At 34.6% G+C, this 64366-nt stretch overlaps 3 protein-coding genes and 1 non-coding gene across 4 annotated transcripts; 3 read left to right on the forward strand and 1 right to left on the reverse strand.

The window, feature by feature from the left end:
• Positions 1 to 21198: 21198 nt before the first annotated feature.
• LOC116142134 lies at positions 21199 to 21305 on the reverse strand. Its single transcript, XR_004129960.1, has one exon. It is a non-coding gene; the product is annotated as a small nucleolar RNA R71 (small nucleolar RNA).
• A 7831-nt stretch (positions 21306 to 29136) lies between these two features.
• Positions 29137 to 30773, forward strand: LOC116142112 (probable galacturonosyltransferase 10). The gene is given in 2 exon segments (XM_031427561.1): positions 29137 to 30112; positions 30114 to 30773. Coding segments are annotated over 2 exon segments (1530 nt in total). The 5' UTR covers positions 29137 to 29242.
• Positions 30774 to 41913: 11140 nt separating this feature from the next.
• Positions 41914 to 46059, forward strand: LOC116142047 (QWRF motif-containing protein 3-like). Its single transcript, XM_031427506.1, has 7 exons — positions 41914 to 42084; positions 42540 to 42662; positions 42779 to 42892; positions 43671 to 43730; positions 45318 to 45377; positions 45833 to 45955; positions 46048 to 46059. Exons 1-7 carry the CDS (start codon positions 41914 to 41916, stop codon positions 46057 to 46059), a joined length of 663 nt encoding a protein of 220 aa, XP_031283366.1.
• A 963-nt stretch (positions 46060 to 47022) lies between these two features.
• Positions 47023 to 48808, forward strand: LOC116142029 (CBL-interacting serine/threonine-protein kinase 5-like). Its single transcript, XM_031427492.1, has one exon. The coding sequence runs from the start codon at positions 47417 to 47419 to the stop codon at positions 48773 to 48775; it is 1359 nt and encodes a 452-aa protein (XP_031283352.1). The 5' UTR covers positions 47023 to 47416; the 3' UTR covers positions 48776 to 48808.
• Positions 48809 to 64366: the final 15558 nt, after the last annotated feature.

Below are 64366 nucleotides of genomic sequence, written 5' to 3' on the forward strand. Positions count from 1 at the left end.
TGATGCAATGCATGACATCATCATATAATTAATTACATAAAAGGACACGTAATTTTCAAATTTCATGATTTCATATTCATTCTCATGTGCTTGCTTTATCTACTAATTTTGTCAACTTCCTTTTTTAGAACCTTCCATTGTTTTTTTTTTTTTTTTATTTTTATTTGTTTATGGGGATTTTTATAATTTTATAAGACTACTATTATTGACTCGATTTAGATATTTATTGTTGATTAAAAATTGGATTAGTGTCTTAATCAACTCAATTTCCTAATTGCTTACCATCATTGCTATGGTTTCCATTTATCTCATTTATCTACACTATTATTAGTATGAACAATTTTAAAGATATAATATAAAACTCAAAAAAAAAAAAAAAAAAACCTTCATTTAGTTATTTTGCTTATAGATTTTAAATAAGTTATTTTACGACTTATGGATAAGTTCTTTTTTTTTTTAAATTTATTAAGGTTTTCCAATAAGTTTTTTTTTTTTTTACTTAATTAAAGTTGTTAAAATTTCAAAATATTTTATATTCTATTTTATAAATTTGATTTGATCTATTATGATATGTTAAAGCTCTTTTTGGTTTACTAACACTAAAAAATCTCTTTCACATTTTCCTAACCAAATAATTATAATTTTTTTTTCTTTTATAAAAGCTAATTCATAAACTCTACTCTAATAACTCTTTTTTTTTTATAAACTTTATTTGAATAAACAGTACCAAACTAGTGTAAATCTTTTTTCTCAAATGAAAAATTAAAGAAATTAATATAAGAGTTATAGATATTCTTGTGAAAAACAATTGCTTCATTATTTGTGTTATTATTCGAAATAAAATGAAAAAAAGTAGAGTAGAAGAGGGAGTGGGGTCAAAAGTTTTTCAAAGAAATTGAAAATAAAGAAGCGGGTAGCGTTTGAAATGTGTCTAATCCGTGTAGAGTAAGTAGACTGTAGAAGTGAAGCAGAAGTGAAGTGTTTGAAAAATATGTTAAAAATAATTTGTAGCCGAAATTTGAACAGTGAACACAACACTGCTCGTGTCCCGCCTCAGAAACACAACATAAAATTATATTGAACTCGTGTTTCATATGTTAAATTTTGTTTTTAATATCATCTACATCATCAAAATTCTACACGCAACACACGCAGGAGTTGTTGTAATATATATAAACATTTGAATTTGATGCCTAAAGGACCACCGCTTTTGCCTTTATTTAGTTATTTATTTGTTTGATAGTGATTTCTAGATCAATTTATACACATTTTAATTAATCTTTTAGAATCCTAAAATTATTGATTGAGTAAGAGTTTTAGTAATTACTTCTATAAAATAATTAAAGAAGGATTCAAATTTAAAATTTCTTAAATAATACATCCAAAATCTCTATCGAACCACTTAAAGAGAGTTTTGTTTTTTCTTTTATGTTTAGGATTGTTCACGGTATAAAGATTAATTGAATCTTCACCAACTAATGTTTCCACGTTTCAAAAAAGAGATCATGCATCAAGCTAATGAAATTGCTTACGTTAGAAATATTAAACATAAGAAAAAACGTCATTCATGTTTCTTTCTATTTTTTTTTAGATTAAAAAAACTATTTAAACATTTCTTAAAAATATTCACAATAATTGTCTGGATCCGACGTAGGTTAAAAAGAATTGACTCTTGGAATTAGTGAGTTCAACGTTGCCTTATTTGTTAGTTTCTTTGGGTAGTTGAACAAATATCGGATTTGTATTATAAGAGTTCAAATTTACCAAAATATGGAAGACCCGAATTTGATTTTAAACAATTTACTAGAATTATTCATTGTATGTTCATCTATAATGAAATCAAAGCTGAAGAAAGTTGAGTAAATTTTTTTGAAAAATCAAAGACATGCTTTGAAACTTTGAAAAATTTAAAGAGAACATGTGTTACATAGTTTATATGGGGGTTCTGGTTTATTTTCCAAATTAATGAAACTGAAACGTACCTCAAGGAAAGATTAATCAAACTTTTCTTTTTTCTTTTTTAATTTTTTTGTGATTAGAATGAAACACCAATTTCACAACAAAACAAAACTTACATATAAGATAACAACATATGTACGAAAGTCATAAACTAAAAATCAAACAACCTAATTCAAATAGATATTAACATGGTTTATCTTGAAGACAAATTCTCAAAATACTGTTTGGGCAATATGATAGCCAACTTAGACGTAGAGAATCCGATGCATATTAGTTTTCCTTTTGGTCCACTGAACCCAACTGAGGAAAAACTATGGGCAAGGTTGTGAATATCTCTCACAATTCCACCGATCTCCCAAAATACATTTTCCTTCCTGCAGACTTTAACAAGATCTAATATAGTTTTGGCTTCCAATCTGCGGTCGAGTAAGGTCATACTGTAAAATTACCTAAAAAAATCAAACAACTTTTCTGGGAACTCTTATTTATTGGCCTGGGCTATGAAGAAGAAATATATGCTAATGGATGGGGCTCCGATCCAAACGAAAATTTTGGGCATTGGGTTGCAGGTGATTGCTTCATCTATTTATTGGACCCATGTTACAGAGGCCCAAAAACAAGGCGGTAAAAAAAAAAAATAAAAAAAAAAAATAAAAAATAAAAAGTATGGAAGGAGTTTTAAAAGAACAATCACCTAAATAAACCTGATTAACAGTAAGATTTTTGTTTTTATTTTTTGTTTTATGGTATTTTACATAATAAGAAAGATCATGAATAGTTGGATCACTTGGGTTCATCTGTAGAGTTATAAAACAGGCATTAAAGGTGTTAAAAAAAAAAAAAAAAAAAAAATCTAAAATGAGAAAGTGGTTGCCAATTACTGATAATTTTTTTTTTCTTTTTTATGCAATAATTGAAAAGTGTAAATGACTTTTACCCATCCAAGGTTTGCCTTATTAACACTTTCCCACTCAAAAAGTTCCAAATATCACTTTCCCACCCAAAGTTTATATTCCATTAATACCCAAAATATACTTCACTTTCTTAGCTGGTGTTCGGCGGGTTACCAGGAGCCCAGATGAGAGGGATTTTATAAAGTGGAGGCCGGTGGATTGAATGGTAATGACTGATTGAATATTCACCACTTGAATTAGCCAAAAATCAAGGAAACTCTAGCTTTGTGATGGTGAATGGTCGGTAATTAACGAGAAATCAAGTGTTAGAGTGAGATAAGTTTTGTAAAGAGGAGATCAGCGGTTCAAATGGTGGTGACATAGAGAATTTTTTCTACCAAAATCAATTAGAATCGACTTTGGATAGTAACGAAATATAAACTTTGGGTTGGAAAGTGGTATTTTAAAACTTTTTGGGTAGAAAAGTGTCATTAACGCAAACCTTGGGTGGAAAAAGTCGTTTACTCTAATTGAAAACAAATTGGGTGATGAAAGGACTCAAGGTGATATTTTGAATTGGCCGAAATTGCTGAATTTCTTAATGAATGTATAAATGGCAATCAATGCTTCAATTAATACTTAAGAAAAAAGATTATCGTCTATGAAGTAGTTGGAATTCCTTTCCTACCTATGTTGGCTTAAAACATCATGAAAGAGAAAAATAATTACTTCTATTTTCTTAGTTTCAAGTTTTGTCTGGTTAATTCTAAAGTTAGAATAATGTTATATATACAATCTATTAATATGATATATTATTAAGTTATATTCACAATATATTCATCTTGATTTATTGGTTGATTTTTTTAATTGCATTAGTCCATTCATGATATACGACATTAGTGCTCAAAACCAAACCCATTTACTAATTACATCAAACAAATAACAACTCTTCCCTCAAATATTCTAGATGGGCATATAAGATTTGATTTTGGTTGGTCTACATGTTTTAAAGTGTGGACGTTTGCACTTGAGAATTACTAAGGTTTTATGATCGATGATGGATGCCAAACTGATGCACTGGCCTACAGGATGAATAGTATTGACAGTTTTAGAATGCTATGAAATTTGGCAGGATAATCCGAAATGGCCAACAAGTTAGGCTCATTGCAAAGAACAAGTTTTGTCATTTTTAACCTTCGGAGTCTTTTAAATGGGTTTTTGGATGATTTTATTATTTTTAGGGGTCTTTTTGAAAGTTTATGAAAGTTTCAGGACTTTTTAGAGTTTTTGATAATTGTTTAGTTTTCCTTTTTCCTTTTATTTTCCAGATTAGTTTTTTTTTTTTTTCTCTTTTTTTGTAAGGAGAACTATGTCAAGGTTGGTTCCGTAACAGAGGTAGTTTTGATTATTATTATTGAATGATTTTTATTCAATTCAATATCCAAATCTTGATACAATTTTGTGGTAGCTTATCGTATCACTTATTGATTTTTGGGTTTCAATCATCTTTGTTGTTGTTTTGGCATCACAAACTCTTTGATATTTCATTTCACTTTATTTATCTTTGGCTAAAATCCTTATAGTATCGAGCACTTTTAAAAGAAATAATTAAATATGGATAATAGACATGTTTTTTCTCGTTTCCTTAATTTCAAGTTTTGTTTCATAAATTCCAATGTTAAATATAGCATTATACATGCAAACTGTTAATGTGATATATTATTCTGTTATTTTCACAATATATTCATCATCATTTATTGGATGATATTTTTAATTCCAACCCATGCACGATATATGATATTAATTATCGCTTATGTTAGTTACCGTCTATGAGGTGATGCTACTTATATACACTTAAAACCAATTCCATTTACTATCCAATGTAGAATCATAATATATTTCTCCACCCAATCATGCGATGCCCTCATTATGTTTGACGTTATCTCTAGTTAGTCTGACTCACCCCTTAGCCAATTTAAGGAGCTAGCATAGCTGTTCCAACTCACCCCTTGATTACTATTTCTAACTAGCTTAACTCACCCCTAATTGGTTAGGAAGCCATAATAACGGGTCCAACTCACCTCTTGATTACTATCTCAGGCCGGTTTGACTCACCCCTTGGTTGGTTTAGACCCTTGGTTGGTTTAGAAGGCTTACACAAAACCACTCAACTCACCCCTTAGTGAGTTTATGGTGCCCAGACCAACTACATATCTTTGGTAAAATCATGTTAATTACCTAAATCCTAGCAAAAACAAGCATAATTTTGTTGAGGTTATGGTTTGGGTATATCACTATTATCATGAGTGAAAAACAAGTTAGTCTTTTAAGGTTTTAGATTTTGTGAAATTGGTTGGTGTTGTGCCTAATTCCTGGCCGTCAGATTTGTGCCATGCGTCCGTAAGGTATATCAAAGCCTGGCGGCTAGGATCGTCCCACGTGTTGTCCCATCAGCGCTTATCTTTTCTTACAAGGTGATTATTGTCATAAGCATGGGTTAGGCTACCATTAGCATGGTCCGGTCTGTCACAAGCATGGAGATTACTGATTCAGATTCTAATCAAGGGGATTATGCGTGCAAACAATCCCGTAGTGCCCATTCTCAACCTCTATCAGACGAACCAAATATAAAAGGAGCTCATGACTTCCGTTTCAAAGGACGATTCCAGTTTTAGCAAAATTCAAAAGGAAAACACACCCATCCATGTAAGAGAGCATTTAAAGAGAGAAGGTCGTGAGAGCTAAATGTCTTCCATTTAGCTCGCGTGCATCTCCCTTGTAATTTCTCTTGGCCTTGTAACACCTTTAAGCAATAACATAACAGTCTATGTAGGCTTGGTCTTTGTACCACCGAACCACTATAAAAATCTCTTTTGTTCTTTACTTGTTTATGTTGTTTTATCGACCTTACTAGTTACCAATAACCATACAAACATCTTACCTGGCCCCTTCTAAGTTATTTTTAGTTGATATGAATTTTCGCATCAATATTTTGGTGCTAGAAGGAGGGCCTCCCTCTTGAACATTCCATGCAAAGGAAACACCTATTCACGAACACTGGCTACAAGCTCTGTATGGAAGCAATGGTCCTTAACAAAACTTCCAGAAGCCAAGCCGCTGGCCTGTAACAACTGCTGTAAACTAGTACAATGCATGCATAATAATAATAGAAAATGGGCCCAAAGCTTTCTTTTTATTATATGTACTAAGTTTTTTTATACACAAATAGCATTATTTACAAAATGCCATTTAAAAGAGACAAAAACAGGGGAAACAGTGTAGCTATTGCTCCTCGCTTGCCGACACCCTTCCGACTGCATTATCACCTAGATCCTGCATCCATAAAGGAAAATGATGGGGTGAGCACAAAATAATGCTCAGTAAGTAAACCCTCCATCTATCTATCCCCGTAAGTATTTCTCTTAATTCTTTCCTCACACTTTCTTTCTATTGTTTTCTACTAAACGTCATGGCCTCATCTTACCGGAGGTACGCTGGATGGCATTCACACAGCGCCATCACACTCTTCATGACTGTCAGGTGGAGTTCACATAGCACCAACCGCTCTTAATGACTACCGAGTGGGGATCACAAAGCACCTATCCGGTTTCCATAACTATCGGGTGGAGATCACAAAGCACCTGCCNATGATTTATGTACCAACTTAGTGTAATCTTAAAAGCACTTACTCTTTAAGTTTTCTTAATGTCTAAATACAGTTGAAATTTTTTTTTTCTTGGTCCTTATATGCAACCAGACTGAATTTAGTAACCCATTATTTTCTTTGAGTATAAACTCAAACTTTCTGCAGAAAGAGTTTTTCAAATAGAAATTTTTAAGTTTTTAGTGAACTTTTGCGTAGAACTTAAGTTTAGATTAAAACATATGCGGATGTTTGACAAATTCATGGACATTCGTATTCATATTTGGCTAATTTGACTAACCTCTTGACTTGAGGACGAACTAAGCTCCAGCATCAAGCTCTTTGGAGAATCAATAATGCCTGTTTCATTATCAGTTTTTGATATATTCATGGAGCTTGGAACTACAGTTCCCATCTTTCTCTCTGTGCTTGACTAAGAGTTGTTCCACCTACAACATGCAACAACCTATACTCCACCTGTTGAGCAACCGGAAGTGGTCATTCCAAGTGTAGCCAGCCATTGCCCCACTCACAGGTGCTTACTTTAAACCATTGTTTATTTATGAAATTTCATATTATTACTGATTTATTTCTGAACGTAAATTGATTCAGTTTTGATTCCTTTATTATGCAGCCAACCTTTGGCAGTGATGGTCATAGTGAGCATTGATGGGGGTGACATTTGGAATAATTTAATGAACACTTCTTTTTTGGCGTAGACATAGTATGAACCATTTAAAAAAAAAAAAATATTGTCCATTTATTTTGTTTTTCTGTGTATTAAAAACAATGTTATATTGCAAAGTGTTTATCAATGAAGCATATTTTATTATCAAAAAGTTGCAAACTTACATTCTTAGATAGGTTATACATGTTTTTGTTGTGGACTTTGTAGCCAGTAATAGTTTGTGTTTTGTGATGAATAGAGTTTGTGTTCGATGATGAAGGATGACAAGTTTTATTTTATTTTATTTTATTTTTGCTCATTTCATGGTGTTGGGCAACCTTTTAAAATGGTGAAAGATTAACTGTTAGACTTCAAAGCAATGGTTATATTCCATGCAGGAACTACTAATTTTAAGAAGGGCAAAATTGTCATTTCAATTATATTATTATGTACCAAATTGTTGTAAGAAAAGTGTTGAAACTCTTCTTTTGCTTTGAAAAGGGAATATATTCCTATCACTAAAATGTTCCAGTATTATTTCGTTCTTCAATTAATTAATTAATTTGTGTCAAAACCACTTTCATAAGTTGCGGGACTTTCAACTTCTATGTATTGAATTCAATTAATTTAGTTCCTGCTGAATTACAAACTGACCATTTCAATCTTCCATCACTTGCATTTTATCAAATTAAAAGAGGAATGTGAAAGATCTGTATTACATACATTAATTGAATGCATGTAAATCATCCATATTTTATCAACACCAATAAGCAGCAAACACGTGGACCAATTAACAACATCCTAAATGGCAATCATATAACGATTCTCAACAATCTTTAAACATAAAAACCTGATTAAAAAAATAAATAAAAAAAATAACAAAATGTTCTATTATAATCAATATTTGACATATTTTTTTGTGAAATAATAATCGTTTACAATTTCTTAAAATATAAAAATTCGATAATAAAATAAAAACAATATAATAAATAAACCCGCGCAACACGCGGGTGTGCCATCTAGTAATGTTATATATACAAATTATTAATATGACATATTATTCAGTTATATTCACCAATATATTCGTCTTGATTTATTGGTTGATTTTTTTAATTGCATGATATACGACATTAGTGCTTAAAACCAAGCCCATTTACTAATTACATCAAACAAATAACAACTCTTCCCTCAAATATTCTGGATGGGCATATAAGATTTGATTTTGGTTGCTCTACATGTTTTAAAGTGTGGACGTTTGCACTTGAGAATTACTAAGGTTTTATGATCGATGATGGATGCCAAACTGATGCACGGGCCTATAGGATAAATAGTATTGACAGTTTTAGAATGCTATGAAATTTGGCAGGATAATCCGAAATGGCCAACAAGTTAGGCTCATTGCAAAGAACAAGTTTTGTCATTTTTAACCTTCGGAGTCTTTTAAATGGGTTTTTGGATGATTTTATTATTTTTAGGGGTCTTTTTGAAAGTTTATGAAAGTTTCAGGACTTTTTAGAGTTTTTGATAATTTTTTAGTTTTCCTTTTTCCTTTTATTTTCCAGATTAGTTTTTTTTTTTTTCTCTTTTTTTGTAAGGAGAACTATGTCAAGGTTGGTTCCGTAACAGAGGTAGTTTTGATTATTATTATTGAATGATTTTTATTCAATTCAATATCCAAATCTTGATACAATTTTGTGGTAGCTTATCGTATCACTTATTGATTTTTGGGTTTCAATCATCTTTGTTGTTGTTTCGGCATCACAAACTCTTTGATATTTCATTTCACTCTATTTATCTTTGGCTAAAATCCTTATAGTATCGAGCACTTTTAAAAGAAATAATTAAATATGGATAATAGACATGTTTTTTCTCGTTTCCTTAATTTCAAGTTTTGTTTCATAAATTCCAATGTTAAATATAGCATTATACATGCAAACTGTTAATGTGATATATTATTCTGTTATTTTCACAATATATTCATCATCATTTATTGGATGATATTTTTAATTCCAACCCATGCACGATATATGATATTAATTATCGCTTATGTTAGTTACCGTCTATGAGGTGATGCTACTTATATACACTTAAAACCAATTCCATTTACTATCCAATGTAGAATCATAATATATTTCTCCACCCAATCATGCGATGCCCTCATTATGTTTGACGTTATCTCTAGTTAGTCTGACTCACCCCTTAGCCAATTTAAGGAGCTAGCATAGCTGTTCCAACTCACCCCTTGATTACTATTTCTAGCTAGCTTAACTCACCCCTAATTGGTTAGGAAGCCATAATAGCGGGTCCAACTCACCCCTTGCTTACTATCTTCGGCCGGTTTGACTCACCCCTTGGTTGGTTAGAAGGCTTACACAAAACCACTCAACTCACCCCTTGGTGAGTTTATGGTGCCCAGATCAACTACATATCTTCGGTAAAATCATGTTAATTACCTAAATCCTAGCAAAAACAAGCATAATTTTGTTGAGGTTATGGTTTGGGTATATCACTATTATCATGAGTGAAAAACAAGTTAGTCTTTTAAGGTTTTAGATTTTGTGAAATTGGTTGGTGTTGTGCCTAATTCCTGGCGGTCAGATTTGTGCCATGCGTCCGTAAGGTATATCAAAGCCTGACGGCTAGGATCGTCCCACGTGTTGTCCCATCAACGCTTACCTTCTCTTCCAAGTGATTACTGTCATAAGCATGGGTTAAGCTACCATTAGCATGGCCCGGTCTATCACAAGCATGGAGATTATTGATTCATATTTTGATTAAGGGGATTATGCGTGTAAACAATCCCATAGTGCCCACTCTCAACCTCTGTTAGACGAATCAAGTATAAAAGGAGCTCATGGCTTCTGTTTCAAAAGACGATTCCAGTTTTAGCAAAGTTCAAAAGGGAAACACACTCATCCATGTAAGAGAGCGTTTAAAGAGAGAAAGTCGCGAGAGCTAAATGTCTTCCATTTAGCTCGCGTACATCTCTTTTGTAATTTCTCTTGGCCTTGTAACACCTTTAAGCAACAACATAACATTTGATGTAGGCTTGGTCTTTGTACGACTGAACCACTATAAAAATCTCTTTTGTTCTTTACTTGTTTACGTCGTTTTATCGACCTTATTGGTTACCAGTAACCATGCAAACATCTTACCTGGCCCCTTCTAAGTTATCTTTAGTTGATATGAATTTTCGCATCAACATTTTGGTGAGGAGGGCTTCCCTCTTGAACATTCTGTGCAGAGGAAACACCTCTTCACTAACACTGGCTACAAGCTCCGTATGGAAGCAATGGTCCTTACCAAAACTTCCAGAAGCTAGGCCGCTAGCCTTGAGGGGACTGGCCATCAAGAGATCCAACAAGGAGCTCCGTCTGATCTCCCACCACCAGTGACCCTGAATTCACCGGTTATCCAAACAATAAACCCGTTAATAGACTTATAATTTTATATTTTTATTATCGTTGCATTCAGTTTATTTGGCATGTTTAATATCTTATGGTGCCTATTTGTGATGATTTTTATGTGTAAGACATTTATGGTTAAGAGTTAGTAAAATATACTTAAAATAAGAAGTTTCCAGCATTTTTACTTTTGCATGTTTTGGGCTTTTTGTAGATTTTTGATGGACTTGGAGTTATAGTTTGGTTTTTAGATTGTCTATGAAGTTAAATTATACATCTTAAGCTTTCCAAGTTGGGGTAGCACGTCCAGAGAAGACTTCGTTTGGGCCTCCAATTGTTGGTGTAAAGTTAGAGCTGGAAACTGAAATCAAATCCTAATTGGAGTAGGTTTCTGTCCAACCACTAGAGCTTTAAAAGGGCATAACTGGAGTTTCTGGAACTCAAATGAGACGATTCAAAATCCCAAATACACATCCTGAACTACAATTATTATGAAAGGGCCGAAGTCCAGAAAGCTCGTTTTCCTGTCCAAAACTGGCCTGGAAGTTACGGCTTTAGCTTAGAAGCTTTAATCCTTAGCTGATTTGGATTATTTTTGTGTGGCTTGTATAAAGACTTGATCCAACTTCAAGAGGGAGGCCAATACAAGTCTGGAGGGTTGGAAATTCATGTGTATGAGCTGGAATTTCACTTACACAAATTAAGGGCAGGTTTGAAGAGAGAGAAAGAAGGGTTTTCCTAAAAGGGTTTATTTTAGGAGTTGGCTTTTAAAGGGGAAGTATATATACGTTTCTTTGAGATAGAAAAGGGGACTTTTAGGCGGCTAGGGTTTTAGAGTTGGAGACAAAACGAAATTTGATTTTTCCTTTTCTTTGTGCCTTTCATCTCACCATGTCGGGCTAAATTTTTTGTTCGATTCAAGGACATACCAATCCTGTTAGCATAATTGTGAGACTTTGTTTTTAATCTTAGTTATTCTTATATTTGTATATCTGTGTTTCTTTGTTTTATTTATTATGGTTGCATGATTTAATTGATTAAAGAGGCATGTTAATTGATTGATTGTGCGATTGATTGCTAAACTGAATTTGTAATTCGTAATTGTTATAAGATTCAGTTAGAGTAGTAATTAAGCAAAACAATTGTGATTCAAGCTTTTGTTGATTGTTTAAAAGAAACATGGAATGAATTAAATAATCTGACACTTATTCGATTGTTATTCATCTTTAACTACTTCCTAATTCATAATGCTATTAGTAAAGGCATAAGGATTGCATAATACCAAGTGGTTTATTGATAAGAATTAATTTGTGTGCTGGGCTCAGATTAATGAACTTAGAGAAGATAAAGATTGTCTGGCTTCTTGATAATCTTTGGTTAAATATTCAATTAAAGAATAATATATATTAAAAGTCAGTGATCAATTTGCAACCGTGGGTAATTTTCCTTGAGTCGAAATCATTTTTTTATTAAATTTTCTTTACTTAATTCCTGTTAGTAGTAATTAATTTTAGAGGTAAAATTTCCCTCTTTTTATTTCATTAATTCTTTGTGATATTAAGTTGGGTAATCTAATTAGCTAGTCTATGTGGATCGACTTGTACTTACTATGATTATAAGCTGTGAGTAGAGTAATTTAATTTTTGGTTGCGCTTGGCATGCATCACCTGCTTGGAGTAGGTACTTCCAATCCCGATGACGTCCAAATGATGGACACCTTAAGGTCACTAACCACTGCAATGCAAGTCCTACAACAGAATGCGACTGGAACGAGGAATGTGAAACTGGGAAACCGGCTACCACCAAATACTAAGAGCCAACGCACTCGAGACTGTGGGTTCCAATACACTTTATCTAGGCCACAGAGCGTGCGACACCTCCAGACACAATCTGTGAAGGGCGCACAAAAGTGCAGCGTCCATGGACAAAACTTCCCTTGCAGGCGATCGGGGAAGGAGCTAGTATCGAGACAAGTGGGCCACCAAGAAACTATTCTCCTAGACGGCAGTCATGTCCCACAAGCAAATGCGAACATGAGTCTCAAAAGAAGCAACCGAGATAACGATAACACTTATCACCCTAGTAGCTGCAACACAGGTAAGTGTGAATGATAGGCTCACTTATCCAAGTGCAAAACCGACAGAGTTAGAACCGCCCAACCAAGTTACAGGCTTGTCGCATACAAACGCAGAACCCTTAGGTCAATGATCAATTGAACCAAGTGCAAAGAATGCTTGATAGTTTGAGAAATTGCCGAGATGACTCGTCGTTAGGAAAAGTCAACTCCCCATTTCCCGAAGAAGTAGGAAATGCTCGTTAGCCTCAAAGTTTCAAAGCACCAAATGTGAAGTTTAAGGTAAAGGCGATCCTCAAAACCATCTCGACGCCTTCAACTACCTAATAGAACTACACAAGGTTTCAGAGCACGCGAAATGTTGTTGGTTCGCGGTCACTTCGTCATCAGTGATGCAAAAAAATTGTACAAATGACTAGAGGCAAACTCAGCTCACTCGTGGCGACAATTTTCAATGTTTTACTTTCAACAATTCTAAGCAAGGAGGCAGTTCACCATGCCTCTAAGCTACCCGAGCAACATTCAATGGAGAAAGGTGAAACCTTAACCTCGTTCCTTACTAGGTTCTAAAACAAGCAAAATAAGGTAGCAGATGCACTAGAGGAGTTGACCCAAACACTCTTGATCACTGGCATAAGGTTGTAGACCGATCTGTGGAGAAATCTGCAAGCCGAGGACCATATGAGCCTGACCTAGTTCTTTCAAATGGCCATAAAATACCAGCAAGTAGAAAAGTTGATAGCTGCTCTGAACTCTAGAGCACTGATTAACACCCCTACTCGGTAAGACAATAAGGAGCTAAAAGACAGGAAGAGATTCGGCTAGGACCAAAGAAATGGGTACAAGTGCAATTTTTTGAAAAAAACATCGCCCAAAACCTAGGAGGGAATGAGAAACATGCCGCTACTTTAGTGGATACACCCCCTTGGTGGCCCTACTTGTACAAATATTCGCGGTATCGAGTGAGGTAAGGCGCCTGCCTAAGCTTGAGAAGTTGAAAGGAGACTAGAGAATAAGAAGTATTACCCACAAATATTATCACTTTCACAAAGACGTTGGCCATGAAATAGACGCGCATTGAGCCTTAAAGGATGCTATCAAAAAAATCATCAAACGAGGCCATCTAATGGAATATGTTGACAAGAAGAGAAACGACCGCGGAACCTATGCAAAGTGCAAACCATCATAGCCACCTCGCCACACTCAAGTGAATCAAGTTCAAAGTACTCATGAAGACCAAATATGATTAGAGATTTAAATCGTGCTAGAGCCCGGTACACTTGGAATGCAAGAATCAATTTTGTGCCGCCAGTCCTTAGTCTCGAAAATAAACCTAGAAAAAGGTCAAGGGCAGAAATTTAGATAACATACTTCACAAAAGAAGAAACCGAGATGATTCAACACCCTCATTGTGACACGATAGTCCTCAAAGCATAGATTGGCAACAATGACATTTTCTGAATAATGGTGGATGACAGAAGTAGTCAACCTCATCTACCTTGAAGCTTTCCATAAAATGGGATTTAGATAACAAGACCTAAGACCTTCGCCAACACTGCTTTATGGATTCACCAGTAACCACATAATCTTGAGATCCTCGTCACCTTGTGTGAAGAACAGCTTACCGCACAACTGATGATAGACTTCTTAATAATCGATGGCCTATCAGCATATAACGTAAAATTAGGAAGGCCACTCTTTAAGGAAATCAGGATCGTCACCTCAATTTATTGCCAAATATGAAATTCCCCACTATAAAAGGAATCGGTATTGTTCAAAGTTTGTATGTCGACTTCATAGAATGTTATAATAAGACCATTGGCATGACCCAAAAGGAAAAAGCAATCATCAACATGGCAATTGCGAAGAACGAGCCACAACCGAGATCGCTCGAGGATACAATCAATCTCACATCTATAAAGAAGACTAGCCAATAAGCCCCATGGAGGAATTGCACGAGAACCCCATCAGCAAGCAGGATCTGACTCGATTTCTCAAGATTGGAAAGAACCACAACAAAGAGCTATCGCAACGGTTGATCGATTTCTTGATGGATAATTTAGATGTCTTTGCCTGGGTCCATGTTGACATGGTTGGCATCAACACTGAAGTTATGTACCACAAGCTAACATTAACCCTGAGGCTTGACCCATCCGCCAAAAGCGAAGGTTAGTGGACGACAGACTCCTCAGCAACGACTTCATTAGGGAGGTAAAATACCCCAACTGGCTCGCTAATCCGATCCTCGTAAAAAATCCAAACGGCAAATGGTGAACTTGCATCGACCAACCTCAATAAGACATGCCCAAAAGATAGGTTCCCACTACCTCGGATAGACCAATTAGTGGATGCAACGACCAGACATGCCTTACTTAGCTTCATGAATGCATACTTGTGATACAATCGAACCGGATATACGAACCTGATGAGGAAAACTCCTTCTTCATCACTGATCGAGGAATCTATTATAACAAAGTCATGTCATTGGCTTGAAGAATGCAGGAGCAATCTACTAGCAATGCATTAATAAGATGTTTGCATAACTTATCAGAAAAATCATGGAAGTATATGTCGATGATATGTTGGTAAAGTCACAGGTCGCAGAGTTCCACATGAAACACCTAGGAAAATGTTTGACTTTCATCGAAAATACCGAATAAAGCTAAATCTCCTTAAGTGCGCATTTGGAGTGGGATTAGGAAAATTCTTGGGATACTATGTAATAATTTCAGCAAAAACTTTAAAGAGAAGCTAATTCATTATGACATATTTCCTATGATCCTATCATAGTAAATCCTTTTGTGGCCAGACTATATGTTCTAAAGTCATCACATCAACTGTAATACAAAATGGAGATGTAACAACTGGTGAAATGTAGATTCCTTCCCAACAATTTGAACCTTCTCATTCCCATCCGATTGTTGATGTAGTGTCTAATCCATCTAATCATGTGGTAGTTGGTGAAATGCAGATTCCTTCCGAATAATTTGAACCTTCCCAATCCCATCATGTTGATGATATAGCATTTGATTCACCTAATCATGCAGTAGCTGTTGAAATGCAGATTCCTTCTCAATCCCATCCGGTTGATAATGTAGCATTTGATCCATCCAATCATACAACAACTACTGAAATGCAGATTCCTTCCTAATAATTTTGAACACTCTCAATTCCATCCAATTGATGATGTAGTGTTTGATCCATCTAATCATGTGGTAGCTGTTGAAGTGTCAATTCCTTCCTATCAATTTGAACCTTCTCAATCCTATCTGGTTGATGATGCAGCATTTGATTCATCTAATCATACAACAGTTGTTAAAATGCAGATTCATTCTCAATCCCATTCGGTTGATAATGTAGCATCTCACCCATCTAATCATGCAGCAGCTGTTGAAATGCATATTCCTTCCTAATAATTTGAACCTTCTCAATCCCATCTAGTTGATGATGTAACATCTGATCCATCTAATCATGTGGTACCCACTAAAATGCTTATTCCTTCCCAACAATCTGAGCCTTCTCAATCCCATCTAGTTGATGATGTAGCATTTGATCCATCTAATCATACAACAGTTGTTGAAATGCAGATTCCTTCTCAATCCCATCCGATAGATAATGTAGCATCTGATCCATCTAATCATGCAACAGCTACTAAAATGCAGATTCCTTCCCAACAGTTTGAACCTTCTCAATCCCATTCGATTGATAATGTAGCGTTTGGTCTATCTAATCATGTGGTAGCTGTTGAAATGTAGATTCCTTCCGAACAATTTGAATCCTTTCAATTCCATCCAATTGATGATGTAGCATCTGATTCATCTAATCATGCAGCAGTTGCTGAAATGCAGATCCCTTCTCAATCCCATCTGGATGATAATGTAACATCTGATCCATCTAATCATACAGCAGCTATTGAAATGTAGATTCCTTCCTAACAATTTGAACCTTCTCATTCCCATCCGATTGTTGATGTAATGTTTGATCCATCTAATCATGTGGTAGCTGGTGAAATGTAGATTCCTTCTGAATAATTTGAACCTTCCCAATCCCATCATGTTGATGATGTAGCATTTGATTCATCTAATCATGCAGCAGCTGTTGAAATGCAGATTCATTCTTAATGCCATCCGGTTGATAATGTAGCATTTAATCTATCGAATCATGCAACAGCTGTTGAAATGCAAATTCCTTCCCAATAGTTTGAACACTCTCAATTCCATCCGGTTGATGATGTAATGTTTGATCCATCTAATCATGTAGTAGCTGCTGAAATGTCGATTCCTTCCTATCAATTTGAACCTTCTCAATCAAATCTGATTGATGATGTAGCATTTGATTCATCTAATCATACAACAGCTGCTGAAATGTAGATTCCTTCTTAATCCATCCGGTTGATAATGTAGCATCTCATCCATCTAATCATGCAACAGTTGTTGAAATGCATATTCCTTCCCAACAGTTTGAACCTTCTTAATCCCATCCGGTTGATGATGTAGCATCTGATCTATCTAACCTTGTGGTAGCTATTGAAATGTTTATTCCTTCCCAACAATCTAAACCTTCTCAATCCCATCCAATTGATGATATAGCATATGATCCATCTAATCATGCAACAACTGCTGAAATGCAGATTCCTTCTCAATCCCATCCAATTGATAATGTAGCATATGATCCATCTAATCATGCAATAGCTGCTAAAATGCAGATTCTTTCTCAATCCCAACTGGTTGATATTGTAGTATCTGATCCATCTAGTCATGAATTGTTGGAATGAGAATAAGAATGTCCTATTTTAACTATAAATGGGGGGTTGGGGTTGGTTAGAACCTGTTGGAATGTGAACAATCTTTTGTAAATGATGAAGAAAAGGTAAACAAGAAGAAAAAAAATTAAGTTTCAGGCAAATTTCTAGTTTAGGAATTTGTAATTAAGAATAATTGTTTTTCTTTTCTATTGGAAGATAAATAAGGGAAGTAGAACTGGTTTAAGAGAATGAAGTTAAATATGGGAGTTTCTATTAGGAATAGGAACATGAATCCTATTAGAATTTGGATGTCCCATATACCACCTATAAATAGGGGGGTTAGAACCAATTCAATGTAATGAGAGAGGGAATTAGAAAAAGAGAGAATGTGAGGATACAAGGGGTTCTAATATAAGGGTACCATAGGGTATAGGACTCTATGTATCGGGTAAATACCAAGGGGTATTAAACACTATAGGAACAAGATGTTCGGCTGAAGAATTAGAGGATCCAACAATCGCTCAGAATGAAGGTTGATGGTGTGATGAAACACTTGTATCGTATTCATATTATTATAGTGAAAACCTTTTCATCTATAGATGTAGGCAAGTTATGCCGAACCACGTAAAATATCGTGTACCTTTGTGTTGTGTTTTGTGATGTTTTTTATTTTAATTTTTTTTACTCCATTTTTTAGTGTTAGAATTGCCCAGCCAAGCTGTAGGCTCGTCATGTACAAACGCAAAACCCTTGGGTCGATCATCAATTGAACCAAATGCAGAGAATGCTCAACAATCTAAGAAATTACCAAGACGACCCTGTGTTAGGAAAAGTTGACTCTCTTTTTCCCGAAGAAGTACGAAATGTTTTTTTGCCTTAAAGTTTCAAAGCACCAGATGCGAAGTTTGACGGCAAAGGCAACCCTCAAAACCATCTTAACACTTTCAATGACCTAATAGAAAAACACAAGGTTTCAGTGCACATGAAATGTTGTTGCTTTATAGTCACCTTGGTCAATGACGTGAAAAGATTGTACAAACAACTATAGGAAAACTCAACTCACTCGTGGCGGCAATTTACAGCCCTCTACCTTTAGCAATTCTAAGCAAGGAGGCAGTTCTTCATCCTCTAAGCTACTTGAGCAACATTTGACAGGAGAAAGGTGAAACCTTAACCTCGTTCCTTACTACGTTCTCAAAGTAAGATAGCAGACCACCAGAAGAGTCAACCCGAACACTCCTGATCACTGGCATAAGGTCGCAACCTGATCTCTAGAGAGATCTGCAAGCCGAGGACCACATAAGCTTGACCTAATTCTTCCAAATGGCTGCAAAATGCCAACGAGTAGAAAAATCGATAGTTGCTTTGAACTCTATAACATCGATTGACACCCCTACTCGACGAGAGAATGAGGAACTAAAAGACAGAAAGAAATTTGGCTAGGATCAAAGAAACGAGGACAAGTGCAATTTTTTGAAAAAACATCGCCTAGAACCTAGGAGGGAATGAGAAACACGCCCCCGCTTTAGCCGAGACACCCCCTTGGTGGCCCTGTTCGCCGAAATGTTCGCGGTATCAAGTGAGGCAAGGCGCCTGCCTAGGCTTGAGAAGTCGAAAGGAGCCAGAGAACAAGAAGGAACACCCACAAATATTGTCGCTTCCACAAAGATGTTAGCCATGAAATAGACAAGTGTCGATCCTTAAAAGGAAGCTATTGAAAAATTTATCAAACAAGGCAATCTTAAGGAATATGTCGATGAGAAGAAAAACGATAAGGAAAACCAGTGCAAACCATCACAGCTGATAAAAGCTTGAAAATACATATTTTGTTAGTGATTCAATTGGATTATTTGTGGAAAAATGTGTTTAATTTGTGAAATTTAACTTAATTATTTCATAAATGTCTTTTATGGGATCACATGTATGTTTCAAGTGTTTTCAGGTTCTTAAAGATGATATTCAGATGAATGTTATATTGACGATAGAATGTGGGATGACAAGAATCAAATGGTTCGTGATTTGGAGCTCAAACGAAGAAGTTAGGGCTATTTGAAGTTAAAGTGAAAATCTTGGAAAACTCTCTAGTTTTGAACATGCGACAGTAATTTGACAATAACTTGAGCTGTAAATTTTTGATTGAGATGATTCTTGAACCGTTGGAAAGCTGATTCAAAGGGCTACAATTCATATGTTACCACTTTGCAAGATTCGAACGTTATCATACTCAAAAACCACCGTCTTGTCAAGGTTTCAAGTTCTGGGGCAGAATCAACTATGCCTAGGCACAGTGCTGCGGCACAACTACGAACATGGACTTTTTTAGATTAAATTTATGACGTGTATTTCCTGTTTTAAGAGTTATAAAGTGATTAGGATAGTGAGAATCATAACCCTAAAACCCTAGAATAGATGTCTTTAGCTAATTTTTAAGAGGGAGAAAGGAGAGAAGTTCAGCTGCTTTTTGGAGATTGCAAATTTCTGCAATTTTGAGTCACCAATTAGAAAAGTTTTTCTATTCTTTCTCATACTCATGTTTATGAATACAATAGCTTTTATTATTGAACGCATGAACTAATTTTATTTTCTAAGGCTAAGATGTAGCCCAATTTTATGAATATGCATTGAATTATTTGTTGCTAATTTTTATTAAGTTTTGTTTTAAGTTTTATTATTGTGCTTAAAGCTTTCAATTCTTAAGGGCCCTAGAGTTGAATGATTTTACGGGTTAGGTTGAGATCGAGAGATAAAACTTAATTAGTCTAAGGTAATAAAACCATAGATTGAGCGAACGCTAGAGATAGGTTACCGCGATCTATGAAGCTTTGGTAAATTCTATAGAACTTAATGATCTTCAGTTGTTTAAATCTGATTAGAGATAATTCGGGTTAGTAATTAGGAGTTAATTTGTTAATCGTTCGAGAGAAAGTTAGAGAAATGTTAGGGAGTTTGGTCTTTAGAATAAGCTTAATTGGGTTAACGATAATTGTCAATGCATATGATTAAATTGGTGTGAAATCTATGTCCTAGGTTTAGTCATATTGATTTCCTACTAAAGTGTTAATAAAAGTCTGTTTTTATTTTGTTTCTAAGTTGTTTTATTTTTCATTGAATCATTCTGAAAATCTAATTAATCAAATAGCAATAAGATAGGTTAGTGCGGTACTTGGTATTAGTAATTCCCTTGGGTTCGACATCCGTATTCTTACACTTTATTACTTGCACGATTTCGTACACTTGCGAAAATCAACAAGAAGTTTTTGGCGCCGTTGCAAGGGAATTGCTTTTATATTATCAGTATCAATACAAGCTATTTAGTTGCTAATTTGGTTTGTAATTTATTTTTATTTTTTTTGTTTTTAGTGCTTTAATTTTTATTTCTGTATTTTTAGTATTGGACTGTACAGAGGAGTTAGTTTCAATGATAGATACAGGAGGAGAAGAAGTTCAAAAGACACTTAAGGATTACTTAGGACCTACAATTGAGGGATGTGCTTCTAGTATTAGGAAACCACTGATTCAAGCAAATACCTTGGAGATAAAGCCAAACATTATTCAGATGATATAACATTCAATTCAATTTGCAGGGTTGTCTAGAGATGATCCTAATTTGCATATCACAAATTTTCTGGAGCTATAAGATACATTCCAACATAATGGGGTATCTAATGATGCAATTAGGTTAAGGCTTTTCCCATTCTCTCTTCGGGATAAAGCTAAGGCTTGGTTAATTTCTTTACCACCCAGAAGCATCACTACTTAGAATGAGTATGTTCAAGTGTTCCTTGCGAAGTATTTTCCACCGATCAAGTCTACCAAGATGAGGAGTGACATCACAAATCTTTTCCAATAAGATATGGAGTCACTTTACGAAGCTTGGGAGAGATATAAGGATCTCTTACGGAGTTGTCCTCACCATGGGTTACCAATATGGTCGCAAGTGTAAACATTTTACAATGGGTTGATGCCAAATATACAAGCCATGGTAGATGCTGCAAGTAGGGGAGCCTTGAATAACAAAACACCAGAGGAAGCCTATAATTTGATTGAAGTGATGGCAAGCAATAACTACATGAGGCCTTCAGAGAGAAATTCAACAAGGAAAGCAGTGGGAGTGCACGAAGTTGATGGCTACATCGCGTTGGCTGCTCAACTTTCAACCATCCAAAAGCAATTAGGAGTTGCCCTAAAGGTAAATGCTATTGATACTCGTTCTCTAACTTGTGAATTTTGTGCAGGAAATCATTTGTCAAGAGATTGTCAAGTAGGGAATCCATTTTCTCCATCTCAACAAGAAAATTATGTCAACAATTTTCAAGAAAAGCAATGAAATCCATACTCTAATACATATACTCCGGCATGGCGAAACCATCCAAATTTTTCTTGAAGTAACAACAATTATCCTAAGCCACTTCCTGGTGCTCAAGTTCAAGAGACGAAATCAAATTGGAAGGATGTGCTTACAAAGTTTATGGAGGAATCGGGGAAAATATTTGACAAGAATGAAGCTCAATTTTAGAAATATGAAGTCTTGTTGCAAAATCAATTTGCTTCCATAAGGAACCTTGAAACTCAAATGGGACAAATTCATAGTATCTCAGCGAGAAGAGTTCAAGGAATGTTTTCGAGTGATACGAGAAGAAACCAAAAGAGCAACTCAATGCCATCATGTTGAGAAGTGGTAAGGAGCTGAAAGAATAAAGAAAAGCTGAAGAAACTGAGGAAAAAGCTGAAGACACGAAATTGGACAGAACCAACAATGCCTCAACACAATGCCTAGGCACAAAATCCAGAATGAAGAATGCCTCAACACAATGCCTAGGCACAAAACCAGAACCTGAGAACAAAGCCCAAGATGTGAAGAAAGATAAAGCCTCTCTTCCGTATCCTCATAGACTACAGAAACAAAGATTAGGCAAGCAATTTGGTAAGTTGATGGATATGTTTAGAAGCTTACACATAAATATTCCTTTTGTAGATATGTTGGAGCAAATGCCAAAGTATGCCAAGTTCTTAAAGGAGATCCTTACACACAAAAGGAGGTTTGAAGAACATGAGATGGGCATGCTCACCGAGGAATGTAGCGCATTACTTCAAAAGAAACTACCACTGAAATTAAGAGATCTAGGGAGTTTTAATATTCCTTGCACAATTGGTAGTTTTTATTTTGATAAAGCTTTATGTGATTTAGGAGCTAGCATTAACTTGATGCCATTTTCTATTTTCAAGAAACTTGGTTTAGGAGAGGTGAAGCCAACCATGATTCATCTTCAATTGGCGGATAGATCCATAACATATCCTAGGGGAGTGGTGGAGGATGTCCTAATAAAGGTAGACAAATTTATCTTTCTAGTAGATTTTGTAGTTCTTGATATGGAAGAAGACGGGAACATACCTTTAATATTAGGAAGGCCTTTTCTAGCTACAAGTAGGACTTTAATAGATGTACACCAAGGTAAACTAATCTTAAAGGTGGAAGACAAATAAGTGGAGTTCAATGTTTTTAACACGATAAAATGTCCACGCGAGTGAGACACTTGCTTTAAGATTAGCATCCTTGATGACAAAGTAGCGGAAACCTTAGAAGAAAACTACCTTAGCTCACCCCTAGAAAATTGTTTAGTCAACTCTAGGATTATGGAGGCTAAATTTAAGAGGGTAGATGAACAACAATTGAAGCCTTATGTGTATGGTGGATTGATGGATAGAAGAGTTTAGATTTTCCTATATGATCCAGATTGAAGGAGTCAAAAAGTTGAGCTTAAGACTCTAATAAAGCGCTTCTTGGGAGGCAACCCAAGCTCTTTACTTTAATTTTGGTTTTTCTTTTGAATTTATTTTAGATTTTTGTTTAATGTGTTAAGTTGTGATAACTTTGGTTTGGCTTAATATGTTAGTTGTTTTTGTTTCACCCATAATTTCTTTTATGCACACTAAATTGGCCAAGAAAGGCACATAGTTTGTTTTCTTTTGACTAGATTCCCGAGGACTATTGGATACAACAAACAATATGCATGGCTTCACAAGACTACCTCCACATAAATGTTACGCATGAAGAGTATTGTAGTTGTTCTCTTTGCAGATTGAGGACAATGTTAATCTCTAAAGTCGGGGGTAAGGAATATTTTTTTTTTTTGTATGGCCAAATTTAGTTTCATTCGATGGACATCTTTGAATATCTTTTGCTTTGAATTATCCTTTAAAAGCTTTTGGGTGGAGTTGTTTTAGGTGTGTTGCAAGGTCAAAGAGTTAATGTATTTTGTTTTGTTTTGGAACTCATACATAAGTCAATGATAAGACCATGATTGTGAATTTGTGACATTGAGATTTTATTAACTTTTGCGTAGTGTAAAGATGATAGTAGATGACAATTGCATTTAGTTATGACTCTCTTGGGAATGGATTTGATTGGTTGAGTAATTCGGAAACTTAGAGACGTTTGTGTGTGTTTTTATGGGAATAATTTTTTGTTTTTTTGTTTTTGTGAAAATTGTGCATAAACTCTAGAACTCATTTGATAACCACTTAAGGTGAAATTCTAGAATCTGCATTGCTTAGGATATGATTTAGGCAATTTTCTTTGGAACGATTGAGCCTTTCAAGCCAACCTATATTATTTTATCTCTAGTTAACCCTTTTGAGCCTATAGATACACTTGGTAAGCCTTATTTTTTTGTTTTAAACCCACTATATCTCACCTTGATGATGAAGCCTAAAACACTTTCCGATCCATCTTATTGTGAGAGACTTAATTTGAGATGACCTTTGAAGAAAAACTCATGAAAAGAAGTGTGGTAGAAGAAAATAAATATATCTTTCGGACCACAACCTGAGTATGTGCAATGAGATAGGTTGGGCGTTGTGAAAAGAAAAAAAAAATTGATAGTAGAAGCAAGGTGGGGTAGACAATTTTTTTTATGAGTTACTGTCTTTCTAAAAAAAAAAAATGAATGAAAAAAATTTTGCAGAAAAATAGGAAGAAGTAGCTGGTGAGAAGTACTTGAAATGAGGTACATTACATAAGGGTTTGTGCTAATGTTGGAAGGAAGAGTTCAATCAATGTGAAAGGGTAGAGGGTGAATAAGAAGGGAAGCAAGAAGGTGATTGTTCATGGTCATTTATTGTAAAATATTAAGTCTCTTAAATTTTGTTAAAATTCCGTTCTATTCTTTCATAAACCATTACCCTAGCCTAACGTTACAACCATGATAAAGACCTAATGATCTAAGGTAGTGATTGGATTCTACATTAGTGGAGAGTGGTTTGAAAAGTGAGCCTATGGAGTTTGATTGTACATTTGTTTTATTTTCTTACTTTGCCTATGAAAGCTATGCATAAAATCATATGGGTTTTTGGATGAATGGTTTGTGAATGATTATGAGAGGGTCAATACCAAAAGTGTAGTTGAAATTCACTTATTCTTTGCATTTGCGTGTTGTTAATTATTCTATTTGTTCACATTGACACTATTTTTGAGACGATTATATGTATGGATCCTAAAATGTTTGTTTGAGTCTTTAGTTTTGAGTCTAGGTGAGGTTAGGTTTGGATGTTTGTGGGTATCATCGCTAGAAACCCTCACAAGACTACAACTTGTCCAACTAGGGCCACCTAGGGGTTTAAAGGCTTGTTGCATACGCTAAATGCAACCGTGACAATCTACGAAAGTGACTTAGGATAGTTTAGATATAGGTTTTCATTGTTTGTTTTATTTTCAAGCTTAAAGACATGTTTTATCGCTTAATTTGCTAGGGACTAGCAAGAAGCTGGTTGGAGGTTGTGATAAAAGCTTGAAAATACATATTTTGTTAGTAATTCAATTGGATTATTCATGGAAAAATATGTTTAATTTGTGAAATTTAACTTAATTATTTCATAAATGTCTTTTATGGGATCATAGGTATATTTTAAGTGTTTTCAGGTTCTTAAAGATGATATTCAGATGAATGTTATATCGATGTTGGAATGTCGGACGACAAGAATCAAATGGTTCGTGATTTGGAGCTCCAACGAAGAAGTTAGGGCGATTTGAAGTTAAAGTGAAAATCCTGGAAAATGCTCTAGTTTTGAACATGCAACAGTAATTCGACAAGAACTTGAGCTGTAGATTTTTGATTGAGATGATTCTTGAACCGTTGGAAATCTGATTCAAAGGGCTACAATTCATATATTTACCACTTGGCAAGATTCAAAAGTTATCATACTCAAAAACCACTGTCTTGTCAAGATTTCGAGTTCTGGGGCAGAATCAACTATGCCTAGGCACAGTGCCGCGGCACAACTACGAATTTGGACTTTTTTAGATTAAATTTATGACGTGTATTTCCTGTTTTAAGAGTTATAAAGTGATTAGGATAGTGGGAATCATAACCCTAAAACCCTAGGAGTATAAATAGATGTCTTTAGCTGATTTTTAAGAGGGAGAAGGGAGAGAAGTTCAGCGGCTTTTTGGAGATTGCAAATTCCTGCAATTTTGAGTCACCAATTAGAGAAGTTTTTCTACTCTTTCTCATACTCATGTTTATGAATACAATAGCTTTTATTATTGAAAGTATGAACTAATTTTATTTTCTAGGGCTAAGATGTAGCTCAATTTTATGAATATGCATTGAATTATTTGTTGCTAATTTTTATTAAGTTCTGTTTTAAGTTTTATTATTGTGCTTAAAGCTTTCAATTCTTAAGGGCCCTAGAGTTGAATGATTTTATGGGTTAGGTTGAGATCGAGAGATAAAACTTAATTAGTCTAAGGTAATAAAACCATAAATTGAGCGAACGCTAGAGATAGGTTACCGCGATCTATGAAGCTTTGGTAAATTCTATAGAACTTAATGATCTTCAATTGTTTAAATCTGATTAGAGATAATTCGGATTAGTAATTAGGAGTTAATTTGTTAATCTTTCTAGAGAAAGTTAGAGAAATGTTAGGGAGTTTGGTCTTTAGAATAAGCTTAATTGGGTTAACGATAATTGTCAATGCATAGGATTAAATTGGTGTGAAATCTATGCCCTAGGTTTAGTCATATTGATTTCCTACTAAAGTGTAAATAAAAGTCTGTTTTTATTTTGTTTCTAAGTTGTTTTAATTTTTCATTGAATCATTCTGAAAATCTAATTAATCAAATAGCAATAAGATAAGTTAGTGTGGTACTTGGTATTAGTAATTCCCTTGGGTTCGACATCTGTATTCTTACACTTTATTACTTGCACTATTTCATACACTTGCTAAAATCAACAAACACAACCACCTTGCACACTCAAGTGAATAAAGTTCAAAGTATTCATGGAGGACCAAATGTGATCAGAGATTCAAATCGCACTAGAGCCCAATACGCTTGGGACGTAAGAACCGATTCCGTGCCGTAGGTCCTCAGTCTGGAAAATAAACCCATAAAAAGGTCAAGGGCTGAAATTCAGATAACAGGCTTCACAGAAGAAGAAGCTGGGATGATTCAACACCCTCATTGCAACACGATAATCCTTAAAGCATAGATCAATAACAATGACATTTTCTGAACAATGGTGGACGACGGAAGTGTGGTCAACCTCATTTGCCTTAAAGCTTTCCATAAAATGGGATTTAGAGAGCAAGACCTAAGACCTTTGTCAACACCGCTTTATGGGTTCATCGGTGACCACATAATCCCAAGATGCCCGTCACCATGGGTGAAGAATAACATACAACCAACTGATGGCAGACTTCTTAATAATCAATGGTCTGTCAGCATACAACGCAGTATTAGGAATGTCACTCTTTAAAGAACTAAGGATCATCACCTAAATTTATTGCCAAGCATGAAGTTCCTGACCGTGATAGGAATCAGCCTTTTTCGAGGTTCACAGACCAATTTCAGAGAATGTTATAATAAGACCATCGACAAAACACAAAAGGAAAAAGAAATCATCGACCATGGCAATTGTGAAGAACAAGCCGCAACCAAGATCACCCGAGGATACAATCAATCTCTGCGTCCATAGAGAAGACCAGCCAACGAGTCCCATAGAGGAATTGTGCAAGATCCCCATCAGCAAGCAGGATCCGACTCGATTTCTCAAGATTGGAAAGAACCTCAACAAAGAGTTGTTGCAGCAATTGATCAATTTCTTGGTGGAGAATTTAGATGTCATCACTTGGGTCCATGCTGACATGGTTGACATCAGCACCAAAGTTATGTGCCACAAGCTAAACATCAACCTTGAGGCTCGACCCATCCGCCAAAAGCGGAGGTCGATGGACAACAAACTCCTTAGCAATGACTTCATCAGGGAGGTAAAATACCCTAGCTGGCTCGTCAATCCGGTCCTCGTCAAAAAGTCAAACGATAAATTGCGAACTTGTTTCAACTTCACCAACCTCAACAAGGCATGCCCAAAAGATAGCTTCCTACTGCCACGGATGGACCAATTGGTGGACGCAACAGCCGGACACGCCTTGCTCAGCTTCATGGACACATACTCGGGATACAATCAAATCCCAATGTACAAACCTAATAAGGAAAACACATCCTTTATCATTAACTAAGGAATCTATTGTTACAAAGTCATGCCATTTGGCCCGAAGAATGCAGGAGCAACCTACCAGCAACGTGTTAACAAGATGTTCGCAGAGCTTATTGGAAAAGTCATGGATGTATACGTCAATGATATGTTGGTAAAGTCAATGGTCATCGAGTCCCACATAGAACACCTCGAAGAAATGTTCGGCGTTCTCCAAAAATACCCAAAGTTCCCAAGCCATTAATCGCGGGTGACGGATAATGTGTTTTTCCGGCTGTCCTTTGCCATATTCCAGCCGTTCTTGAAATCTTCTCGATCTTTGAATGCTTTATGGAAGCAAGTGTTTGTGTCAAGTTTCAGTCACTTTCTATTTTATAATAACTAAAACTCGTGAAATGGTCAATAGAAAAAAATTCAAACCAGGTGAAACTGAACATGAGAGCTGAACCCCTGAATTTGTAAAGTAGGTGGCTGACTTCTAAAATTATGTTTTATTTACCTTATTTACTTCTACAATTCTATTTTATATTCTTTGTGTACCCTCCAATTTTATAAGTCAAGATTTGCATTAGGTGCACATTGTGAAGTATTTTTTAACTTGATTTATGGCATTCTTTTGATTTTCGCAAACATTTTCAAGGCCTTTAAGGTTGGGTAACTTACAGTCAAAAATCGTTAGGGAGAAGATGTGAACCATAACTTGGTAACACAATAATATACTTGCCCTCCCTTACAACTTCTAATTTGTTAATTTTCAAGTTCATTTATAAAAAAACAAAGTGGCTGTGCATCATGTGCCTTAAAAATATATACTTCATCTGATCTGGATCTTTTGTTAATATGATGGTAGCAACGTAATGGTAAGCTCATATAGATAATGTAATGGGGGATTTGCAAATGTGCCTACTGCGCTTTTTTTTATCCCCATCTCTGTGGAAATGGTGCGTAAAAGATACTCACCTGTTTCCCACATTCATTGGAGCTTTTATGCACTGAGCACAATGCCATTTTTAATATTTTTGATGTGATGATCTTCTAGTGTAATTTGTCTTTTTGATGGAAGATGTTTGTCCAATTGAAAGTAATAGTGTTTATTGCTTTGCTTTACTGGTAATAATGAAAAATAAAATAAATCTTTTGTGCTATTGAATCGCACATTCTCTCTCAAAATAGTTCATGATTAAATTATGCAGTCTCTGTAAAAAAATTCATGATTTCAATTAAATAGTCTCTATCAAAATATTTGTGATTTCATTTATGTGGTCTGGATAGTAAATATTTGGGATCCTGCTGTTTAGTGATGTTAGCATTGTCCTATTGTATCTTGTGAAACATGTTAAATTTTGCTATCTCTTGTACTGAGAATGGCAACTGCTATACCTTTAAGTTTTACTAGGTCATTGCAAAAGTTTAAGGAAATTTGTGCTATTCGTTCTTTTCAGAGATCTGACAGGCATGAGAGGATAATGGAAGGTCTGAACATCACTGATGAAATGTTGAATGCTAACTCAGTTACCAGGCAACTTACTGACCAGATTTCTCTTGCCAAAGCATTTGTCGTGATTGCCAAAGAAAGCAACAATCTTCAATTTGCTTGGGAATTAAGTGCCCAGATCCGCAATTCACAATCCCTTCTTTCTAACGCTGCGACAAGACGAACTCCTTTGACAACCAGAGAATCAGAAACTGCTGTCCGTGATATGGCACTTCTACTCTACCAAGCTCAGCAACTTCATTATGACAGTGCAACTATGATCATGAGATTGAAAGCCAAAATTCAAGCTCTCGAAGAACAGATGAGTGCTGTGAATGAGAAGAGTTCAAAATATGGACAAATTGCCGCTGAAGAAGTCCCAAGAAGTCTTTACAGTCTTGGTGTTAGGTTAACAACTGAATGGTTTGGAAATATAAATTTGCAGAGGAATTATGAGAGAAAGCAAATGGAAGTGAAACTTATAGATAACAGTCTGTATCATTTCTGTGTTTTTTCCGACAACATTTTGGCAACTTCAGTTGTGGTCAATTCAACTGCTTTAAACTCAAAGAATCCAGATATGGTTGTCTTTCATCTTGTAACTGATGAAATAAATTATGCTGCAATGAAGGCCTGGTTTGCTCTTAACAGTTTTAGAGGAGTAACTGTTGAGGTTCAGAAGTTTGAGGACTTCACATGGTTGAATGCTTCTTATGTTCCAGTACTTAAGCAGCTTCAAGATGCTGAAACACAGAGCTATTATATATTTTTCTGGCAGTAGGGGTGACGGGAGGACTCCAATCAAGTTTCGGAACCCTAAATATCTTTCTATGCTTAATCATCTGAGGTTTTATATTCCAGAAGTTTTCCCTGCACTGAAGAAGGTAGTTTTTCTTGATGATGATGTCGTTGTTCAGAAAGACCTGTCGGGTTTGTTTTCCATTGATTTGAATGGTAACGTCAATGGAGCTGTCGAGACATGCATGGAGACAGTTCATAGAAATGATAAATACTTGAATTACTCTCACCCTCTTATACGTGAAAATTTTGATCCTGATGCCTGCGGATGGGCATTTGGGATGAACGTGTTTGATCTGGTTGAATGGAGGAAAAGGAATGTAACTGGTATCTACCATTACTGGCAAGAAATGAAAATAGACCGGACATTGTGGAAACTCGGTACTCTGCCACCTGGACTTTTGACATTCTATGGCTTGAGAGAACCATTGAGTCCTGCTTGGCATGTACTAGGGTTGGGTTATACAAATGTTGATCCTCAGTTGATTGAGAAGGGAGCTGTGCTGCACTTTAATGGAAACTCAAAGCCGTGGTTGAAGATTGGAATGGAGAAGTACAAGCCCTTGTGGGAGAAGTATGTTGATTATAACCATCCTCTATTACAACAATGCAACTTTCACTAATTTTGGACAAGTTCCATCTTTTCCACAACGAACTTGGTGAATCAGAAGAACTAGATTTTGTGATCAAGAATGGTTGTACGATTTTTACGAAGATCAAGCATGGCTATTAGCTGTAACATGGGGTACTTCATGGATGTTCTTCTTGTCTGTTGTTGTATAGATTGTTATATCAGTCCGTTAACTAAAATTTTTTAGTCAGTGTTTTAGATTGAGTTGTAAACATTTTGTTATAAGCTTCAATTCACATTTTTTAAGTCATTCAGTGGAGTTCATTTCACAATACTAAAAGGTGGTCCTGCGAATTTAACGTTGATAAAAGCATTGACAGTAATGCATTTTTAAGAACAAACGTACTTAGATTGTCATGAATCAACTTGTCGTTGTAGTATAGTGGTAGGTATTCTCACCTGTCATGCCGGGTTCGATCCCTGACATCGGTGTACTTTTTCAAATTATTTTTTGGGCTGGACTTCTATTTTTTCAAATTGTTCATAGTGTGTTTTTTGTGCTAGACTTCTATTTAAATTTTTCATAGTGTGTGGTGGACTTCTGATTTTTTTTTCCAATTTCTCATAGAAAGTGATTTTTAGTCCCATCAAACTGATAATGTAGACTGCATTTCTGATTTTTTTTTTTTTTTCCCAATTTTTTCATAGGAAGTGATTCCTTGCTTTCATCAAATTGATATTTAAATATTTTTTTCATAATTGAATTGAGCCCCCTGAATTAGTGATCGAAAATAATGGATGTTATAGGAATACAGAGCTTTGGCTAAATTGGCTTCTTAAGAATACTGAAGTCACCAGCAATATCCCAGCAACAGCTAAAGGTGGAAAAATAACCTACCCGGCCCAGCCCATGGCAGGTTAAGCAAAATGGCAGGCCAGGCCTAACTGGACCTGCCACCAAGGGTAGGCCGGGTTAGGCCTACCTCTTGGTCATAAGGGTTGGCCCAGCCTGGCCTGCCAACCCTAACTCAACGGGTTTTGGTGCGGGTTGGCCTGAATTTTTTTTATTTTGTGTAATTTTTTTTTGCTAACTTTTCAAATATCAATAATTCAATTAAATTAATTTTTTTTGCTAACATTTTAAATATTAATTCAATTTTAATACAATTAAATTTTAATATAAGAAAAATTAGATTTATTCATTTATCAAAAAATAAAATAAAAAATAAAAAATTACAATAATTATTGCCTCGTTAAAAACCTTACCCAGAAAAACCCAATTGGGACAAAAACTTGGTAAGGAAAAAAGAGTGTAATAATTGACAATTAATTTACAAATTACAAAGTTACAATTTACAAAACAACTAATTTGGGAGTTGACTAGGACCTCCCTCATTTGTATCAAATATATTACAAAATTGAAATGATTCTATTAAAGTATCGTCGACAACCTTGTATTGATCATGTTGGCGTAACCGTTCCCAATCTCGAAGACATGTGAGGACTTCAATAATTTTTTGTGAAAGTTTAGTCCTTATTTCATTTAAAATTCTTCCACTTGCACTAAATGTTTGTTCAGATGAGACGGTTGAGATAGGAACTGAGAAAACATCCAGGGCAAGTCTTGATAATACTGGAAAAATACATTTTCTAGTTTTCCAATATTCTAAGACATCAAAGTTGACTCTTTGTTGTGGATCCATTGGTAGCACGTTGGGGGTTCCCAAATCTTGGTGCAGCTCATTATTTTGTAGGTGCATGGAGGATAGTACATTCATTATTGATGCTCCTGAGGAGGAGGTTGTGCTTCGAGTTCGGGTCCTCTTCGGCCTATTAAGTGCACTCCAAGAGTCGAAGTCTTCATTTGTTTCTTCTGATGCTACTTCTTCGGGTATTTCGCCTCTTCTCTGGTTCCCATACCTATTTTCATATTGGAAAAATACATCTGCAAGACACTCTCTTATCTCTCCTAGTTGATTGGCATATGCTTCGTCTCGTAAATTTTCACTTAACGTGTCTAAACCATTTTCTAAACGTGTTAATTTAATTCTATGATCAAATATGGTAGCTAAACAATAAAGAAAAGGAATGAGTTTCCAATATTTTTTAAATTTTAATTCCATTGCCTCTATTTGTCCTACTAAAATTTCATTATTTCTATTTTTTTTTTAAATAAACCAAAAATTTTTATTATTGTATGTATTACCAATTGACTAGTAGGATAATACACACTAGAAAGTTATTGTATGTATTACCAATGGACTAGTAGGATAATATACACCAGAAAGTTGTAAGTGGATTGATAAAAATATTTAAGAAAAGAATGAAATTTTTGAGTCATATGCCAATCACTGTCTATCAAATAATAAGGACTCCTATTATTTACTACAAAATAACTAATTAAATTTGAATAAAGTAAACATGAATCAAACATTAAATAAGTACTATTCCATCTAATAGGCATGTCTAATGCAAAAGTTCTAGGAGACATGTTTGATTTTATACAAACATCTTGAAATTTAGCATTTCTTCTATTACTATTAGTAATCCAAGCTAAAGAATCTCTAATTTTATTAATATTTTTTCTAATTTTTGTTCACAATATTAAATTAATAATGTGAGATATACAACGTTAGTGAAAAAACTTTAAATTATCATAAAAAGGAAAATTTATTCGAAAAAAATCTATAGCTTTACTATTAGCACTTGCATTATCTAAAGTTAAACTTGTTACTTTGTGAACAATATCATAATTTTCTAAAACTTCAACAATCTTATTGTAAATTTATTGACCACTATGATCCACATCCATTAATCTAAATCCCAATAAAGATTTATTTAATTTACATTCATTATCAAAATAATGACTAGTCACACAAATATAATCTTGTTTAGCTCTACTGCTTCAAATATCGGCGGTTAGAGCTGATGCGTGTTTCCTACAATATGCAATATGTAGCAAGTATACTAGTCGCACTAAGTAATAAAGTGATGAGTGAGTATCGTTCCCACGAGGATAGTGTTACTAAGTACCGATTTTTCTAGTTAAAGTCCTAATTGAAGCAACAATATATTGGATTGATAGACGATTAACAAACTAAAAACAATGCAAAACCCAACAACTTAATTAATTAAACATGCTAAAAAAAATGCTAGGGTGTTGATTTCACCTAGATACGCTAACTCAAATCATAGAATCTATTACCCAAATTCTAATTCCTTGATTGAAAATCGAATTCCCTAAGTTGTAAAACATAACTTCTCAGGCTACATTTCTCTACTTATCCCTATTAAGCTTCCGCACCCAACAATTTGAAGATTAATAGTTCAAAGTTCTTTTAAGCTTTGTGGAATTCTATCTAGATTTCATAGATCGCTAAACCTATCTCTAGCGTTTGCTAATCTATGGTATTTATCCCAAGAGGCACAATCACAAATCACTTCTCAGTCTCATTGTGAACAACACACATTTGAATGGTGATCAAGCATCCAAAAGACATTAAGCAAAGAGTAAACACTCAATCATGAAATTAAAACTCAAAGTAATTCAATCCATATAATTTGAATCATGTATCAATATTACATCAAACCCTAGCTAAACAACTCAGTTCATACTCAAAACGAAATAAAACAACAAAAACAAACTGAATCAAGATTCACATTGAAAAGCAAGCAAAAGATGGAGAAATCTTCTCTAATTTGAAGCCCAAATCTTCAATAATCTTCCCCTTCCATGAGCTGCCTCCCAAATCACGAACCAAGCCCCATTTTCTCTTCCTTTTGCTCTAATTATACCTCTCTCACTTAAGGATGAAGCCTTAGCAAGCCAAAACGCGTCGTTTTATTTTTAGATCTGACGCAGGTTTCGCCGCGGCGAAGCTTTTCCTCACCGCGGTGAATACTTCCAGGCCCCATTTGAGAATGATAGAGGTCGAATCTGGAAAGGTGTTAAACATATGAATTGTAGCCCTTTTAATTATCTTTCTGTAGTTTAAGAATCAGCACAATCCGAGGTCTACAGATCAAGTTATGACAGAAATACTGAAGCACGTCCAAAGACGTTTTTCTTCAGTTCCAGCGTACTTTTCACGACTTCAAGCCAAGTTTTCACCCTTGTCCAGTCAGAATTAGAAAAAACCCAAACATGAAAGTTGTAGCTCTCTTCTTAGCTTTCCAAAGCTTCTAAATTCAGGTCATTCCGATTTTCCAAGCTCAAGTTACACAATTTACGCTCAAAACTGTCATTTATGCTAAAAATCATCGTTTAGGCCTACAAAGACAAATTAAGAATTAGGTAGCAATTATGGCCCAAATGTATGAAAAGTATCCTAAATCCTATCAAAATTCAATGCAAAATCATAGTGTAAAATATGCTTATCAACTACCCCCAACTTAAGATTTGCTCGTCCTCGAGCAAAAAGGAATAAAAACTCAAAGGAGAAAAGCAACAAACAACCAAAAACACAAAAACAAACTAAAATGAACAAACAAAAATTAGGCTCAAACTCAACACAAGAATTGCCTAGAATTTAAACAAGTCTCTAAGGTTGTTGAAAAATTATTACTAGAAAATGTTCAACACTCCAAGAAGTTATAAGTTGTATCGACTATCTTTCTCTATTGATCCCCCGAGTAGGTGATCCCCACTTCAGTCCACATTCCGACTTCCCGATTATTTTTGCAGAAATGTAAAGTTTATCAAATGGTGGCAGACTCCATAAGCCTAAGTATTGAACTACTCTCCACTAATGTGGACTAGACATCGCTAAGGATCAAAAGGTCTTTGCAAGCTTGTAACGTTAGGCTCGGGTAGTGGGCTCCAAGGAAAGGATAAGATAAACAAAGTAAGAGAACTCGGTTTTCCTCATGCAAACACTAAGAGCTACACCAATCTCCACTTTTTTTCTCAACCACCAATCAAAGTGTCAACCATTTTACAACCCTCAAACTTAGCATTTCTTATTTTTGATTTTGAATTGAACTAAAGAAATTCTTTTTTTTTTTCTTTTTTTTCTTTTTTTTTTTTTCTTTTTTCTTTTTCTTCTTCTCTTCTTCTTCTCTTTCTTCTTTTCTTCTTTTTTTTTTAAATACAAATATTTACAATAAAACATTATTTGCAACACTATTGAGGTCTATTGCCCTTCTTCGTGCCCTTTTTGCAACCCCCAAACTTAAAATTTTGGTCCATCACTATTCACACACCTCTCAAAGCTCTTTTGTGTCATACATTAGGTCCATAATTCTCCTAAAGGGTATGATAAAGTGTTTAGGGTATAGGGATTGGACAATTTTTGGTTTGCAAGGAAAATAAGGCAATGAAAATCTCATAAGGCTCAAATGGGTGACTAGGGAAAGATTCATTCATGGGTCGGCTGGAAAGGCTCAAACGTTCCGAAAAATGCCTAAATCATTCCTTAACAATGTATAATCCTAGAATTTCGCCTTAAGCACTTCTCTACTAGGTTCTAGAGTCCACCAACATTATCAAACTTCACCTAACCACATAAAATGAATCTAACCATGCCGAAATAAATGAAAATGGTGGCTGAACCACTCAACAAACCTCAATCAAAACTCAGTCAATAAACCTAAACTTGAAGCAATGCTTAACATTTCCAAGAATAATATCCCAACAATTCAAGTTTCATCATAGACTTATGCAATTCATCTTCGGCAAAAACAATCAAACTAAATAAAATAACTAAAGTTTTTTTTTTTTCAGTGTTTTTTTTTTTTTTTTTCGTTTAAGGTGTACGTGGCATTGTTATACCAGGTTGCCAAGTACTGCTAGGCAGTTTTTAAGGCGGGTTCTGGTTTCCAGCCGGTATACCCTTAAACCAAGCTTTATTTCTATTTCCTACCCCAAACTTAAAATGACATTGTCCCCAATGTCACATCATGCACTCCAAGGAATAGAAAAACAAAAGTAAAGGTTACGAGATACTCCCTCACTAATCTGTAAAGGCCGATTTTTGTGCAACATCCTGGCATCCATTCCTTGGCTTCCTCATCATCATCATCTGTCAAACAAATGAAAGTCTATGGTGCCAAATGTTTAGATACCCTCACCGATTAATATGAAAGAATTACATCCTAATCTCAACATTATTGAACTAAACCTAAAATCTAAACAAAAACAAATAAAGAGCCAAAAACCAGGAAATCAACATCAAATCCTCTTACAAAACATAAAGAAATAAAAACTAAAACTAAAAAGAGAAGCGCTTCAGGAAAATTTTCGCAAAAATGAAATGTCACGCGACTATTAAAAGAAAACAGACTTCGCCACGGCGAAGAATAAACTTCGCCATGGCGAAGTTCTTCATGATAAAACCCTAAATTCAAACCCAGTTGTCGCCGCAGCGACGACAAATTCTTCGCCCGGCGAAAAATTACAGGAGCCGCAACATTTTTCAGGGTACTTCGCCCCGGCGAAGACAATCTTCGCCATGGCGAAGTCTGGGACTTTCATAACTTTTGTTTGTGCCAAATGTGCTTCGCCGCCCGGCGAAGTTTGGAACATTTTCCCTTTTCGCCTTAGTTCGAAACTTCACCTGAAACACCCAAAACAAACTAAATTAAAATTATCTAAATCATAAAACAACTAAACAAATTCAAACAGCAATGAAATGAAAAACAATTGAAAAGACTTGGGTTGCCTCCCAAAAAGCACTTGTTTATTGTCGGAAGCTCGACTTTCCCATGGTCCTTCGTCAATCCGGATCCTTGTGAGGTGCTTCACTTCCTATTGCCACTCTTGGTCTTTCCTTTGGAATTTCGAACATTCTCATAAGCATCTTTTCGAAACTTCAAGTTCGTATATGCGTACTTGAGATGAGATGGTGATTGGTTGAGTCCAATGTTTGGAGTCTCTTCTAAAACCAATTTTCACTTGTGCGCATTTATACCAAATTCCTCAAATTGTTCCTTGTGAGGTGATTTGCTTGGTTGAAATTCCCCTAAGTATCTTGCACACCTCTCCGCTTTGATATTTCCTCTTCATTGGTCTTATCTTCATGTTCTTCCAACTTTTCTTCATTGTGAGGTTGCTCCAACACTATACCTCTCCTCAATGGTATGACATTCAATTGTTCTTCAGGATTCGTGACCGTTGTGCTCGGCAAAGAACTTTGAGATCTCTCTGTCAGTTGTTCAACCAATTGCCCCACTTGAACCTCCAAATTTTGAATGGACACTCTTTGATTTCGGTGTAGTTTAGCGTGTCTCATAAAACTTGTGGTTTCTTGCATGAACTCTTCGAATATATCTTCCAATTTCGACATTCTTGCTCACATGGTTGATTATTCACCACTGGTTGATGGTTTGACATTGTCCTTTGATTTGATTGACTGCTTTGATCGCTCCAGGAAAAAATTGGGTGATTCCCCAAACAGATTGTAAGCATTGGAGAAGGAGTCACTTTGCAGCCTTTGTGAGCTAACCATGTAATTCACTTGCTCGGTTGTTGAGAAGAATGACTGGTTCCAATCTTGGCATTCCACACTCTCATCATGGTTTCCTGCACAAAATTCACAAGTTACAAATGGTGAGTGAATAGAATTTACATTCATACCTCCCAATTGGCTTTGAAGTGATGCAATTTGTGTAGATAATGTGGCAAACTCATCGACTTCATGTAGACCCATTGTTCTCTTCGGCATTGCTCTCTCATTAGGTCTTTGGTAGTCATTGTTTGCCATCACCTCAAGCAATTCATAAGCATCATCTGGGGTCTTGTTATTAAGGCTCCGCCTGCTGCCACATCTACCATCATTTGAATATTTGGTAACAACCCATTGTAAAATGTTTGGACTTGTCTCCAAAACGGTAGACCATTATGTGGACAACTCCTTAACAACTCCGTGTACCTCTCCCAAGCTTCATATAGTGATTCATCGTTGCCTTGCACGAAAGAGGTAATGTCAATTCTCATACTCAAGACTATACAATATTTACAATTAACTACAAAAATGAAATAAACGCTTCAATTTAGAACTACACTAGATACTACAATATTAATAATCAACTATCCCCGCAACAGCGCCAAAAACTTGATGCGTGTTTCCTACAACATGCAATATGTAGCAAGTATACTAGTCGCACTAAGTAATAAAGTGATGAGTGAGTATCGTTCCCACGAGGATAGTGTTACTAAGTACCGATTTTTCTAGTTAAAGTCCTAATTGAAGCAACAATATATTGATTGATGACGATTAACAAACTAAAAACAAATGCAAAACCCAACAACTTAATTAATTAAACAATGCTAAAAAAAATGCTAGGGTGTTGATTTCACCTAGATACGCTAACTCAAATCATAGAATCTATTACCCAATTCTAATTCCTTAATTGAAAATCGAATTCCTAAGTTGTAAAACATAACTTCTCAGGCTACATTTCTTACTTATCCCTATTAAGCTTCCGCACCCAACAATTTGAAGATTAATAGTTCAAGTCTTTTAAGCTTTGTGGAATCTATCTAGATTTCATAGATCGCTAAACCTATCTCTAGCGTTTGCTAATCTATGGTATTTATCCCAAGAGGCACAATCACAAATCACTTCTCAGTCTCATTGTGAACAACACACATTGAATGGTGATCAAGCATCCAAAAGACATTAACAAAGAGATAAACACTCAATCATGAAATTAAAACTCAAAGTAATTCAATCCATATAAATTTGAATCATTGTATCAAGATTACATCAAACCCTAGCTAAACAACTCAGTTCATACCAAAAAACGAAATAAAACAACAAAAACAAACTAAATCAAGATTCATCATTGAAAAGCAAGCAAAAGATGGAGAAATCTTCTCTAATTTGAAGCCCAAATCTTCAATAATCTTCCCCTTCCATGAGCTGCCTCCCAAATCACGAACCAAGCCCCTTTTCTCTTCCTTTTACTCTAATTATACCTCTCTCACTTAAGGACGAAGCCCTAGCAAGCCAAAACGCGTCGTTTTATTTTTAGATCTGACGCAGGTTTCGCCGCGGCGAAGCTTTTTCCTCACCGCGGCGAATACTTCCAGGCCCCATTTGAGAATGATAGAGGTCGAATCTGGAAAGGTGTTAAACATATTAATTGTAGCCCTTTTAATTATCTTTCTGGTAGTTTAAGAATCAGCACAATCCGAGGTCTACAGATCACGTTATGACAGAAATACTGAAGCACGTCCAAAGACGTTTTTCTTCAGTTCCCAGCGTACTTTTCACGACTTCAAGCCAAGTTTTCACCCTTGTCCAGTCAGAATTAAAAAAACCAAAACATGAAAGTTGTAGCTCTTCTTCTTAGCTTCCAAAGCTTCTAAATTCAGGTTATTCCGAGTTTTCAAGCTCAAGTTACACAATTTACGCTCAAAACTGTCATTTATGCTAAAAATCATCGTTTAGGCCTACAAAGACAAATTAATAGAATTAGGTAGCAATTATGGCCCAAATTGTATGAAAAGTATCCTAAATCCTATCAAAATTCAATGCAAAATCATAGTGTAAAATATGCTTATCAAGAGCCACACTAATATGACAACTATGTATTTTATTTTTTAATTCTAATTTCATTTTCCCAAACAATTGTATTAAATCATTTCTAGTTGCAATTTTAGAATAACTTTTAAATCTTGGAAAAAATGAATTTTTAAAAAATCTTTCAAAATATTTATCTTCAGTCATATTAATAGGTTGATCAGTTACAGCAATATATAAAGCTAATTGTTCCCTATATACATCAGAATTATAACACCAAATAGTATCATATTAGTTATTTAAGTTTGATTAGTTTCTCTATTTCCATGTTGAGCAATGGGTTTATTAGCATGTCTTTTTAACGTACTAGTACCATTACTTGCATCAGCTTTATAAATATCTCCACAATACTCTCATTTTGCTTTCTTCAATTAAACTTCATTTTCAGTCTCGTAAAACTTATCGAAATGCACCCAAACATCTTATGTGTGCCTGTCGTCAATTTCGATTGCAATTGATAAATCTGCTTCTGCTTGACATGGAGTTGGACGAGGACGACGACTATGAGGACAACCTCTAGAACCACCGGGTGTAGCAGCATGGGAAGGAAGGGGGGAATATTATGAGGTGTATCAGATTCTGAGAATAGGATAGTAGGACTATTTGAATCTACTAAATTTACTAACGTAAATTCAGGGGGACTAGGATAATTTCTTTCATCATTGAAATTGATGGGATGGAAATATCTATCCATTCTATTTTTTTTTTTTTTTAAAAAAGAAGAAAAGATTGGATATAGAAGAAATAAAGAATTAAAGAAGAAGAATTGAAATTTGGAAATATGAATTGAAAATTGCAAAAACTAATAAAAATTAAAATGAGAGCAAATTGACAATAAAGAGAATAATTGAGAGATTTCAATAGAGAAAATGAGAGAATTTGGGATGTGAGGAAATATGAGAGTTTAGGCCCTATTTATACAAAAAAAGGGGAAAAGAAAATGACCAAAAAGACCCTTCTAATTATTATAAAACGGCTATATTTCAAGGGTAAAATAGGTATTTGCAAAAAAAATTAAATTTTTTTTTTAATTTTTTTTGTCCAACCCACCAAGTTGAAAACTCCCAACCAGCGAGCTGGACGGGTTTTTTCTAAAAATATATATATAATCTACCGGGTCGCCAAGTTGGCCAATGAAGGCCCAGCCCGCCCGACTAGGTATACGGGGGTCAGGTTGAACCTGGATTGATGCAGGCCGGGTTAAGGTTGACACGCCTAACCCGACCCATTTGTTCCACCTCTAACAGGAAACAAGCATGTCCAACAATATCTTTCTCTTAAAGTAAGGCAAACTAAAAGGCTTTAAGATCATTGTCGCCTCCTGTGAACAATGTGAATACAAGATTTAGTCATGTTAATTATTAAAGCCGAACAATTACAAAATTTGATTGGTGACTTAAATCATGGGATGATCATTTTACACAAAATCTATTATCTTATACAAATTTTATAAAACTTATAATTAATTAATTTGCAAGTTCTTTTAACTCAGAATCTTGATCAATAATAAATGGTGTACTTGGTTCAATATTCGGATACTTTTTAGAATAATATTTAAAAAAAAAAAAGTAAAATTGGGTGGTTATTACGATATAGGATTTGGAAATTAATAAAAATACTGCCTAGGTTTGTTTATTTACTAGACACCCCTATAATAAAATATTAAAAATGATCAAAAACATCCAATTTAAGAGCAAGAAAACCTCATCGTCACCTCTGGGATCTTGTGATGTGGAGACTGTACATCAGCTGAGAATGCTTCAAAATCGGTTGATGCAGTGGCAATATGTGAATGCTCAAGCTGATGCAGTGAAAGAAAAGATGACTAATCAAGTGGAGGTATCTATAATTCTGTATGATTAGTTTTTGTTGAGTAATATTTAGTTATATTAGGCCTTTAAACTCGATTTGACTCTAGGGAGATTGGACTTTGACCCTATAGGTTGTATCGTTAAGCTATTATTAAATCCAAAGTAATCCTCAATACAAGAATAAGGTTGTGAGTATGCATTGCCATGTCCAGAAAACCATCAGTTCTATAGCAAATTTTGATAATTATAACTTCTTGAAGAAAACAAAATACAAGACCAGCAAAAATTCATATGTATGACATGTCCCCAGTCCCCACCCAACTCATTCAACAACTTAATGATATGATTAATTGACATCGACGGATACATTTCAAGTACTTTAAAATTAAGTTGGAATGAGATGGCATTGTCACATTATCAGCTTATATGTTTTTAAAATTTTAATAGTAGTCTGTCTTATGTTACTCTGTCATGGTTTTGCAGAACAATTTGTTGTATGCTTGGGATACCATCACAAACTTGGAACATTTAGTGTTGCATAAGAAGTTACAACTTCAGAAGGAAAGGCTTGAAATGAAGCAGCTAGACTTTATACTCATGTCTCAAGTCAGTAAAAACTCTATTTGATGACAACTTTCTAAGATATATCTTGCTCATTAAGATGTGGTAATTGGAAAGAATGATATTTATGCACAGACTGACTTGTGATCAGTTGTACATAGATTAAGCCATCGGAATCTTGGGGTGAGATGGAAGGACAACACTTAGCTGTTTCCATGATGAAAGAGTGTCTACGTTCTGTTGCTTGCAAAATACCTCTTATCGAAGGAGCTAAGGTAGGCGAACAAAAACCTGAATTCGTGAACTGATTGCAAATCATTAGTACCCTAAATGTTTGATTCTTATGACTAACAAACTAAACTTGTAGGTGGACCCCCAATCTACTTCCATTACAATTCCACATGTATTAAATCTTTTAGCTACCATCAAGTCAATACTATCTAATTTCTCGTCATCAATAAGTTGTTTATATAAAGCATTCGAAACAATGACTTGAGTACTGCACTTGCTTAACTTAAACTCAAACTATTTCGTTTATAAGCTGGGAAGACCATTTCATTACTTTTTGAATTGGCAGATGCAATTGCACAAGAGAAGTTGCTCATGGAGGAATGCTCATGACTTAATTAATCATGGGATGATCGTCTTACACAAAATCTATTATTTTATAAAAATCTTATAAAACTTATAATTAATTAATTTATGGGGCAAGACAGGTGCGGTGCAGGTGCGGGGCAGGGTTAGGGCGGAACAAGTTCTTTCAATTCAGAATCTTGATCAATAATAAAGGGTGTACTTGGTTCATTATTTTGATACTTTTTAGAATAATATTTTGAAAAAAATAAAACTGGGTGGCTATTACGATATAGGATTTGGAAATTAACAAAAGTAACCCCTTAGGCTTGTTTACTTACTAGACACCCCTATAATAAAATATTAAAAATGATCAAAAACACCCAATTTAAGAGCAAGAAAACCTCATCGTCACCTCTGGGATCTTGTGATGTGGAGACTGTACATCAGCTGAGAATGCTTCAAAATCGGTTGATGCAGTGGCAATATGTGAATGCTCGAGCTGATGCAGTGAAAGAAAAGATGACTAATCAAATGGAGGTATCTGTAATTCTGTATGATTAGTTTTTGCTGAGTAATATTTAGTAATATTTGGCCTTCAAACTCGATTTGACTCTAGGGAGATTGGACTTTGACCCTATAGGTTGTATCGTTAAGCTATTATTAAATCCAAAGTAATCCTCAATACAAGAATAAGGTTGTGAGTATGCATTGCCATGTCCAGAAAACCATCAGTTCTATAGCAAATTTTGATAATTATAACTTCTTGAAGAAAACAGAATACAAGACCAGCAAAAATTCATATGCATGACATGTCCCCAGTCCCCACCCAACTCATTCAACAACTTAATGATATAATTAACTGACATCGACGGATACATTTCAAGTACTTTAAAATTAAGTTGGAATGAGATGGCATTGTCACATTATCAACTTATATGTTTTTAAAATTTTAATAGTAGTCTGTCTTATGTTACTCTGTCATGGTTTTGCAGAACAATTTGTTGTATGTTTGGGATACCTTCACAAACTTGGAACATTTTAGTGCTGCATAAGAAGTTGCAACTTCAGAAGGAAAGGCTTGAAATGAAGTAGCTAGACTTTGTACTCATGTCTCAAGTCAGTAAAAACTCTATTTGATGACAACTTTTCTAAGATAAATCTTGCTCATTAAGATGTGGTAATTGGAAAGAATGATATTTATGCACAGACTGACTTGTGATCAGTTGTACATAGATTAAGCCATTGGAATCCTAAGGTGAGATGGAAGGACAACACTCAACTGTTTCCATGATGAAAGAGTGTCTACATTCTGTTGCTTGCAAAATACCTCTTATCGAAGGAGCTAAGGTTGGCGAACAAAAACCTGAATTCGTGAACTGATTGCAAATCATTAGTACCCTAAAAGTTTGATTCTTATGACTAACAAACTAAACTTGTAGGTGGACCCCCAATCTACTTCCATTGCAATTCCACATGTATTAGATATTTTAGCTTTCATCAAATCAATACTATCTAATTTTTCGCCATCAGTAAGTTGTTTATATAAAGCATTTGAAACAATGACTCAAGTACTGCATTTGCTTAACTTACCATCAAACTGTTTCGTTTACAGGCTGGGAAGACCATTCATTACTTTTTGAATTGGTAGATGCAATTGCACAAGAGAAGCTGCTCATGGAGGAATGCTCATGACTTAATTAATCATGGGATGATTGTCTTACACAAAATCTATTATCTTATACAAATTTTATAAAACTTATAATTAATTAATTTACGGGGTTGGGCAGGTGCGATGCGGGTGCGGGGCAGGGTTAGGGCGGAACAAGTTCTTTCAATTCAGAATCTTGATCAATAATAAAAGGTGTACTTGGTTCATTATTCTGATACTTTTTAGAATAATATTTTGAAAAAAGTAAAACTGGGTGGTTATTACGATATAGGATTTGGAAATTAACAAAAGTAACCCCATAGGCTTGTTTATTTACTAGACACCCCTATAATAAAATATTAAAAATGATCAAAAACACCCACTTTAAGAGCAAGAAAACCTCATCGTCACCTCTGGGATCTTGTGATGTGGAGATTGTACATCAGCTGAGAATGCTTCACAATCGGTTGATGTAGTGGCAATATGTGAATGCTCGAGCTGATGCAGTGAAAGAAAAGATGACTAATCAAATGAAGGTATCTGTAATTCTGTATGATTAGTTTTTGCTGAGTAATATTTAGTAATATTCGGCCTTCAAACTCGATTTGACTCTAGGGAGATTGGACTTTGACCCTATAGGTTGTATCGTTAAGCTATTATTAAATCCAAAGTAATCCTCAATACAAGAATAAGGTTGTGAGTATGCATTGCCATGTCCAGAAAACCATCAGTTATATAGCAAATTTTGATAATTATAACTTCTTGAAGAAAACATAATACAAGACCAGCGAAAATTCATATGTAGGACATGTCCCCAGTCCCCGCCCAACTTATTCAACAACTTAATGATATGATTAACTGACATCGACGGATACATTTCAAGTACTTTAAAATTAAGTTGGACTGGGATGGCATTGTCACATTGTCAGCTTATATGTTTTTAAAATTTTAATAGTAGTCTGTCTTATGTTACTCTGTCATGGTTTTGCAGAACAATTTGTTGCATGCTTGGGATACCATCACAAACTTGGAACATTTAGTGCTGCATAAGAAGTTGCAACTTCAGAAGGAAAGGCTTGAAATGAAGCAGCTAGACTTTATACTCATGTCTCAAGTCAGTAACAAACTCTATTTGATGACAACTTTTCTAAGATATATCTTGCTCATTAAGATGTGGTAATTGGAAAGAATGATTTTCATGCACAGACTGACTTGTGATCAGTTGTACATAGATTAAGCCATTGGAATCCTAGGGTGAGATCAGCCGTTTCCATGATGAAAGAGTGTCTGCATTCTGTTGCTTGCAAAATACCTTTTATCGAAAGAGCTAAGGTAGGCGAACAAAAACCTGAATTCGTGAGCTGATTGCAAACTTTTCATCACAAAGGATCTTGAGTGATTTACTTTTGCAGCGCTGCAAAAGTGAATCACTCCAGATCCTACTGGTGTTAGACGATAACGATGATACCGAAAAAGAGGAAGACGCATAGGAGCCGGATGATGCACCACTTAAGGAAGGTAACCCTCTCGCATTATCAATAAATTCTATTGTGGGGATAGCCACCAATAAGACATTGAAGCTCAGGGGATTGATTGGGAAGGAAGAGGTATTTGTATTGGTGGATGGTGGAACCTCCCATAACTTTATTGCCCATGAATTAGTGCAAAAATTAGGACCAGAAATCGGGAGGAGTAAACCATTTGCAGTGATGGTAGGAAGTCCAACTTCATTATCTAAAACTCTTAAAAGACTAATGAATTATATGATTACAATACTGCTGGTAACTTAAAATAAAAGCTTTTTAAAAGAAATTGTTGATTAGTATGAGCTTGATTGATTTGTTATGAAAATTTACTTCAATTAGAATCCTCTCAGATGTTACCTTCACTAATTACCAGAATACTGTTGACCTTGACCATCCAACACATTTTATATCACACCTTCTAATTTAGGTAAAATGTAATCAATACAAACTATATAAACCTTTATTATTAGTAAAATCTAATATTTTTAACTCTAAATAAATTTTTTTTGTTAAAATTATTTATCTCAAGAGCTGTCCAAAAAAGTGAACAGAATTTTAATAAAAACCTGATGAGACATGATTTGGCAAATAAATTTCCACCACACCAGAACCTTCACCAAAGCCTGAAAGTCTACAGAAGTCCAAACAAAAAATGTCAGAAAGACCTTGGCCCCCCCATCTCCAAATGTGTCCTCACCATTATTGGCCAAGCTTTTATATCACACATTAAATTTATCAGATATTTGTAAATTTCTATGTGCTTCGCCTCACCAAAACCATGACCTCCAATGACTACAAGCCACCCCACTCCCTTTCCACTCTCTCCAATTTTCTCACCATCCAATCACCACTGTTTTCCCATCAATTCTCACCTTTTTTCTCTCCAGATTCCAGCCTTATCCCCAAATTTTCATGGAAAATTCCCCTTTTTGTAGCATCCCATATAGCCTTGCTTATGTCTTCAACAAAAAAATGTTCTTTGATGTGAATTGAGATAGTTTTTGAAATATTTTCTTTAAACTTGTTTAGTTGTTTTTTTTTTCAGAGTTATGGAAGAACAAGCTGAGAGTAAACAAAATTGTTGCAGCAATGGGGCAAGAAATGTTCTTTTTGAAAAGTATGAGATGGGGCGATTATTAGGCCAAGGCACCTTCGCCAAAGTCTATTTTGGGAAGAATCTTTCCACTCAGGAGTGTGTTGCAGTAAAAGTTATCCTGAAAGATCTGGTTAAGAAAGAAGGTTTAATGGAGCAAATCAAGAGGGAAATTTCAGTTATGCGTTTGGTGAGACACCCCCACGTTGTCGAACTCAAAGAAGTCATGGCGACGAAGGCGAAGATTTTCTTTGTAATGGAGTATGTTAAGGGTGGAGAGTTATTTGCTAAAGTCGCCAAGGGAAAGCTGAAGGAGGACTTGGCGAGAAAGTATTTTCAGCAGCTGATTAGCGCGGTTGATTTCTGTCATAGTCGCGGCGTTTATCACCGTGATTTGAAGCCGGAAAATCTCCTCCTGGATGAAAATGAGGACTTGAAAGTTTCGGATTTCGGGCTCTCGGCCTTGCCGGAACAAATCTGGAATGATGGATTGTTGCACACAAGATGTGGAACTCCGGCATATGTTGCCCCTGAAGTCCTGAGGAAAAAAGGATATGATGGAGCAAAATCGGACATTTGGTCTTGTGGGGTTATTCTTTTTGTTCTTCTTGCAGGGTTTTTACCATTCCAGGATGAAAATGTTATGAAGATGTACAGGAAAATTTTCAAGGCGGAGTTTGAGTTTCCGCCCTGGATTTCCCCTGATGCCAGGAAGTTGATATCAAGGATCCTGGTGACTGATCCTGAAAAGAGAATTACAGTTTCGGAAATTATGCGGAATCCCTGGTTTCAGAAAGGGTTTTGTAAACCTGTAGCGGTTTCTATTGATGAGAAATTGACAGTGGAGAATGGTTTTGGAAGTGGTGAAGATAATCCTGGGGAGATTGAATTAGTAAGAGCAAAGAATTCGTCGCCGCCTTTCTATAATGCCTTCGAGTTCATATCGTCAATGTCGACGGGGTTTGATTTGTCAGGTTTGTTTGAGAATAAGAGGAAATCAGGGTCCATGTTTACATCGAGGTGTTCGTCTTCAGCCATCATGGGGAAGCTTGAGACATTGGCGAAGAAGTTGAATTTCGGTGTGTGTGCGAAGGAATTCAAGTTGAAAATGCTGGGAAAAGAGGAAGGTAGAAAAGGGAAATTGGTGGTGACGGCGGAGGTTTTCGAGGTGGCGCCGGAGGTCGCGGTGGTCGAGTTCTCGAAGTCGGCCGGAGACACTCTTGAGTACAAGAAGTTCTATGAAGAAGAAGTGAGGCCTGCACTCAAAGACATAGTTTGGACTTGGCAAGGTGAAGACAATTGTCAATGTAACTAACCTGCAAAAGCCATAGCAACCAAAAAAAAAAAATAATAATCTTGCTGATTTTGCTAGGGTTTGAAGTTTTTAATCTTCGTTTACGACATTATGGAGAGTGTTTGTAGATATTCAAAATTGTAGTACTATATTGTAATGGAATAAATGTTCTGTACCATGAATTGTTCAAATTGTTTTACAAGTTTAATATTAAATGTTGTCAATCAATTGTTAGATAAATAATGTTCCTTACATATAATAGCAGTAGAAGTTGGAAGTAGCCCTTAAATCATCTCTGGATTGTTCGATGGTAAAAAAGTTAAAAAATATTTTATAAATTTGTTAATAGAAATAATCATTAAGATTTTTAGTCATTTGATAATTTAAAGTAAAAAAAAAAAAAATTAGTTAAGGTGTGGTTAAACCTGTCATACACCACCGACGGAAGAAAATAAATAAAAAAGTTGGAAGTAGCCTAGCTTAAGTTGGGGCTCCAAATGGCTCAATTATAAAGCTTTACTGCTTTAGTGGTGGGGCATAATAGCGAATGAAGGTATCTTTTAGGATCTTGTTGGCTTCGTTTGGTTCAAAATTTGGGGGTTTTGGGAAAGTTTTTTGAAAAAAGTTAAAAAAAAAGTTGAATTGGACAGGTATTACGATGTAAGATTTATAAATTATAAAATATCCTTTATGTTTGTTTTTTTACAAAACACCCCCTATAATAAAACATTAAAAGTTAACAAAAACACCTCCAACCCACCCTCAAATACGGACAGCCGACCACCACCATCGGAGGGTGGCCGGAGTCGCTATAACAAAAAAATTAAAAATATTTAGGGGTATTTAATTAAATTAACAAATTTAGGGGGTTTAAAAAAAGTTGAATAAAGTTGAATAATATTTTGAGTTTTTGGGTATTTTACTGTTTAACTTTTTTGGGAATACTAAAAGTAGTATTCCCAAAATCCAACCAAACGAAGCCGTTGTTGTTGAGAAAAGATAAATTGGTATCACCAAAATTACAGGAAGCCAAATACCTAATAATAGTTGTAACAGTATTTTTGAATAAAAATAATTAAGAAATAGAGGATTTTAAGTTAATTACGAGAATGACCTTGGCAAAGGGCTTGCTTTCTCCTCAAACACTTGTTCTAGAATCATGTGGTAAGGATTTATTTTTTAACCCAAAGTTAATATTCTGTTACTACTCAAAGCTGATTACAGTGGAGAAAATTCTTTCCATCGTCACCATTTAAACCTTTGGTCTCCTTACAAAACCACCTCACTTTGACATTTGATTTCTCGTCAATTGTTGACCACTTTAAAGTTAGGATTTCATGTTTTTAATTGATTTTTGACTGATTCTGACGATAAATATTTAATTTGTCACCATCATTCAATCCAGCGGTCTTTACTCTACAAAATCCCTCTTATCTTGGCTTATAGTAACTCCCTGAACAACGGTTAAAAATGTGAAGTGTATTTTGGGTATTAACGAAATATAAACTTTGGTTTGAAAGTGGCATTGTGAAACTTTTTGGTTGGGAAAGTCATTAAGGCAAACCTTGGTTGGAAAAAAGTTGTTTACTCTTACTTTAAATAGAAAAACCGAAAATCATTTTAAAATTTATGAATCTTCCAGACAGAAGTAATTCTGGCCCCAGGGGTCTGGACCAAATAAAACTGTATTTTGAAGAACAGTTTCAGCATAGTTTTCAAAAACTTGTATCAATTTTTTTAATATCTAGAAATAATTTTGAAAACATGTCCAATACTATATTTCGAAAACATGTTTTTGATTTTATAAAATCTAAAATAAATAAAAAAACATTTTAAATACTATATTCAAGAATCATAATTTGATTAAATCAACTTCTAGGTAGTCGAGTGGTTCGATAGAGATTCTTGGTGTATTATTCAAGAGATCCTGCATTTGACTCTCTCTTCGAGTGCTAATAAGAGTGGCCGCTAAAGCTCTCACCCAATCAAAGTTTGTCTTTATTGACACTTTCCTACCCAAAAAGTTTTAAAATATTACTTTCCTATGCAAAGTTTATATTCCAACCAATCACTGGCTAATTTTGACATTTTATGACCTCACGCTATCATCATTCTTTTCCCCGATTATCACTTACCAAAACCTGTCAAACCTTGCTCCCTCTAAACCTGTCAATTTTTCGCAATCGAGCGATTTATGTAATGCACAACCATCCATTTCAAGTCAAATTTTGACCAATCTCAACTACCAAAATCCAACCTATCATTACCAAAAGACTCATTGGTATGTCCTCTTCAAAAACCCCAAAGTTTGGACCAAGTTTTATCTCTATTGGCCACCAAATTGGAAAGTGGATTCTGGGTAATCAACAAACTTTAGATGGGAAAGTGGTATTTTAAAATTTTTTGGATAAGAAAGTATCATGGATGCAAAGCTTGGGTGGGAAAAAGTTGATTACTCTTCTTTATCTATAAAATTTATAATTTTTTTTTCCTAAAAAATTATTATTGTCGATTCGACATGTCTTGTGGATTATAAAATTATTTATTAAAATTTCATTGATTTCAAATGAATCAATCTCGTGGATTTGAGTGGCTATGTATAATATTAAATACTATAAAGAAATTAAAAATTTCAACGAATACATTTGTACTTGTTAATATTGATTGAGTTGAAATTTCAACCGAAGAATGGTAGTTATTTTGTCCTTATTCTCTGTGTGTGTGGAGATGAATGAATATAATGTCATCTTTTTATGTGGTGGTGAATGATTAAGGGAGTGGCCAGTGGGATCGGACCCAACTAACTGTCTTTCCTTGAGGGCCTCATGTCAAAGGTTAAAACGCGCTTTCATTTTCGATTGTCCCACGTGTCACTGGTGGGGTCACAAAAAGTGACACTCTATCAACTGTTTCTAACAAAATATATATCTATATTTTTTAATTTTTAATTTCAGTTTAAAAATAATGCCCACTCTTCCTTAACATAGAAGAAAGGGTTAATAACAATATTCCCTCTTAGGTTTAATTAAGTAACAAAAATTCTCCTATAGTTAAAGAAATAATGGATATCCCTCTATCATTATTTTCAATAAAGATTGACTCACAATTCAATTTTATAAAAAAAATTTCACAATCCCGATATGATAGCTCGCAATTAGCATGCAGAACCCATTTGTAAACTAACTAATTGTGAATTGTCATGTCAAGGTTGTGAGAAAAAAATTATAAGATTGGATTATAAGTAAAAAATTTTCACAATCCCGATATAATAGCTCGCAATTAGCATGCAGAACCTATTTGTGAACTAACTAATTGTGAATTGCAATGTCAAGGTTGTGAGAAAAAAATTATGAGATTTGATTATAAGTGTAGTATTATCCCATTATTTTTTGTGTTAAAATAAACGGAGGTATATATATATATTCTAATAGCACACTAACGATTAACTACCGACATCTGAGATTTTTGTTATTTTTTAACACGATAATTTTGTTATCCTTGAAAGAGATGTTAAAATTTTGCATATGATTTTAATTTAAAATTGAAAAATAAAAGTTGATTGACTTATCATAAATAGACTAATTGATATGACTTGATTTTTGTCAATTAAATAATTATTATGGTTTGATTTTGTGAATGAGATGATCATACATTTATTTCAGTTATTCATCATAAAATTAAAATTGGATATTGGATATTGAGGAAAACAAGGTGTCAATGATTTAAAAGTCGGCTAAGAAATTTAAGTGTATCACGCAACACAAATGTCAATTGCAGTCATTTAATTTCAAAGTTTTTTAATATGGTGCGACAATACTCAAATTAATTAAGCTCCTATTGCCCTCCCTGTTAATTCTCAAGTCAGAAACACCTTCGTAATACTATAAACTTTTTCCTGGTGTAGAAATAGACTAACACTTTAACCCAATGTATTAAAAATCAACCCGGGCTAACCCGGCAAAGAAGCTGGGTCCCGAGTTGACCGGTTTAATCGATGAGTCAAGCTGATGACGTGTCAATTAAAACAATTTCAAAATTTTTGAATTTGGCGCATGTTAGCATGGCAACTGTTTCTGGCACACGTTAGCACACATCAAAGTCGACCTTTTTTCCCTTTTTTCTGGTTGTTTTCTCACCATCACCACCATTGAAACCCTCACCCTCTCCTTTTCAAAATCATACCTTTTATCCCCTCTCATCACTGGCTAATCACAAGCAATAGAAAACATGTTTTTCTAGTTGTCCTTTGCCAGATTCTAGCCATTTTGAGCGACGACAGCTCCAACCACCACCACCCTTAGGCTCACCGGCTACTCCCCTACAAAACCCCCAAAGTACCCAGGCCATTCCACCCACCAATCACCAGTGACGGATAACATGTTTTTTTGGTTGTCCTTTGCCAGATTTCAGACATTCTGAGCAACGACAACTCCAACCACCACCACCCTTAGACGCACTGGCTACTCCCTTACAAAACCCGCAAAGTTCCCAAGTCATTCCACCCACTAATCATCGACAATCAGAAGCTAGGGTTTCACCATTTCTTAGCCAAATTTCGGCGATTATGACGACTAAAACTTAATCAGATACCATGCCCAGACTCATTGTGATCCACCATTCAAAACCCCCTCATGTTTGCCTGCAGAATGTCGACTGAAAGTCGTCATTTTCTGGTGTCTAATTCACCTAGTTTATTCCAAAAACCGATTGGACCGGCAGGTTGCTACAATACCACTAGTCCAACCTCGGGGTGAATCTAGGTGAATGCCCCTCCTGGGCTTTTATTCTCTCCCGACCCACCTCACCGACCACGTCTTGGTTGAACCGATCCAACCGACAGAGCCGGGTTTTAAAAAAATGCTATAACCTTTGAAAATCATACCATCACCTTATAGAAAGCTAACAATACCTAAGAATGATATAAAATACTACATGTTGATACAAAAAATCGCACCGACCTAAGAGATTCGATTGATCTTGATGGAATCAGAACCGATGGACGCGTAATTGATTAAAATCAGCTAGGAAGAATTAATAAAAGGACAATAACACTTTTAAAGTGGTTCAATGTGCTAACTCTCACGTCTATGTCTACTGTTCTTATATTAAATTTGGAAGATTACAAGAATAAACACTCTTTTCTCTCTCTAAAATTGCTAACACCTTACAATGAGTTTTTTAGGGTTATTTATACATGAATTTGATAACGGTCAGTGAGTTATTTAAGGGATCGTGGTTTAAACATGGAAAGTTAATCTCATGATTGGCGTGATCGCGCTAAATCTGGAATTACGTGATAAGGTACCGAAATCCTCTCCTTGATTTTAGGGGATAAGGCTTATCTTACCTGTAAGACAATTGTCTGGTTAGCTCGCTCTACCGAACTTCACTTTCCCTAAGCTATCATTAATTCCGAGCTTGTCATAAACTCTCGCATAACAGTACCATTGTTTTAACTCTATTCACATAAGTACTAAGATTTGTGATTAAAGGGTAACTAGATAATAATATAAAAAGTATATATTTAAAACTCAATTATTGTGACAAAGAAATGTAACATCATTTATTATTATTATTATAATAAGTAGGCCATGTCATAAATTTCAATTGGAAGAGTGACCACGTCTCATATTTAAAATATGGTGTTGTTAATTAAAAATTTCTTGAGATTAATTGGATATTACAGGTATTAGGATGATTGTGCTAAAACTTTAACATTCAACTCGTTAATCTTGCTTTAAGTTTTACACTTTTTGACACGTATGAAAGCACCTCCATGATTGAATACACGATAACTAAATAAATAGTGGCACCAATAATTCCTTTTCCCTATAGTAACACCAAATTATTGGTACAGCTTAATTGTTCTAATTTATCATCATTACTAGTTTAATACCATTACTAATCACTCAAAATTGAAGTAATCAAGTAGATAAGAGAACAAAAAATATGCGTTAGATTTTAATTGGGCACTGAGATTTCTTAAGGAATCATTTGAAGAAGCCAAAATAGGTCAATAATGTGACACCAAACGTAGATGAGATGACAAAGTGTTTGTTTGCCTTTTTTTTAATCACTAGGGATATTTGAATCAGTTTGCGTGCACTTTACCTGATCTTCCAAGGCTCTGAAATTATTGGCCGAGTAAGAGCCCTAGTAGGGAATTAGTGTCTAGAAGAACTCTAAACTCAGGAGTTCATAAGACCTTCTTTTGTTTTTTTATTATCAGATCATCCGATAGCAGTTGACAAAACGTTTGTTTTGTTGAAGGGAGACATGCCCCACTACTAGCCAATCAGCCCAAACAATTGATGGCCCAATTCTATAATTTAAAAAATTGTCAATTTCATTACCAAAAATAGGGGTCACAGTTTTTTAAATACCACACAAATCTGATACAATTTAAGCAGGCTAGAGTTGAATCTAATTGTATTTGTGTCATATTCATATGAGTAAACTTAACCATTTTACTAAATAAGTTTCCAACCCACAAACCTATTTAGTAACACGATTAATTATATAAGTTGCTTCAATTTCGCAAACTTGTTTATAACGTGATTAATTTTTTATGACACAAATATTTTTAAGCGTGTCATTAAAGAGTTAAATGACTAAATGGTTAAACGTGTCATTAATGAGTTAAACTTTTGGATTTAATGGTTAAACATGTCATAAACATATTTAGGTTTATATTACAAACGAATCCAAAACATCAACTCGTTATACAATCAGTAAGGTCCAAAAACAAAAATGAAGGGAAACTTCATATTATCAAATGCTTAGATTTGAGGTTATCCTTGTTGATTTGATTGATCTATTTAAGGGTTAAAGTTTGTCTTAACTATAATATTGTTAATATTAGGGATATCGTTGTTAATATCTGAAACTAAAGAAGAAATATTTTTTAAGGCATAAATGAGAGGTTAACAAATAATTTACCCATGAACCAAATTAAACATACCTGATTACCTGAATTAGGTTTGGTAGATTATTGTTTTACTTGAGTTTTTTTATTTAATCTTATTTGTGTGTTGCGTTTTTATCTAATCTTTTTTAAGTGGGGGTTAATTATTTACCCATTTTATGTGGACTTGACAACATATTGGGCCCTAAATGGGCCTTATGTCACGTCAAATTCTTCCTTTTAGTTTCCACTTTTTGACACGTATTAAAGCACTACCTTTATATTCATTTTTCTATAGTAAAAACAAATAATTGCTACAAGTAATTATTCGATCTATCATGATTCCATTAAATCAAACAAAAACAAAAAAAAAAAAAAAAAAAGTTGACATGCACTGAAAACTAAATTATTCTCTGAAGTTCCAAACACATGTCCCAAACTAGGCCCAAACCATCAATGGCCCAATTCTGTCATTTAAGAAGCTGTCAAAATTTGAACCAAAAGCAAAAATGAAGGCTAGAACTAAATAAGCAAATAATGCTTAGATTTGAGGCCATTCCTTTAATTTTGTTTTAATGGTTATGAAAGCTTCAACCCTCCCAAGTTGCCATTTGTTTGAGCAAATTCAAGGCATCCACAACCAGAGGTGGCCTTTTTAAATATTGGAATGTCTGGAAGAATATTGAATAGCACCCATCACTTTGTTAATGGTGCAAAGCTCTACTCCCTCCATTCTTTTCATTTCCAAGTATATGCCAAGCTATTTCCATTCAAACAGTACAGTAAGTCATTCATTCCAATTTTGAACAAGAGGAAAATGCCACCAATTTGTTTTGGCTAGTCAAAAGCATGCATGCGATAAAGAAAGTATATAAATGATTCTTTTGAGTCTGCATCATACAGTGAACTATGCTTTATATTCTCATAACTCAAGACTCGAGAGCTTTTGTTATAACTTTTGGAATGAATAGTTATATAAAAGCAATCACATCTCATGCCACTAACGAACGAGTGCTTGGATATTCATACCTAAGTAAAATGTCTTTTAGGTGAAAGATGTTTGCGTGAAGCCAAAAAAGTATGGTTTGAACGGACAATAATATAAATTATCTCCAAAGCGGACAATGTACTAGATTAAACTGTAAGTAAGTAATTTCTACTATGATTGACGCAAGGTTTGACAAAGTCTTATATTAAATAAATTACATGGGTTCCTTATATGAACTACAAACAATTTTTTACTTGGTCGTACTCGATATTTAACGGACTATTACATTGGATAAATTATAAGGGCTCATTCGACTATATATATTTTATAATCTCAAAGTCTAAATTACTTTGATAAAGTAGATAAAGAAGAATTTGATACGACAGAGATGTTGATGCTATTATCCTTTAAAATATACAATATAATACTGTTAGTGATCAGTAAACCTCATCTCTTTTGTGTTTATAGTATATGCTTTTCTTGTTATATATATATATATATATTATTGATCAGTTGATCAGTTGATCATGTATTAGTATTATTTAAAGAAAAAATTCATACTTTGGCGTGAAACTAACGATGGTACACATTCTATAGCTAGTTTATGATTCTGCATTAATCAATTTAAGCCCACTAGATGGTAGCTCCATGCAACAATTAAAGTTTGATATCAGTTTTCTTGGAATGGTATTTGTTTAGCATCTCCATTATCTGCTTGTTTACATGCAAAAAACTGAAAAATGAGAGAGAGAGAGAGAGAGAGAGAGAGAGAGAGAGAGAGTAACAACCTTCACTGACGTGACCTGATGATAAAAAAGTAAAAGAGGATCTAACATGTTTTTTTAAACTCAAATCCCTTTGATGATAAAAAAGCAAGAAGAGAATTTAACATAGTCTTATAAATTTGAGTTTTCAAAAATATCATGACTGTTAATAGTAAAGATAGCTACTAAAACTCTTACTCAATCAATAGTTTTAAAGCTGTTAAAGATTAATTAAAGTGACTGCAGTGGTGGAAAAAAAGAGATAAGAGAGTAACTTTTTTTCTGAAAGCGCTGTTTTGAATAAAAAAATGCTTTTTAATTTAAACATAAATGTACTTTAAAACATTCTAAAAAGCACCTATTACAGACACTTTACAAAACATTCCAAGGGCTTCTTTTTATTCTTTTCAGAATGCTTTTATTAAAATATGAGTTGGGGTCTTTTCAGTATAGTATATCTTATCACAAAGCTTATAACCATTTATTTATGTCAATCAAATAATTGAAATAAGAAATAAAATTCAATATTGTATGTTTGATATTATAAAATTAGGAAAAATTATACCATACAATTCAAATGTTTTATTACAGATTAAATTTTTAAAAATTATTTAAGATCATAGACTGAAGATTGTACTATCTTTATTATTTTTTATATTACTCAATATGTCAAACTGAATGAAATATCAAATATAGTACATGAATATCTATTATGTGTTTAAAATTTGTTTTATTTTATTTTGAGATAATAACATTAATCCTACTAGGGTTTCATTAAATAATAAAATTATCTTAAGGTTTTTGAAATAACAGAAATTTTACTATTATTAAATTTTAGTTGTTAAAATAAACGACAAGCAGGTAATTTGATAATATTTTAAGTGTAATTTTTCTATTTCCTATATGTTCAATCAATCAAATGGAATATTGAATACAAATTGGGTCACGTGTCCCCATCAGGGTATGTGATGAAATATTCCAAATTTGTACCCTCTATGCAGTCTCATCTTACCCTAACATGTTCCCACGCAAACTCACTTTATTATCGACGGGGTAAAATTTACACCAAATCTTGTTAGGCCCAAAACTGTATAAAATCTCAGCCGTCCATTACCACTATGATCTGTCCCCATTGCAGAAGCCGATCACTCAAAGTACAAGAGCTGGACCCCACATCGTAGTGAACAAGTCAAAGTTTATCTCTGTAGTCTGTAGTTGTTGTGTACTGTAGAGTATAGTACCGGAGGCAGAAACCGAATCACATAACTTGTCATTTTATGAGAATTGTCGTTTTGTAGATCGCCCACAAAAAGGCTTGTCGTTTTGAGAAACTTTTGATGGCCCTGCCATGATCTGGTGGTGACGTGGTGCACGCCAGTGAAGTCTTATTTACCAGAGAAAGAGCAAACCACTGTTCCCCCCCCCCCCAATATTTCAATATTTAGTCAACTCTTAAGTCGATATCCCACGTTGCAATTATTTCAGATTCATATCTTAAAGTAACGATGTTTATTTTATTTTAATAGACTTCTAATTTTTCACAATAGTGTGACGTACATTAGCGCGCAAAAAGGCATCGAAGCTTTCTTTGGTCGAAAACGAGTTCATGTTAGCAAAATGTAACTTATATTAGTAGCGTCTAAGTAAACGATTTTTGGTTTTTCAGACCGAATCTAAAGTTTAAAATCACTTTCAAGACTATTATTAGAATCATCGTAACCTCATTTATAAAACTCATACCTTCACTTATCGATTTTACTTATCGTTTCTAGCCATCTCTAATAGTTATTAATGATGTTAGTTTAAAGGTAAGAAACTGAAATAAATGCAATAGAGATATCAAGTTGGAATTTGCTAAACCCCTTGTTAGAATATGTCGTTTACTCTAAGAGAAAAAGGCTACTTTAAAGCATAAATCTCAGCAGGTCTATGTGTTATCTTTCAAGAATTCGGAGTATTTACAGTATTTAGAAAGGGAATTAATTAAGGTTAATTAAAGTGTTACTTCAACAAAATCTGGGAGACGATATTCGATATTATTTATTCCCCTGCTTGGTAAGCTTAGTGGAGTTTTCGATTGCCTCAATTATTTATAGGGACTAGAGTTGACCATGATCCAAACCATGATTCTAGGGCAATTACTCCGCCAATTTATTAAAAGAGTAAGCGACTTTTCCCACCCAAGGCTTGCCTTAATGACACTTTCCTACCCAAAAAGTTTCAAAATATCAATTTCTCACTCAAATTTTATATTCGGTTAATATCTAAAATACACTTCGCTTTCTCAGTCAGCATTCGGCGAGTTATCAGAAGCTAGTGTAATAGAGATTTTGTATAGTGGCAACCGATGGATCGAATGGTAGTGACCGATTGAATATTTACCGATGAAATCAGTAAAAAATCAGCTAAGAATAAAAAATTCTAACTTTGTGGTGGCTAAAAATTGATGAGAAATCAAGTGTCAGAGTGAGAGAGATTTTATTGAGAGGAGACCGAAGGTTCAAATGGTGGTGACGAAGAGAATTTTTGCTATCAGAATTGGCCAAAATCGGCTTTGGGTAGTAACAAAATATTAATTTTAGGTGAAAAAGTGGTATTTTAAAATTTTTTGGGTGAAAAAAATTCGTTAAGACAAACGTTGGGTGGGAAAAAGTGGTTTACTCTTAATTAAATTATTAAGATTAGTACTAAATTTCATACATGGGAAATGGTGACTAGACTAAAATATTATAGGTTTATTTTATCCCCAAGTCAATGGTATCTTTTTCCTAGATCCAAGAACAAATACAAGTTAATCACCAATTTTTTTTTTTTTTTTGAAAAAATTTACGGCATGTATTTTTTTCTTCTATCTAATCATATGATAATTGAAAACTTTTTAATAAATGTACATGTAATAATCTTGTATTGAACCCTTTTGAAACAAATATGCATGTAATAAATAATATAGTAAATGACTTTTTCCCACCCAAATAATGACCTAATGACACTTTCTCACACAAAAAGTTTCAAAATATAACTTTATTACCCACAAGACAGATTCGTTAGTAAAATTCATTGTGAAGAAAGGCGTGATGGTTAATAGTCTGTTATAAGTAAAGGTAGGATGATCAATTAACATTATGCATCAAAAATAAAAAAATCGAACAATTGGTCGGTGTGTTCCAAAGGTAGGTGGGGAAATTGGCTAGGAAATTTGTACAATCAATCCACAACAACAAGGGACTCTAAATACAGTCAAAATCCTTTCAAAAAAAAAAAAAAAAAAAAAAAAAAAATGAGGGACTCCAGTTGGCTCTCAATCATGATTGTCTTGCACAACAACCAAAAGGGTGGTGGATGGCGTTCGACGAATGACCAGACGTCGGGATGCTGAGGGTTTTGTTAAGGGGGTGAAGTGAGGCTAGGGGTGGTGAGGGGTGGGGTTTTGGCTGCCGGAATCAACCGTGGTGGTGGTTTGTGATTTGGCTGGTCCAATGAACTTCAAACTTCTTGTGCGCAAAACACGACCCAAACACACCACTAAACTTCAATTCTTTCTCAACACAATCACCGCAACACACAACAATCATCAATCGAGAAAAATCATATCAAACAAGCAAGTCTTCTCTCGGTCAACTCGACTTTGAGTGAAAAAGAAAGGGAAGTAACAATAGCCACCGCCAGAGAGAGGAAAGATAAGAAGAGAAGAAAAGGAAAGGGAAGAGAGAAAAATAAGGAAGAAAAGAAAAGAGAAGAGAAGAGAAGGGACGATAGAAAAAAGAGAGAAAATCGCCTAGTGTGATTGAGAGAGGAAAGAGAAGAAGAGAATGAAAGAGAAAGAAAAAAGAAAAGAGAGGAAGAAGAAAGAAGGAAAGAGAAGGAGAAAAAAATTAAGGACAAATTGGTAATTTAATGTCAAGTAGTAAAGGGTATTTTCGTTTTCACAAAGAATATCACAATATTTAACGGAAATTGTTGGTCTCTTATGTGTTTTGATGTGCCAAAACTAACCAAAAAGTTGATTGATCACTAACAAAAAAAATGCTAAAGTATGACACAAGTCATAACCCAACCATAACAGATTTGTCAAGTGGTATGACCGTGTGTAAGTAGATTTTTCAAGTGTTATGACCATGCGCAATCAAGACACAACCGTTCAATATCATAAAAAACTACCCAGATGAACATACCATCTTGCACGACATTGTTCCATATAGTTGTGCAACACTCTGCCAAAATTTGTGACATCACTCACTCTAGCACGACCATCCTACACGACCATTCCATTCAAGTTAAAAGTCAAGATATTTCAGATTCAAAATCCTTCGCGCTCTTGACTATTCTTCAAAAGTCAATCTTTTAGGTCAAGTCAAAAGCTCAAGTATCAAAAGTGGCATGATCGTTCTCTGTGGTGGAACGATTGTTCCTATCTGCAGATTTTTGTCTAAACGCATGACAATGTTCCAAGAAGTCGTGCATGCCTCTTGAATTTTTATGGATTTGGAAGAGCCTTTAGTTAGACCATTCCGCGTGGTGGAATGACCATACGATGCCTTTGCACGATCATATGGCGTGGTGGAATGATTATTCCATAAACCCTAGATCTGAGAAAAGGTATCCGTTGTGTCAAGAATGACCGTTCGCGATTATGGAACGACCGTTCCTCTGGGTTCTGTAGAATTTTCAAAGTTGCATTAAATGAAGCAACAACTCAAATTTGAAGGAATATAAAAGCTCAACTTCTTTATGCAAAATGTAGAGAAGAGTCATGTAAAAATCAGAGAACATTCTCAGATAATCCTTAGATCTCAAAATCCAAATCAAATACTCTCACTTGCATTCATATTGTAAACCTTTAAGAGTGTCTTTGTTCTTATTGTGTGTATAAGCCTTACAAGAAGAGACAATCATTCACAAAACACTTTGATTAAAACCTTGTTGGCGAAATCCTGTAAAACTATTGCAATCTTGTAAATCTAGTGTGTGTTGGTGAAATCTTGTAAAACTAGAGAAATTAGTGGTGAAATCCTATAAAACTATTGTATTGGTGTAATCCGATTTTAGTGGAACTTAAAAGAGGTTGTCATGAAAAAGTGGATGTAGGAGAGTTGTGGATATAACTCTGAACCACCATAAATCTCTAAGGGTGCATTTGGTTTATTATTTTGGATAGGATTTTGGGAATAATATTGGGTAGTTGAATAGGGGAGTATTACGAGGTAAAATTTAAAAATTTCTAAAAAAACCCCTAGATTTGCTAATTTAATTAAACACCCCAATATATAAAAATTGTGTAAAATGACAAAAACACCCCTACCACCCGCAGTGCCAGATTCCGGCCACCACCATCGGAATTCGACCGGAAAATTGTGTTACGACATAGACCGGTCAGATCTGTGTCGTAACACATCGAAGATCTACGGCTATATGTGGCCGTCGACTGCTGTAAAGGTCCATCTTTGGCCATGGCCATCGTTGTCGGTCAACGATGGCCAAGATTTGGCCGTCAGATTGGTGAATAACCGGCCATTTTCGATCATGGTGTAAGCAGTTGTGACAGATTTTGGCTACCACCAACGGTGGTTGCCGGAATCTGGCAAGTATGAGTGGGTGAGGGTGTTTTTGCTAATTTTTAAACTTTTTTCTGGGGTATTTATAAAATTAATAAACTTAAGGTGTCTAAAAATAATTAAAAAATACACTAATTTTTCTCAAATAATATACCGAACAATATTTGAAGAATAAGATTGAGAATATAGATAAAAATATTGAGCCAAACGCACCCTAATCATCTCCCTCTCTCTCTCTCAACTTATTTATCACTCTTTCACATTAATTCTTTGCTCACATTTATTGCTTGTTCATCATTGTAACTTGATTACATTTATTGTTCTTTTTTGGTATCTTTATTGCTCATTAATATTATCATTATTATTGTCATTATTTGGTTATTGAATTTATTTATTAAACATTGTTTCGTTAAACACACTGTTTGTGGTGATAGTTTTCATTCCACGATAATTTTTTATTAATTCCAATTCAACCCCCTCTAGGAATACTAGTCATATCTAAGGTTTCACAGAAACTATTAACGTAATATAACGTTTAGGTAGTAAAGTTATATTTTAAAATTTTTTGAGTGAAAAAAGTGTCATTAAACTTTTATTTGGACATAAAAAAATCTAAATAATATTTTATTAAACCTGTGTATAAATGTTGTAATAATTTTCAGCACACATTTTTTAAATTTCCATTTTCAAATAGAAAAATTGTTGGATTTCAAAATTGTTTACCTTAAACACAAATTAACATAATAAATGATATTTCATAATTAATCATAAAAAATATCACGTTGCTAATTTTAGATACATCCATTGCTTCTTTAATGAGATTGGCTAATAAAAGTAGATATGCAAATTCAAGAAACATGATATAAAATCCAGGAAAAAAGTAAATGCATGCAAGACTGGCTGAAGGAGCAGGTAACCAATTAATAGGATTTAAATTCCAAACTTATCTTATTTTACCTAACCATATCTATTTTATCATATAGTTTTCACTAATTACTAAAATTTGGAGTAATTAAACATGCATTGAGTTAAATTTTATTTTTTATTCACTAGTGTATTACATTAGTTTCCATTTACATGAAATTTATAATATAAAGTATTATTGTATGAATTTAAGTTAAATATTCTATCCCAACTAATTATATTGTAATGCACTATAAATATAGGCAAGTTCAACACCCTCATTTATTAGAATAATTCAATTCAATAATTGAGATATATGATATATCTTGAGCATTCTACATAAGTTGATTCAATGTCTCAAATTTCATAATTTATATCAAGATTGCAATGCAAGTTTTAACCATCATAAATACGATGATTTTGACCTCTCCCTTTATGATCGGATGACAAATCCTTTAGTCATTGGGGTTAGTTATATTCAAAAGAGTCTTGTGTTCGAAT

Source organism: Pistacia vera, unplaced genomic scaffold (genome assembly GCF_008641045.1).
Source record: "Pistacia vera cultivar Batoury unplaced genomic scaffold, PisVer_v2 Contig1122, whole genome shotgun sequence".
Lineage (NCBI taxonomy): Eukaryota > Viridiplantae > Streptophyta > Magnoliopsida > Sapindales > Anacardiaceae > Pistacia > Pistacia vera.

Excerpts from the sequence above, each read along its gene's own strand:
- LOC116142047 (XM_031427506.1), top strand. The coding sequence starts at position 41,914 with ATGATCAAAAACATCCAATTTAAGAGCAAGAAAACCTCATCGTCACCT. Across the intron at positions 42,663-42,778 it reads ACTTTATACTCATGTCTCAA|ATTAAGCCATCGGAATCTTG; the intron begins GTCAGTAAAAAC and ends AGTTGTACATAG. Across the intron at positions 42,893-43,670 it reads CTCTTATCGAAGGAGCTAAG|TGGCAATATGTGAATGCTCG; the intron begins GTAGGCGAACAA and ends CGGTTGATGCAG.
- LOC116142029 (XM_031427492.1), top strand. The coding sequence starts at position 47,417 with ATGGAAGAACAAGCTGAGAGTAAACAAAATTGTTGCAGCAATGGGGCA.